Source organism: Camellia sinensis, chromosome 13 (assembly GCF_055761805.1).
Source record: "Camellia sinensis isolate YWXY chromosome 13, ASM5576180v1, whole genome shotgun sequence".
Taxonomy (NCBI): domain Eukaryota; kingdom Viridiplantae; phylum Streptophyta; class Magnoliopsida; order Ericales; family Theaceae; genus Camellia; species Camellia sinensis.
This window is the reverse complement of record NC_138973.1, coordinates 31,340,262-31,401,703: the sequence shown is the minus strand read 5'-3', so window position 1 is coordinate 31,401,703 and position 61,442 is coordinate 31,340,262. Positions and strand designations below refer to the sequence as shown.

General features: G+C 37.3%; 2 protein-coding genes and 1 pseudogene across 2 annotated transcripts; 2 read left to right on the top strand and 1 right to left on the bottom strand.

The window, feature by feature from the left end:
* Positions 1 to 6,671: 6,671 nt before the first annotated feature.
* Positions 6,672 to 7,677, top strand: LOC114256916 (ubiquinol oxidase 2, mitochondrial-like; annotated as a pseudogene).
* A 2,353-nt stretch (positions 7,678 to 10,030) lies between these two features.
* LOC114256896 (protein NLP6) lies at positions 10,031 to 25,384 on the bottom strand. The gene is made up of 5 exons (XM_028196592.2): positions 25,121 to 25,384; positions 16,616 to 17,133; positions 11,763 to 11,810; positions 10,810 to 11,644; positions 10,031 to 10,690 (listed from the first exon to the last, which is right to left on the bottom strand). Exons 1-5 carry the CDS (start codon positions 25,308 to 25,310, stop codon positions 10,194 to 10,196), a joined length of 2,088 nt encoding a protein of 695 aa, XP_028052393.2. The 5' UTR covers positions 25,311 to 25,384; the 3' UTR covers positions 10,031 to 10,193.
* Positions 25,385 to 45,108: 19,724 nt separating this feature from the next.
* LOC145805279 (uncharacterized) lies at positions 45,109 to 45,642 on the top strand. The gene has a single exon (XM_082900391.1). It carries the CDS (start codon positions 45,109 to 45,111, stop codon positions 45,640 to 45,642), a length of 534 nt encoding a protein of 177 aa, XP_082756517.1.
* The last annotated feature ends 15,800 nt before the right edge of the window (positions 45,643 to 61,442 follow it).

The window sequence follows — 61,442 nt, the reverse complement described above, 5'->3', positions numbered from 1 at the left end:
TGAAACCCCGGAGCTCGGTGTCATCAACATCCTTCTTCAGCTGCTCTATCTCGGCCTTTTTCTTGCGCTCAAGTTTAGCAAGTTCGCGTAGATACTTGTCTTTGATAACGGCTGCAACCTTTTGTTTTTTTGCTTCAGCTGAGCTAACAAGACCGGTCAGGCGACCGTTCTCGGATTTTAGCTCGGTTATTTGCTGCCTAGCTTGCTCCAGCTTGGCAGTCTTTTCTGTTACTTCGGCCAGCGCTTGCCTTGTAGTCTTACGGAGTTCAAGCACTCGCTTATGAGCGATGTGACTCTTCTGCATGGCCTGCAAAAAGAGTGGGACTTGAAATCAAACCGAGATAAAAGACGTACAAATCAGAAAGAATGAACAGAGACAGCTACTTACAAGCACTATGGATTTGGTGGCCAAGCGGATGGCCTTTAGCTCGGTCAAATTTTTGTGATGTTCCATGTCTGCTGGAAGGCAGACACTCTTGGCAAGGTTAAACGCCATTAAGTGATCTTTCTCAGTGACCACTGAGTCTGTGTCTTGTATATCTCGGTTTTGAAATGTAAGTTTGGGTGCCCACTTGGAGGAGCTAGCCTGGTCAGAGCCCTCGGGTTGGCTTCGGTTGAGAGGGCTCAGTGGAGGGCTTAGTGGAAGCGTGGTTTCGTCTTCATCAACAAGGCGTTGCTCGGTTTGGGTAGTCCGGGCGCGTTTGCTTAGGCGTGATAAAGAGGTTGTTGAGATGGAAGGTCCACCACTGTTTCTTAAGTCTAGTTGGATGATGGTACTTCGGCTCAGTTGGTTTCGATGAAGAGGGCCTTCACTCTATTCCGCTTCGCCATTTCTTCTTCTTCGGTAGTGCGAATCAGGTTAATTTGTGGCAAGTTGGGGTCCGGTTCGGGAGAGGCTTCCAGTAAGAAGTCTGTTACTCTGGCTTTACGTCGGCCGTTGTATCTGTATGTCGGCTCGAAATTCAGTAGCTTGGCCCAACTTCTTTCGGAATATCGAAGTGCGGCGCGAAGTGTGTTTAAGTTGAGGTAACTGTACAGTGACTTGAGGTGGGCTGAATCTGCATAAAGAAGACAACTGTCAGTTCGGTTAAGGAATAGAATACCAAAACAAAACAGAAGCATGCATGGAAACCGAGGTAATTATACCAGGGGTCCCTTTATTCCAGTTTATTCGGTCACCAGGAATCTGGGCTTCTTGGTCTTCGAAGTTCCCAGAAACCCAGAAGAAATCATCGTCGTTCAAGTCTTTATCCGGTGTGTCCGTTATTATTTTCTCTCGACGACGGCGTATTCTTAAATAATACACCCACCCGTCTTCTTTTGAGCCTATAGAATATTGGTGAAAGAGTTCGGCTAAGCCGAGGTTAATACCAGCACGGCGGTTTAGCTCGGCTATACCATTTATTATGCAGTATGAGTTTGTGGAAAGCTGACTTGGGCATATCCTGGTTTGCCTAAGGAATTCATAGAGTAAAGGCTGTACAGGGAATCTTAGGCCGGTTTCTACAATGGAAAGGAGGGTGAAGGGAACAAAACCAGGGTTTCCCTAGGGTATGATATCTTGTTCGGCTAAGGTAAGGTGGACGTCGTCAGGAATGTTGTACTATCTTCAGAATTCGACCATGCCGCCAGGTGTTTCTACCAAAAACCTATATTTACCCATTTACTTTTAAGTTATGTATAAATTTTACTGTGATAGCTCGGTTAAAAAATGACGCTGAGTAGCTCGGTTGAGCGTGCGAAGGAGTGCCTGGAAGCCTAAGTCTGCAAAGTGAAAAAAGAAAGGGGTTATGCACAGATCGATGGACCGTACTGCAAAGAAATCAAGGTAAAATAAATGGAGTCCTATCTCGGTTAAGTGAAGAACTACGGGTGTTAGCTCGGTTTCGGCAAGGGGTCTGTTAGCTCGGTTTAAGCAAGGCATTTTGATAGCCCGGTTGAGCCTCAAGGGGCAGCTTTTTTAGTTCGGTCTGAACTTGGAAGGCTGGTCTAGCCCCTAGACTCGGCTCGGGCATAGTTAAGGTTTTTTAAGGCTTAACTTGTTAGAACCACAAATATAACAATAAAGAGTTAGCACGGTTGGTTGGTCCGGCTAGACCGACATCCATTACAAACAACTTCCTAGTTCGGTTATATGGTGATTTTGGATCAAAACTAGTGTTTTTCATGTTTTTTCTTGAATCAGAGGGGCTCTACTACTGAGTTTTTACAGAAGATGCAAAGACAAGGTAGAAAATGAAAGTACAAAATGTTTTGCAAAAACACACAAAATAAGAGCTACGTAACAGGATCAAATTAACAGAAAGGAAGCATCAAGTCACTTACCAGAGTAAAGGAATGAAACTAAAGATGGGAGCAATGACAGCAAAACCACGAAGCTTTCTTAGTTGCAGGACAATGGAGGCTCGAAAAGAGAGAAGGAGATGAATAGTGGTGTGAGTGATTCAAAAAGAGAAACAAAAAGAGTTTGTTTTGATGCGAGGCCCAAAATTTGGGCGGAACTATTCAAAAAACACGAGGTACGATGACGGCGTGACAGCTACCTTTAGCCAATAAGAGTATGCCACGTGTCCTTGGGATAAGAAGCGATTCAGTTGCTGTGATTGAAGAGATGTTCGAACCGGACAGGTACAGACCGGTGTGAGCCTAGCTCGGCTGGAAAGGCTAAAAGAGTTTTAGCTCGGCTGGAAAAGCTTAAAGGCTTAGCTCGGTAGTAAGATTAAATTTTTTTAGCTCAGCTGGAAGACAAGGTAATCCCATCATGCTGCGCAGATGGAATTAAGGGGCAATTGAGAGGGTAATTTATATGAATAAATTGGGCCGAGATTGGGTAATGGGCCGCTTTGGGCCGTAGTAAGAAAGGCGGAGTAAAATGGCTTTTTTCATTAGCTCGGTCCAAGAAGGCTTTGTTGTTATCTTGGTCGCCACGGCCAAATTGGTTGGCCCGATCGTAATCTTTAACCGAGGTATACCTAGCCTTCTTCGGGACTTTTGTTCTTGGTTAGCTCTGTCCAACTCTTCTACGGATAGCTTGGTCTTGGTATGCAAAGCCGAGCTAGAAGTGAGGAAGTAAAAAGCCAATCTAACAGTTATCTCGGTCGTATGGTCATCCTGCCGAGGTAAAACCATCTCACTTGGTTTAAGCAGTAAGGGGGGTGTTGAAGGATAAACATTATCTTTCAGGAGTGTGAATCCTAGGAGGACTCTGCATGGAGGAGTAAGAGTCCTATTAGGATTGTGCCACACGGAACCTATAAAAGCTCATAACATCACCTATGGAGAGGTAACACAACTTTGATTCTTGAATACACAGAGCTTTTGTCTACTTGTCTATATTGCTGACTTAGGCATCGGAGGGGTTTCCGGCACACACCCGCCGGTTAGCTCACGTTTGTGTTTTCAGGGAGTAAAACAACAACGTTTGGAGGAACGCGGACTTGATCAACAGGATTATACGAGAAGGTTTATTTCTTTTTCATACAGGTATTGTTTATGTACGTGGTATTTATACATTTGCTAAACCTCATAAATTGTGTTAGATTATCCCTACTGGGCTGTTGGCTCACCCTATACGGGAATATCATTTTCAGATGCAAGTGAGATGTTTCCTCCAAGGCAATAGCATGGATGGACTTTCGAGAAGCAAGAGTTTCTTATTGATGCTTTATGTGTATGTTATTTGTAAACCCAAGGGCTTAAGATATAATGAGCGAGACTCAATTTGTGTAACCCAATGACTTGGAAAGATGTAAGCCTACATGGCATATAACTGGTTGTTAAACTGTGAACTATGATATATGAAAGTATGTTGTTTCTCATATTTATTCCACATATGAGTTATTTTCATTGTATTATTTTGTGGACGTTACAAAAATGCCTAACAAACTTTTTTTTAACTATCCCATACTTAAATGACAATATAGTCTTTTATTTATGTTAATAATTTGGTAATCTGGATCGGGGACATTTTAGTAATTATATAAATCTCTAAAATACACTAGACCTTAGAGACGGTCCATAAATAAAGTTTCCATCAAAAGCAACCATAACGATTTTAATGACGAAATTTAGAAGAACAATTCCTCTTCTGCTTTGTAAGTTGTGTTTAGTTAGAAGATTTGAAGAGAAATTTAGAAAAGGAAATAGAAAAGGTACGTCAAATGTGAATAACATATACTTATATTTCACTTAGTTTCATACACATTTTTCTTTTCCCTTTTCAAATTTCTCTTCAAATCTCTCAACCAAACATAACATTAGAGATTATTTACCAGTTCAATAAATAAATAAAAGCGGGCCAAAGCATTGCTCAAATTGTCTACTTCATCACATTACACTGATAACTCCACCGCCTTACCAACCTCATGCACATCACATTTTTTTTTTAAACAGACTCATCCACATCATATGAGCCTAACTCAACCACACATCTAACCACGGTTAATACCACATATGCACATATATACACACCCAAACATAAATAAACCATGAGTAATGATATAAAACTCTAGTAGAGTTCTACATACCAAGGCAAAAAAAAAAAAAAAAAAAAAACACGTCACATCATAGTAGAACCCATCACAATTAGAACTCCTTAAAACTCAATTTAGCTTTCAATTATTTTTCATAAACCATTCCCTAAACCCTCAAAATAAGCATTTTGGCCTATTTTGGGAAGTGGGTTAAAAGCCACTTCCCAACTTTTAACCCACTACCTCTCACATAAAAAAGTTAAAAAGTCAAAAAAAAAAAAAAAAAATTAAAAAGTCAACTTTTAACTATCTACTCAAAACCCCCATTTGTATAGGGGTTGAGTTGGCGCTGGAATATTTTAGTCATTTACAAGTTTCTACACTAGATATTTCCAAAAAAAAAAAAAAAACAAGAAAAAAAAAATTACAATAGACATTATAAACAATCCTTTATTAAAGTTTACCATCAAACCAAACATAATTCAAAAAAGTACATGACCAAATTTAAAAGAGTAAATGATATATAATCATAATTTTTGTATAAAATTTTTATAAAAAATAATATGATTTATTGTGATTCTTTTATTTTTAATAAAAAAACTCATAATTATCCTTATAATTTGATTATGTATACAAATTTTATAAGCATATTATTTTTCAATTTAAAAAGAATATGGACTTTTTTTTTTTGAGCGAGGAGAAATAAGAGGGACCCACAAAGAAACCACACTTAGGCGATTGCTGACCCGGAGGTTCTCCACGGTCCTTATAACACACACCTTAAGAACTTTTGCCTTAATATCAAAAAACTTAAAATTTTAATATAATTTTATATATTTTTATACAATTTAGGCCAAGTTTGGGAAGACTAAAAAAGTACACTTTTTGTCTTTTTGGACTAAAAAATTGAGGTTGAAAATATGGATGTTTGGGTTAACTTTTTGACTTTTTATTGAAAAATGTGTAATAAAAAATTGTAAAAATTGATTTGTAGGGAAAAATTTGAATTGGGAGTTGTGCAGTCGTAATTGTTGACTTTTGGTGAATAGTGTTAACTTTTTAACTTTTTGAGTAACTTTTTGACTTTTTGATTTTTTTGGAAGTACCCAAACTTGGCCTTAATACATTTTTGAGTGGCCCAACCATACAGGCCTAACCAATGTCATGCACATGAGGCTAACCACACATCTAACCATGGTTAATACCACATATGGGCATACATAACCCACCACGCAACAAAAATAAAACCCTCCCTTAAACCCTTACAAAACCAAAAAAACAGACCACAATACAGAGCACACACATACAAAGCGTTTCTTGGGAAAAAAATTTCATTCCAAACTTCTCGCTTTTCCTCCTGAATTTCGATCACCTTTTTTTTTGGGTTTGACGAACCAGCAACGATGATGAGTCATGAAGGTATGAGAGTGTTCACACCATAATATGGTGGATTGCCTCACACCGAATCATAACCCAATTGGTGGTAATATAAAACCTTCCCGCAGGTAGAAATACAACTGGAAGTTTTGAATTTAAAATAAACAGTCACAATGATTGGAAACATGGTGACTGTTGGTTTGACATTGCAATTTGAATGTTTGCAACCATTGATCAAAGGCCCTCATGTAAACTATAAATATATGGCCTCAGTACAATGGTTGTTTAACTGTTTTCTTTCTCTCTGAATTTTATCTCTTCGGGATTGTATTTTTCTTTGTGTGATAAACACCCTCACGGGCTTCTCGATCATTACCATTGTTAAGTTTATCTTTCAAAGTTGCCGTGCGAATATGGTGGAACTTGACTTATAATTTTATTTATAGATGGTTTTTATTTATTTTTTAAAACTGCGAACAATTTTCTATTGGCAAACATTCTCTAAAATTGCTTAGTGTTAAAAGATTTGAAGAGACTATTTGAGGTGACCCACTTATATTTTTGAAGTTATAAGTTAAATGAAATAAAAATAAAACAAACTCTTATGTTAAGGCCTCCCGAGACTATTTTCTTCTTTCTTCATGAGTTCATACGTATTTAATATCAATTGTTAATAAAAAAAACTACAAATAAAATTAATGAAGACCCCTTATTTCCTAACACCACAAGGGCCTATTTTGAGTTGTTATGTAACCAAATATATGGATTTAATTTGATGGTGTTGTTAACATATGGCTGTTGATGTTGGCTTTTTAATGGAATTGATGGAAGCCATGGGAGACCTACAAATTGGACCTGTCAAATGATCTGAATGAAGAAGCACCATGTCCCTGTAACGTTCTGGGACAAAATTGCTTATTGGACCATTAAGGCTCTTAGATACCCTACCGATATATTTTTTCCAGGTACGTAAGATGATGCAATATATTCTCTCCAAAAAAAAAAAAAATTATTGTTTTTTTGTTCTGACACTTTTTATTGGCAAAAATGCAATTAAATTTGTGAATAGTGAAAAAAAATTTAGATCAAAATTTGTGGTCTAAATATGTGCACTGTATGAAACAGAGACGATGTGGATGTTGTGCAATGATGCTAGAAACTGTGGCTGCTGTCCCAGGCATGGTTGGAGGGATGCTGTTGCATTGCAAGTCATTGAGGCGGTTTGAGCACAGCGGTGGTTGGATCAAGACATTGTTGGATGAAGCAGAAAACGAAGGTATGCACCTCATGACTTTCATGGGGGTAGCCAAGCCAAGGTGGTACGAGTGTGCCCTCGTGTTCACAGTCTAGGGGGTTTTCTTCAATGCTTACCTCTTGGCATACCTCATTTCGTCAAAACTAGCTCCTCGTGTGGTTGGGTACTTGGAGGAGGAGGCAATTTATTCCTACACCAAGTTTCTGATGGAGTTGGACAAGGGGAACACTGAGAATGTCCCTGCTCCGGCAATTACCATTGATTACTGGCAGCTGCCGCCTGACTCCGCTCTCCGTGATGTGGTCATGGTTGTAAGAGCAGATGAGGCTCACCACTGTGATGTCAACCACTTTGCATCGGTAATAATCTTCTCCTTTTTGGCATATGCGCCCTTGTGGTAGAAAACAACTGACTGGACTGTTCAGTCACTGGAGAAAAGCTAACCCGATATATTTTCATATTTCTCATGCCTTGTTTGGATAGCAATTAATGGTTTATTGGAATGAATTGTAGGACATAGATTATCAAGGACATCAGCTGAAGGAAGCTCCAGCGCCAATTGGGCATCACTGAAAGATCTAAAATTCGGTTAATGAATGACTTGTTGAGCTGTGATACCATAAAATTTCAAAAGTATATTTCTTCAACCCCATATTAATAAGACACTATGAAGTTTGCTGTGTGGACTGACTTATTGATGTCCAGTCCATGTTTTCATGTGCTTGCTGTTGAACTTTTGCCTTTGTTCTCTTGTTGGGGTTCATAGGTGATATGCTAACATTTTCGTTGAGAACTACAATTAATGTACTTCATGGAAAAGCAACAAATTCATAAACCAAGAATTCCACAAACAAATAGAGTGATAGATGGATATTCAACAAGGGTTTAGGGTGCACAATTAGTAATTTGGCTGAAGCGACATTGTGACTATATTCTTCCCCAGTGATTTGGATTTACAAAAATAATCTCAGAGTTCCTCATCACAAGCTATTAAAATCCAATTATTGCCATCACCTTGATACTTGACACCTGTAAGTTCCATCCTCCAAGTTCAGCATCTTTGCCACTTCTTGTTGAAACTCAACCATCCCTGGCAACACAGGGAGCTTAAATTTAATAAAATTCTCTCCATATTTTGCCTTTATTGTCACAATACTTGCATCTTTATGTTGCCTTAGAATGTACCTTTGCGCACGTAGTAGCCAAATCTTGCTTACGAGTTGGATCAGAAATTGGAGGTTGACTAGATTCTTGGATTTGTTCCTGAGCGACATCTTGGACAAATTTATTGTAATTTGGCTCAAGTGACATTGTGACTATATTCTTCCCCAATGATTTGGATTTACAAATATAATCTCGCAAGCTATTAAAATCCAATTATTGCCATCATCTTGATACTTGACACTGTAAGTTCCATCCTAGTTCAGCCTCTTTGCCACTTCTTGTTGAAACTCAACCATCCCCGACAACACCGGGAGCCTAAAATTTAATAAAAATCTCTCCATATTTTGCCTTTATGGTCACAATACTTGTATCTTGTGTTGCCATAGAATGTACCTTTGCTCAAGTAGTAGCCAAATCTTGCTAATGAGGTGAATCAGAAATTGGAGGTTGACTAAATTCTCGGATTTGTTCCTGAGCAACGCCTTGGACAAATTTATTGGAAAGGGAGAGGTTATCCTTGTTTCTATTGCGACATGACCACCCAGTGATATCATATTTTCTACAAGCACACTTCAATGTTGATTGGCTATCTGCAAAAGGAACAATACAGATAAGAAAAATACTCTTAAGTTTGCTACTAGGAAAAGTGTATGAATTTTCCCAAGAATCAAGCTAGTAACAAATTTTCCCAAGCTGTAAGCTTACCGTGAAGGCTTGCTGTAGCATCGTCAAGAAGTGGGATTGCATTTTCTTTTCCCTTTCTATTTCTCTCATTAAATTCTTCAACCAAACACAATCTAAAAGAATCCATACAAAGGAATGATACTAGTTATTTGGGTTGTAAGTTCGAAGGATTTTACTTGGTCTGCAGCAAAAATAACAAAATAAAATAGATTAGGGGCATGTGGCATATATTCAATCATGCCAAATTGAAACTTCCTAGCAAACATTAACTTTGGTCCCTTTATTTTATTTTGAGTTTTACTTTAGTCCCTTTAGTTTTGTATGTGATTTTTTTCCATTTAAAAGGTTAACAACGCATAATAGAGAGATCACATAGTAACAAAATTGGAAGTATATAGGGAACCAAATTGTCCAAATTAAAACTGAGGATCAGAGTAAAATTTCACTCAAATTAAAGGAACCAATGGTGGAATTTACCAAAAAATTAACTTCTATTTCAATTATTTATTTATTTCCTTCCCCGAATTTAAGATTGAACACAACCTTAACGCACAATTGCTGCAGATTCAAAAGAAAATTGTGTATTCATGTGAAAATGAGTACCATATATATCAAGTTAATTAATGTGACAATGCAGCAGAAAAAATGTGTAACAAAAAATAAAAAGTTAAACCTAAACTACAGAAAAGAAATAAAATGATCATGAAAATGAGCGTTGGAAACTGCTACTGATTTCTCCGTCTAAGTCTGCCAGTTTTGAGTTCACTCGTAAAATAGAAGGAATGACAAAAAAGGGCAGAAAGAAATACTATACCATACCCTAAGATTAAAGAATTATTTTATTTTATTTTTTTATAACTGTTGTAAAGGATTTTAATTACGCATTAAGATTTGCATCGTAAAAATCATATAGAAAAATGAATTTTATATAATAAACTATGATATAAAAATAATAAGAAATATTATTTGGAAAAGCCTCTCACTAACATGATGCCTTAGTCCTAATCGAATATTAAACAGGAATGATGGGTTCCCTAGCCAGTTGGTTTTTTATGAAAAATAATTCATAATATCAATCCATCAAAATAGCTCAATCAATTAAGTAAACAACATACAATACATAAAATCCATACATACTTGTAACAAACATACAAGATACAAACCTTGAATTTTTTTCTTTTTAATGTAAACTAGAGAATTCCACATGCAGCTAAAGTGATAAAGGGATATTTAGCAAGAATTTAAGGTGGGCAATTTGTAATTGACTGAAGCAACATTGTGACTGTATTCCTCCCTTGTGATATTGAATTGCAAATGTAATTTTGCAAGTCCTCATCGCAAGCTATTAAAATCCAGTCATTGTCCTCATCTTGATACTTGACACGGTAAGTTCCACCCTTCAAGTTCAGCCTCTTTGCCACTTGCTGTTGAAACTCTATCATTCCAGACAACACAGGGAGCTGAAATCTAATAAAATCATCTCCATATTTTGCCTTTATGGTTGCAACACTTGTGTCTTGTGCTACTGTAAAACGTGGTTTTGGGTGAGAAGCAGTAGCGACGTCTTGCTTACGAGGTGGATCAGAAATTGGAGGCTGACTAGGTTCTCCGATTTGTTCCTGAACAGTAGCTTGGACAAGTTTATTGGAAAGCAAGTGGTTATCCTTACTTCTCTTGCGAGGTGACCACCAGGTGATATTATATTCCCTACAAGCACGCTTCACTGTGGATCGGCTAACTGAAAAACAAAAGATTCAAATTCTGATAAGAAAAATACTTTGTTTATTAGTACCAAAAGTATATGAATTTTCCCAAGGATGTAGCTAGGAATGGCTTATCCCACATATGTAAGCTTACTGCCAAGGCTTTTTGCAGCATCATCAAGTTTCATTCCAAAATGTTGCTGGAGATCCTCCAAGCTAATTGGAATTCCAGCTTTTCTTTGTGGCCTCTGGGACGAGTTAATTATGCATTGTTGATGTGAGGAAGTAACAACAATGTTGTTTTCTTCACTGTTACTAACAACATTGTTTCCAGTGTCTATAGCATCCACTTTTGGTAATTGTTGATCGGATAAATCTAGAAACACCAACTCTTCTCCATTCTCCATCCTAATTGGAGATTTTGCAGTTTGGGGTATTTGAAAAGAATAAAGTTTACCGTCCTCTGAAAAATCAAGAACTTCAATAGACAACTTCTCTCCTAGTTCTTCTCCAGAAGCGACCTTAAGACTTTTACAATCCTTCTTCATTGTTGTCAATAATGGAACCAAAGCAATCCTTGGATCCCCACCTTTAGTGTAGTTTGGGGGCAGAAAGAATTCTAGCACGTAAACATTGTCTCCAGTATAACTACTTCGCATGCAGATTGCAAAACAACCCTTAAGTCCATGTTCACGTGCGTAGTGTGCCAAAGGGTACTGAGTTATGCTAAATTGAGTAATATCTTTGCAGAAGACCAAATTTTGGGACAAAACTGCTCTCCCAACAACCCCCTGCCCTTTTTGTAGGTGATGTAAAGAACATGTATGTAAGAAATGAAACTTATCTTTCTCTCTATGATAGGTTGTACAATTTCTGGACACAACATTGCAAAGCCTACACAAGACCCAGGTCTGAGCCAAAGGTAGATAATGAGTGCTACACACCATTTCTAGCATCTTCTTGATATCTTTAGGAGTTTCAACATTGTCCTGATAATAGTTTGATCATATTTTCACGAATAGATATTTGTTAGTCTAGGGTCCTTACAATATCTAAATAAACACAACAGTACAAAATTTGACATTTGAATTACAGTCTGGCACTTACTTTCTCATAATACAAATGATCACATTTTGAACTTCTCAGACCTCCGCCCTGCAGGGAACTAAAATGATATAATTGAAGAATCTTGATAGATTTAAAATGAAAGAGACTTGCAAGAATCAAATATTGACTTGTTTAGTATCATTTATAATTCAACTTTTATTATTTTAGCCTATTACATTATTAGCTTAAAAATAATTAAAATAAAATGTAAATTTGTTTGTTGCAACTTTTGATAATTTGTGAATTTTATCAAATAAGTCCTACTTTTCCAAAGCATTGTATACCATAAATGAATAAAAAAGCATAGTTGAGGCTATTAACCAACCAACTTAGGTTGCGCCAAAGTATTGTATAATTGTCCAAAATCAACAGTGTTTGGGACAGGTGCACCTTACCCTGGCATGGAGCATTTCAATTGGTCCAACACTTTGAGCACAAGTTGGTATTGCCTAGCAATGGGGCTACTAAAAACAATTAGGGTAAATTCTATTGACCTCCCTTGAGGTTTGAAAATATAAAACAGTACATCTCACAGTTTTTTACTATAATTACACTAATTTCCCTTTCATTAATGGTAAAGTTAACTGAGCCAACGGGTGAGATAAAAATACAAAATTTCCCTTTTGCATCATAATGAAATTATCAATATACCCTTATACTACAGCCATTCTTCTTCTTCTTTGTGTTTTTCAATTATCTCCATGAACAACAGCTTCCATTCCTCTCCATTAACAATAGCACAACTCGCTACTACCATTGCCACCAGCTACCACTTCAACCATCACACATCTCTCCAATTTCCACCTTCCCCTTACCCCCAACCTCATCATCCTCCATCATCGCAAGCCACCAACCACTCGCATCCTCCTCCACCATCGCCAACAACTCTCATCATGACCTACCACCATCCATACTGCAAAAGCCACATCCCCCACCCCCAAGCAAAAATGAATCAAATAAAAAAAAATGGTTGCTCATGGTGGCTCGATCCACTATCAAACCACCAACCACGGCGACAAACTGTGAGATTGAGCCACTGCAAAACATTGCAAGATCAAGCCACCGCGATCGAGCCACCAAAATCTTCACCCTCTTCTCTGTGCCCCCCCTTCTCTCTCTCTCTCCACACTCTTTTGCTCTTTCTCTATTCGCTTCTACTTCTCTTTTTGTTTCTACCAAAAATGGCAACTTGGCGTCAAAAGCAAGAAGGGCTATTTGGAGCTTGAACTTTGAGAAATTGCCCCATATAAAGCCTAAATATCCATGAATTATGGCCTTTTAGCCATAGAGAAGGCCAGTCAACAGTCACCAAACATTCTTGCAAGCTCAATAGGCCTAAGCCTCATAGAAATCTGGAAGATTTTGCAAGTTACATGATTTTACATTCAGCCTTAAACATACTGCAGAAACTGCTTGACATTTGGCTTGGACCATGGTGTAGGAACTCACTGACAAAAGTTCTAGACCATGGTGTAGAAACTCACCCATAAAAGTTCTAGACCATGGTGCAGAAACTTACAATCGCCCTGAATATGGCGCAGAACTTCACAGACAGGTGGCAAGATGACATTAAGTCTTGGAGTGCTGATAAGACAGGAGGTCATGAAGTTCTAATGATGTGGCAGAAAAAATATCCACATGGCAAGGAATTGATGACATGGCGAACATGTGGCATGACAATGACGCTATAGGAATAATGAGACCAAGCGATGATGTGTCAGTCATAATTCCATTTAATCTAATTAAATGGATAATGAAAAATATTAGGTCAGCCCAACTGTTCTAAAAAGTAGGAAGTGGTTGAAGCCCCGTGTCCTACAATGGTGATGGAAGTTACTCCATGCTCCTAATTAGTTACTAAGTCAAAGCCCATGTGGAGATTAAGTGAGACTTAGTGGGCCACATGGCAACCATCTGATGAGATATTTTGCATATATATATATGTTAGTGGTCAAAGTGGTTGCTAAACTTGGGCTTCATGGCATCAATCATGGGACACTTGGCAGAATTTCAAGCTGCCGCGTTCTAGTGGGAGGCCAAATTGCATTATAAAAAAACTCCAAAGCCAACATTTCAAGGGGTCCAACACCAAACTCAACCAAAAGTCTTTATACACATCTATTTTCCATAGTATTTTAATAATTTCTAGCAAATTATTTTTCCTTAAACAATTTAATTCATGCAATTAGTTGTTTCCTAAGTTATTTTAATCATATTGTTCTTCATTCCAGTCAATGCAAGATCAATTTTATTTACTTTGCACCTAGTAATGTTTCACCATCACTAGAGAAAATATTGAAGTCTTCTTCATTGAGCCAAAATCCGAATTGGTGGTCCATCTTCCTGGCCACACTCAATTTATGAATTAGAAGTTAGAAATTTACACATTGGACTAGGTTCAAAAGTCCTGGCACGCCTACGCAACCCGAAGCATCAACACAACGCCAAAAAGTCGTATTTTTCCTTTTCAAGTGTAAACACTTTCTCTTCCCCCTTTTCTCCCTTTTGTGACTTTGCCCTCTCTTGCTTCCCTCTCTTTTTTCCCTTTGAGACTTTACCCCCTCTCTCTCTTCCCTAATTCTATTTTTGGGATTATCCGATATTGTGGGTTTTAACTTTAGTTAATTAGGGGTAAAATGGACTTTTTAATATAAAAATTGATCAGGTCATCAATCTCCATCTATCATCCTAATGGAATTATAACAGACAAGGGCTAAGCATTATGCAATCCAAAAAATAGAAAGGTTAGAGTAATTATGTCAAAAGTGCATCCATTGGTCTAACGGAACCTAACAGACAAGGGCTAAGTTTTATGCAATTCAAAAAATGTAGGAGGTCAATATAATTATGACAAAATTGTGAGCCTTACTGCATTTTCTTTAAATCTCAAGGGTGATAAGTGTAATTTATCCAAACAATTAAGTTCAATGATTTGATATCAGAATAATGTTGGAATGTGTCCCACATTGCCTAGAGTTATCCCATCTGTGCTGGTTATAAGGCTTAAGTTTCCATCTCCTAGGTTTTAAGGAGAAGCGTGGGCTGGGCTTTCAATTTAGTATCAGAGCTTAGTTGGGCCTGTAACTGGTGTGCTGTTTGTCCAACTGCTGTATGTTGTGGTCCAGGAAGGTGTGTTGGAATGTGTCCTACATTGCCTGGAGTTGCCCCATTGTGTTGGTTATAAGGCTCTAGTTTCTCTCTCCTTAATACCTGGGTTTTAAAGAAAAGTGTGGGTTGGGCTTTTCAATTTGTTAGAAATAAGATTATATTGTTAAATATATCAGAAAATATGAAAGATATCAGAATATATGGAGATCTTATGATTTTTGTTTATCATAATTTTTTGTATATTTGATTTATTACAATTTCATAACTGAAGGGATTTAATTGTATCCCCAACTCTATATATATGGTGTATCATGTAAACAAGAGCATTAAGTTGTTTGAATGAAAGATGTAGCCCCCTAGGACTTTGTGTGTGTGGATGTAGGCCAATATTGGCCGAATCACGTTAAACCTCTGTGTTCTTTCTTTTCTTTTTTCGGTCTCTATTATCTCTCCATATTCAACTTTATTGCCTTATTACAAAATTCAACTTGGTATCAGAGCCTATTGAAACCTAGGCATGTTTCTCTATGGAGTGCTTTCTCACTCAACATTTTTTGTTATTGAGGTGCTTTTCCTTCTTCCTTTAGTCAACCATTAGTTTGCTAATGTGGTAAGCAAACTTTGTGATTTTTAATTGTTTTGGAGCTGCGAGTGTGTTCGATAACATTATTCTATGATAAACTGAGTTTTTCATCTATTTCTCTACCCTTTTAGGGTTTCTTTACTGATGTGGTAAGCACATATTTGATTCTTTTTTGTTTTTGGATTACCGGTGTGTTTGGTAGTAGCATTCTTCATGGGACGCCTTTTTTCGGCCTTCTATTTGTAGTGATTTTCCATTGCTTTGGTCTTATTTCTTTCACTCTATCGGTTGGTTTCTCTAGCTGCCATCATGACTGATTCCGTGCACGTTTCTTTGTTGCAAGATGTTGATTCCTTACCTATGTTCTTTTAAGTTGTCATTGAAAGGAGTTATTACAATTGTTGTTGTCTTTCAACAACTTCATTGTAGTTTTGTTTGTAATGATCATCCCATTTTAGAATTCAAGTTGGACACTTCACTTTAATGGTTCTGTGTTCAAACTTGAGGGAGACTGTTGGAAATAAGATTATATTCTTAAAGATATCAGAAGATATGAAAAATATCAAAATATATGGAGATCCCATGATTTATGCTTATCATGATTTTTTGTATCTTTGATTTATTTCAATTTCTTAATTGAAGGAATTTAATTGTATTTCCAACTCTATATATATACTATATCATTTAAATAAGAGCATTAAGTTGTACGAATGAAAGATGTAGCCCCTTAGGGCTTTATGTGTGTGGATATATACCAATATTAACCGAACCACATTAAACCTTTGCATTCTTTTTTTCTCTTTTTTGTCTCTATTTTCACTCCATATTAAACCTTATTGCCTTGTTACAAAATTCAACTAAGGCTCAATAGATGCAAGAATTGTTGCGAACTCCATGTTATACGATTCACACAACGAAATCAATGGAAGGGCAAGATTATCGAACCATTAAAAGGATTGGCTAGTAAAATGGAACCAACAAGTAAAATAATTTGAGCTTCATCAACAAAAAAGAAAAAGAAGAATAAACATCATTGAAAATTGAAACCAACAATAACTGGATAGGCATAAAAAAATGGAATAAACAAAGTAAGAAATAAAAGAAAAAAAAGAGATCATTAAAATGGAACTGATTATTCCAAATAGGGAGTTGGTGGACAAACCTTAACATAGACCGAAAGTTCCAAAAGATAAAAGAATTTTGATACTTCAATCGTCGTCACTATCTCAAGTACACCAACACAGTCCTGCCTAGAAGGTTCAAACAATGGTATAGCCCGAGATCCCCAAATATTGCAAACGATAGCATGATCACGCTGTGGATACTCTTTGCAGGAGTAATACCGCACATTTGGAGTAGACTCCTCCTGTTGATGTCGGAACACACGGTTCAGGAGGCCAAGATCTTCCTCACTCTCTCCATCCACATAACATTCATTATCCAAAGACATCAACCTATACAAACAAAGTCCTTCATCGATGTAGGAAAGACTAAAAGGTTGGTGTTGAATTGTAAGTAAACGCTTGCCCCCAATTTCTATGACTTTCCAAAACTGAACAAGAACTTGGGCCGCTGACTTTAATATTATCTCTCGAAAGAGATTTTTTAATGCATCTATAAACTGTGGATAAGCAGCAATCAAGGTTTCATCGATTATATCTGTATGATTTTGCAAATTTCCTAGCCAAAAAAACAATACAAGCCAAGTAAGAATAATGTACCACAAGAAAAGAAAATGGTATCTAAATCTATATATATATAAATTTTGTTAAAATAAAAGAGAAAATGTTATGTGTTGGTCTTCATGTTTTCACCGTTCTTCACCCGTCTTCAACATATGCAACTATTTGCATTTATGATTCACTATTTATGTAATTACTTTACAATCATTTGCTTCAGTGTTTGGGTGTGCAAGGTTTTGGGTGTGCAAGGTGCATACCATATGTATTACGTAAGTTCTTACAAATATACATAAGTTACCTCACAAAATCGCATAAGTTCTCATAAATATACGTAAGTTGTGATTTTTAAAATTTTTATGAATTAATTTAGGTATGTTTATAAAAACTTACGCAAGTACCCTTTGCTTCATTGTAAACATTGAAGATAATAAAAACAAAAAATGTTATACTTATTTTAATATTAAAATACACAAACTCCGACGCTATGCATCATCTCACCTGTTTTGATTTGTGTCACCCATTTTGTACAATTATTTATTTATTTATTATTATTATTTTTTTGGGGGTGAGGTATTATCAGCCTGTGGATAGTAATGATTAATTTTTAAAAAAAATAACAAAAACAAATAATATAATAAGTGCCCTTATTCATTATTTAATGTTGATATAACATGTACATGACATTATATAATATAAATAAAAACGTTGTATGGTATTTGTGATTCAAAGTCTCAAAGCTTTTTTTCTCAATTTTTAAAATTTAAAAAATATAAAAGGATATATGTCAAAAAATTATAACATTAAAATACACAAACTCTGATGTATCATCTCACCTGTTTTGTTTTGTGTCACCCATTTTGTACAATTTTTTTTTTTTTTTGGGGGAGGGGGGAGGTATTATTAGCCTGTGGATAGTCATGATTATTTTTTTTGAAAAAAAATAGCAAAAACAAATAATATAATAAGTATCCCCTATGCATTATTTAATGTTGATATAACGTGTGTTGGAACAATCTTTTGTGTAGGAGAAAACAATGTGAAACAAATCAAACAAATAAAAATAAATTACTTACAAAATTTATTTATCGAAACAACTTAACAATAAAAATGATCAAGTCAATTGTGTGACACTCTATCTTTAAGACAGATTCGCCCTGCTCCGGTGCTTATGGATAAATGACGTCTATCTTTCAGGATACAATGATCTACACAAATTGTAGTAGCACTCCAAACAATATGTACGGCGAACTAGAACCTGTGTTCTATATTCTCAGAATTTTCTCTAAAAAACTAGTATGAAGAATAATGCAAAGAGAGAGTAAAAACAAGAAGAGAAATGAATTTTCTGGATGTAAAAATCTGCTGGAATGAATCTAAATTTATAGGAAAACTGGTGACTATTGGGAAAGGCCGAACAGGTATAAAATCAAATTGAACAGGTCTGAATTTGAATTGAACCTGTTGAAAAAAGTTTGAATCTGTTCGGGACAGAACTTGAACTTGTTCGGTGCGAACTATTAAAACAGTTTGAACAAACTGTTTGAACCTGCTGGAAATGGACTAGAAGAGGCACTGTTTGGACATAAAAAATTAAATTAATTTCGTTTCAAAATTCAAATAATTTTCCCGCAAGAATTTTGGAAAAATTCAAATAAATTTTGTCCAAAAAATTAATATTAGGACCGACCCAACCCACACCCGACACGGCTCGGCCGAACCCACACCCGGCGCGCGCGCGTGTGGTGGTTTACTTTGTCCATAATTCCTCCCTTCTGCGAACTTGGGGTGCCCCTTGGGGCCCAACCCAAGTTTGTCTATCTAGAACTTATATACACGTACAAGCTCTCTTAAAGTTTCAACGTGGGACAACCATTTCAAGGAAACCCACATTTTTACTATTTAATTGTCCATTCCACGAACCCGAAAACGACGTCAACTTCCCATTCACTCATAAATAGTTTTGATGAACCGTCTTCACCGTGTGACTTACCATGCGGCAAGAAGCACGTCACCTTTTTTAACCCACCCCAAAAGACGTGTGGGCCCCATTCAAATTTGGGCTCAAAGTTGGCCCAAAATAAACTTATAAAAAATCATAATTCCAACAACGTGTACATGACATTATATAATATAAGCAAAAACATTGTAGGGTCTTTGTGATTCAAAGTCTCAAAGCTTTTTTTCTCAATTTTTAAAATTAAAAAAAATATAAAAGTACATATGTCAAAAAATTATGGGGTTTTTAGTTTAAGATTCCTGATATTAAGATCTTATAAGATAAATGACGTGCAATATTTTCATAGTAATTGGGGTCCCTCAATATTTTCATAGAGAAATTTCGACACAGAATGATTTATCATTCAATGAATGATTGACAAATGATCACTGATATTAATCTAATCCAATTATAACCTTTGTTACTTTGTAGTTGTATAGAAGCAAATCATTTATTGTAGTTGCTCTTTCTATTTCTATCCATCCTGGAGATTCCTCCTATATTATTCCAATAAAATTATTCTAGTAAAAGTAAATATAAATGGCATAATCCTGGATAGGGAACTATACTAGCGACCTACCCAATTTATTGTAGAAATTTTTAGGATCAATGATTGGAACATGCAAACTATAAATACTTTTTCTTGGATAAAGGAACAAATTACTCAATCCATTTTCATATCGCTCATGATATATATTATAACTTGGACATTCATTTCAAGTGCATATCCCATTTTTGCATAGTAGGGTTATGAAAATCCACGAGAAGCGACTGGACGTATTGTATGTGCCAATTGCCATTTAGCTAATAAGCCCATGGATATTGAGGTTCCACAAGTGGTACTTCCTGATACTGTATTTGAAGCAGTTGTTCGAATTCCTATGATATGCAATTGAACCAAGTTCTTGCTAATGGTAAAAATAGGGCTTTGAATGTGGGGGTTGTTCTTATTTTACTGGAGGGTTTTGAATTAGCCCCTCCTGATTGTATTTCTCCCAAAATGAAAGAAAAGATAGGCAATCTGTCTTTTCAGAGTTATCGCCCCAATAAAAAAAAAATATTCTTGTGATATATAGGCCATGTTCTTGGTCAGAAATATACTGAAATCACCTTTCCTATTCTTTCCCCAAATCCTTGCAACTGAGAAAGATGTTCACTTCTTAAAATATCCTATATGTGTAGGCGAAAACAGGGGAAGGGGTCAAATTTATTCCGACGGGAACAAGAGTAGCAATACAGTTTATAATACTACAACAAGAAGTATAGTAAGCAAAATCAAACAAAACGAAAAGGGAGGACACAAAATAATCATAGCAGATGCATTGGATGGACATCAAATAGTTGATATTATCCCTCCAACTTCTTGTTTCATAAGGCGAATACATCAAATTTGATCAACCATTAATGAGTAATCCTAATGTAGGCGGATTTGGTCAGGGAGATACGGAAATAGTACTTCAAGATCCATTATGTGTTCAAGGCCTTTTGTTTTGAAATATTTTTCTATGGAAATCAAGTAAAACTTTTTTATATTTCAAAAAATCAAAATTCATGTCATTATTAATTTATTGATCAATAAGGTAATATATTCCCTAAATCATGATACTTTTTTAAAAAATAATTTTTTAAAATTTATAGTATGAAGATACATATGTTATAAAATAATAAAATTAATAAATAATAGATTTTATTAATCATGATATTCTTTTTAAAATTTATTTACATATCTACTATCTATTTAACAAAACGTTATGGGTTCTTTAATTATATTATCAGTTCTTCCTTATTTATTATTATTATTATTATTTTTCATTTAATTCAAAAAAATTGTTAATCAATATGGTAAGTTTTTAAAATTTTCTTGATTATGATCCTGAATCTTTAATGAGTAGTAATCTGACTTTAATTTCTATAATAGAAAACATACATATGTAGCAATTATCACTTTGTTTTTTTATTGATAAATTAAACTATGAAAACAGTTAGAGATCCGAAAAATTCTATCAAAATTTCTACCAAATATCTTACATGGATGTGGGACCCACACATTTGGGGTCCCTAACATTACTCCTATACTTATTGTTTGTGAGTAATAATTTTTTCAAATCTATTATTATCTATATATTAACACAAAATGACTTTCTACCTAAAATGTTTTAAGAGCTTCAAAATATTAACTGAATTTTATAAAAATTAATAAATACACGTTCATAAAATTATTAACCCATCCAACCTATCTAATGTAAAGTTTAAAAAAAATTAGATGAAAAGTTCATATTTAAGCCAAATCTAATTTAAACAATTACTAATAGATTTTGAAGTTCAAATTTAAAGTTGAAGAAGAATATGAAAAAAAATTATTTTTCATATAAATATTCTATGACATAAATAAAATTTTCATAAGAAACAAATTCTAGAAAGAATTTATGCATAGTAACATATATCTCTTCTTGCTTAAGGTTTAGTTATTTAAATTTGCAATCTTCAAAAGGAATGTTCAAAATAAAATGTTAATAATTTTTTATGATCACATTTGACGTAGCACTTTACATAACACAAATCATATGTATCATGTGGGGCCTAACAAATGATGTGGCTAGAGTTTGTTTGGCATGAACTAAAAAAATTGTACTTATTTATCATTTTATCTTTTTGAGTCACATCAACCTTTTACTTTTCTGTACGTCTTTTTATAAAAAATCAAAAAGTATATTTATGATATCTAAATATGATAACTCTAACATAACTCAATTTAAAAATCTATAAAAGATACATAATTTAAAGTGAGTTATGCATAACTATGAGTAAAAATATAAGTACTTAATTTATTACATAGCGTTCTAACCACACTCATGTGAGAGAGTGTGTAAAATTATGTAAATTAGATATTTTCATTCTCAAATTTTAACTCTGAATCAAATGAGATGTCCAATCCGAGCAATTTGATTAAATAATTATAAAGACTTACTAAACTGTTTATCCATGGGCTAGGCATTGACTAATAAAATGTTCTAAGATAGTTCATGGTCAGGATCTAAGCCAAATATATTGATATGTAGATTAACCCATTTGAAGATCAATGGATTCCGATTGTTTCAAATCCTTGCAGAGGCCGCGGTTGGAATGCTATGTGTCCTGGGTTAAGGGTTGCACATTTCATAGATCCCGTGCTACGATCTTGGCGTCTTGAATTGTTGAAATTGTTTTTTCCTCCATATGTTCTCCCTTATATTGTATCAATGCACATTTCTCAAGTTGATATCGAGGACAAAATGGTGTGGGGGCCGACCAAAAATGGCGAGTATTCAGTCAAATCCGGCTATAAGCAAGCGCTAACCCGTCAGTTTCCCGACCATTCTAGGCCTGATCCGGATTGGCAACTTTGGAAACGCTTATGGCAGTTCAAGATCCCCCCTAAATGGATTTTGTTTGTGTGGAAATGTCTTCATAATATTCTTCCGGTTAAAACTGAATTAAAGAAAAGGGGGATGCCAATTGATATTATTTGTTCTAGATGTTTCCAGGATGCGGAATCACTTGAACATCTGTTTTTTGATTGCCCCATTTCACAACGGATTTGGCGTGGGTCGACTTTGGGTTTAGATTTTGGGGTGGGACGACCTCTATCCTTTTTTTCATGGTTTAAAGGCTGGGTGCAACAAATACATGACTCGGAGATTGTAACGCATTCCATTGCTTTATTATGGGCCATTTGGATGCAACGTAATTCTGTAGAATTCCATAAAGTTGAGGTGTCCATAGAACGTTCGATATTGTTTGCTTCCGAGTTACTAACATCATTTCTTTCACCCTTGCATAATGTTACCTATGAGAATTCTCACTCTAGTTCATCTCCTCCAAACAGTTTTGTTAAGCAGGTTATTCTTCAGAATGCTCAGTCTTGCATTGCTGCTGGTCCGTGTACGCGTATTGTTGTGGATGGCTCTTGGGTTGCTGTAGGTGAGCGCACTGGTCGGGCGTGGGTTTGCTTCGATTCTGATGATCACCAAGTCTATGAGGAAGCTATTTTGGGACCTTCAATGTTATCTCCTCAACAGGTAGAAGCTGCTGCGGTTCTCCATGCTATGCGATGGGCAGTCCAGTCCGGTATCAACCATCTGCTTATTCAAACAGATTGTTTAGTCCTTCTTCTGCTGCTCCACCACCATGCTCAAGAATCCGATTGGAGTCTCCAATCCATTCTTGCGGACATTTTGTTATTATGTAAATCTTTTGATCATGTTGTTCTACAAAAAGTGGACCGTGATGTGGTTCACGCTGCTCACAAACTTGCTACTGATGTAAGGCGTTTGCATAGTTAATTTTATTTGCTGCGTTATCCTCAAAAAAAAATATTTTATTTACAAATATAAGTGAGCTTAAGGGTTGAGCAAAATGGTGGCGACAAAGCAATGACCATTGAAAGAGAAGTTAAAATGCCTAGCAAGAGAAAGGGTTAAAGGACGATTGGGGGCATGAAAGTTGCGAAGAGGGTAGGAGAGGAGAACAGGAAAAAGGCCTAATGCGGTTTGCTGAAGATAGGGGGCGTGACAAAATCTAGAAGTTGTAATTTGTTGGGTAGAGGCTGATTCGCAGGATGACACAGAGATATGGGTTATTGGTACTTCGTTGTTTGTCCTTTTGATTTCATTATTTAATTTGATTTTGATTTAAACAAATTATGCTTGATCGAGTTCCATTAAAAAATAAAAATAAAACATTACAAAAAAAAAAAAACAAATAAAAGTAATTGTTATATACACAGTCTACTATATCATTAGATGAATCTAACATATGAAAAACTAAAATTATGAAACCTCTAGGAAAGAATAATATATTTATATTTTATCATAAGTGTACATTTTGTTCCTAAAAAAAAGTACTTTTTTTTTTTTTTTTGTAATTTACTACATTTTCTATTATCTACGTTATGATACATTATTTGTTATTTAAAACTCAAAACATAGCATTAATTGTAGGGGGGGGGGGGGAAGAATGAAACAAGAACACCCTATAAATGAAATTTTGATGAAAATAATTAAAATTTACTCTCATTTTTGTATATTTTAATTTTTTCTATTTAATTTTTTCTATTTAATTTTAAAATTATTAATTGTTTATTTAAAACTGTGCATAGCATGGTATTACATTAGTATATATATATAGCAATTCTCTAAATCTAATTTTAAAATTGTAAATTTTATTATCTTTTTGATTCAACCAAATGGATGTGCAGATAGGATATTCCAACATATCCATCAGGGAGTACATATCTGCAAGGAATCCCAACACACTTACATTGGAGTCAAAACTTAGGCCCCTGCATATTGCACCTATGTCGGGGCCGAAGCTTAGGCCACTGTGTGCTCCAGACACTGAAGAGTATGTTTAATCCTAACAAGGGATTATAGAGACTCAAATCCAAGCCTTGAGCGAGTGATTTGAAGGTCTAATCTACTGAATCAACTCCCTGTTGGTGTAAATTTTATTATCATACGCTCTTTAATGTAGAATCTATCTCTCTTTTTAAAATTTATTAATTTGTGTTCTAGTATATATTTAGACTGACAAGAGGAGTCCGGATTTTCTCAGAGATAAAACTAAGGAAAATAGAATATATATATATATATATATATTTTAATAAAGAAAGGAAATTAATAAGTGTTTTAAGACCCTGGTTATTTAAATGGAGAATAATTGGAGTCAAAGCCACACTCCGGTGATAGGAACTGATGAGATGAGAGCGAAACTAACCGTATTCGCAGCAGCGGTTAAAAAGTTAAAAAAAAAAAAAAATCAAAAAGTCATCTTTTAACAATCTTCCTCAAACGCCCAGTATATCTCTCTTTTTTTTATTTATTATAATATGATTTATTTATCAAAAATAAATAAAGAATAATTGACCCAGCAAAAAAAAAAAAAAATGGAGTAATTGGAGTGAAAGCCAACCACTCAGGAACATATGACATGAGATGAGAGAGGAACTAACCGGAGAAGGGAGGCGGAGGAGGAAGACGTTCACAACTCGAAAAAACCCAGCCAATGTTATAGTCTCCGCGCTGGCAGAGCAGCTGGTGGTTCTTCACATATGATTTGAAATCATGAGGAAAGTCACGGATCATATCATCATCGTCATCTGTACGATTTTCTGTCCGGAGGAAAAATCCAATCTCGGCCATCGATTATCTACGCCTCTCTCTCTCTCTGTACTTCCAGCATCTGTGGCCAAAGTGTTGCTCTTATATGCGTAGTTGCCTCATTAAAAAAATAAAATAAAATAATAATAATATTAGTAATATAATAAAATTAAAAGAGTAGGTGGAAGAAAACTGTAAAAAAAAATTATTCAAGAGGTTCATGTGGTCCAATCTAAAAATAAAATAAAAATGCTTCGTATGGTCAAAGTAAATAGAAAAAATAAATAAAAAAAATTATATTCAGGACATTTACCATATATACTTTTGATTATAATTTTTTATTTTTTGTTATGATTTACTATATTATTAGTGATGACACAATTTGATCTTGGTTATAATATTATTTTTTGATTATGATCCTAAAATTGTTTAGTTACAACTCATATGATATTTGGGAGCCCAAAAAATACCAGCTTATTGGGGATAACTCAAACAAGTCCTGACAATAGGCTCAACCTAAACAAGGAAGCTCATAAACAAATATCACACCCCTATTTATAAAAGAAGGGCATTCCAAGGAATAGAGGTATGTCTCATCTCTCTGCAACAAAGCACACAGACACTCTTTAGTTCTTCATCTTCTTTCTTTGATTCAAGAGTCTAACTTTATCGTCGAAGTGTCCTTGATCGGCAACCCTGATTGGGTGGCGCCAACCATGTTTATTTTCGCAGATCTACAGGGCAAAGCTCATCTCTTGATTGGATCTTTTCAACAATCTATATGAGAGGATTTTTTAGATCTCACAATTGACGTCGTCTGTGGGAAGGAGCTAAAGAATTCAATGAAGAGAAGAGAAAACACTACCCTCAAGGTGCTCAGACCAATATACTGTAAGTAAATATGATCTAACCACAAAGGTTAGTGATCTTGCTTTTTACAAAATCAAATTCTATCCAATCTCTTTTTAGGAAAAGTAGACTCACGGCTAGGTCTTTCTCTTCTTTCTATATGTTTATTGCTAAAGTTCAACTTTAATATATATATATATATATATATTTATGCTCACAAATTGTGTCTACCCTTTGTTGAATACAGAGACTTGACCAAGTTTATACATATATGTGCATATCTATTTTTGCTTCCTAAAAGTTAGAAAAACAAGATCAAGTTTGTAGATCTACAAAGACTTAACATACTCTCTCTAGAAGAGGTTTCGGCAACACATAAGGTCAAGACGAATTGCCGAAGAAATGTTTCGGCAAGCAAAGTCGCCCAACTCGTTGGCCAATGAAATTTTAACAGGATTAAACCGAGCTACCGAAGATGTGAGAACCTGAATTTTTATATATTAACTTATATGGTAAATTATTTTTAGCTACCTATTCTTGCAATATATTTCGGTAATAAATTTTCATGACGAATTTCTTTAATCGATTTCCTTCGCTGCTATTGGTATATTTAGTCCTACAATTCTTTAATTTCATTTATAGAGGCCTCAAATTCTAATAATTATTCGCTAAACCCTGAGTTTTTGATTAGCCCACTTTAAGTCCTGAATTTTTGTTCTAATGCATATTAAACCCTAGAAATATGATTGCATATATTATATTTCTTCTTTAATTTATTAATTTCGTATACTATGTGTATTAGTATATATGTATTTTGTATATTCTCTAGTACCATGTATATTAATGTGTATAAATTCATGTATTTATATACACATATATATGTATTTGTATTTGGTCTTGAAGAATCTTTAAGAGGACAAATCCCTATTTATGACTTGTCCCCTCTTCTTTCCTCCATACACTTGCGTCTCCCTTTTTCTCTTCGCAAGCAAGAATTGTCTAGGCATACTATTACATCCCAAACTCCCAAGGAAGACAAGCTAGGAAGACTTGCAAGCATGCAAGGTTTTGTCTCACATTCAAATCCCTAGAAGAGACACATATACTTTTATATCTCCTCCTCATTTCCTATATAGCAATCCCATCAGCCCCTTCAACACACACACACACACACACACACACACACACACATGGCTAAAGAAGAGGAAAGAAAAGAGAGCTAGAAAGGAGAACTTGAAAGCTAGCAAGCAATGTAAGAACACCTTGCCTTCTCCTCCCCTATATCTGATATTTGGTTGTTTTGATTATGTATTTTTGTATCATGTATGTGTATGGTGAAAATTGATTGAATAGGAGTAGAGCTTAACACTTGGTACGATTTTTGCCCCTGTCTGCTTTGATTATATTCATATGCATTAACTTTGCTGATTTTCTAAAATTCACACACAAGAAAAAAAATTCATTTTGCTCTGAAATTTTGATATACCCTCTATCAATAAGTTATTGGTATACTTGCATTTTTGTAAGATAATGGGATGCGTTTTGAGTTTCGAAAACCTCTTGTCTTTACGGTTGGATCCTACAGATTTCTGGGAGTAGCAGTTAACCCTCACTTTGTTTCTATGCCATTTTCTCTAAAAAAATCCTTACGGAGTGAAACCAGTGCCAAATGTTAGATATATGAGATACCTTTCTATGTACACAAGAATCACTGAAAAATATTAATTATTGAGAGAGTGATAATCATTTTTCTAAAACGCAATAGGAACAGACCAGTACTGCTTGAACATGTATTTTCACCCCCTTGATGTGATTTTTATACTTTTAATCCTTCTAATAAAATATCCCTAACTCAAATACCTTTCCATTGGTTCTGGTATCACTTAGTTTGGACATCGTTTGATTCCTCTATTCATTTTTCTAACTCAGCTTACCTATGCTGGAGTCTGCTAAACTCACTGTTTGAATATACCAGTTTTCTTCCAAAAATGAGTTCTCTATCATAAAGTGATTTTTAGCTCTATAGTTCCTCTTGAAATATCTTCCTAACTTATTGAACTATCTCTAGTAAAAATATCGTGATCATTTGACATCATTTGGTATGAGCTCGTATTTTTCTTTAGAATCGTTCACTGTTAAGAATATGGACAGAACATAGTAAATGGCCTATAGATAAATCTCTGGTTATGTTATGCAACTTATGAAAGAAAACTTGAAATGAAAGTGGACTTGTTCTATGTTGTGTTCAAATTTTAGAACCTAAAGAGATCCTAAATGGTTTACAAATCCATTCTTTTGGCTTGTTATTCTAAAACAAAAACGCTGAAAATTATTACCTTTGTGTTATTTGTTCTTAAGTGTTCAAAGGCATGATTACGTGAATTGGTATGAAGAGCATGTTTTAATTATTTTATTTAAATCTATGAGATACATGTTAGTTTATAACAATTGAAACTAATTTTTTTGTGTTGAAGTTGTATTTGCATATTCTAGACTTGAAAAGTGTCTTAAGTTGATGGGTTTCATGACTTTGGGGTATATGGTTGCCACATTTTAATTAATCCTATGAAACATTATTGAATAAATTGGAACTTGCTTAAATCTCGAGTAATGTTATTCTTGCATGATATCATGATTTTAAGTGTAATGGTGTTATGTTTTCTTGAGATCAAGAAAATGATTATTTAATAAATTTAGAGTTTCCATGCCGAATATCAGAATGAGTAGATTATGACATAATGGAAGGATGTTGTAACCGTTGTTATGGTATTGAAACTTGGTTAATAATGGAAGGATGATGTAACCGTTGATACGGTATTGAAATAATGGTGGGGTGTGTTCCCTTTGAGTTAAGCCTAGCACGAGTGAGTTTCGAACCCTAACGTGGCACGGGAAGGTATTTTAGCTCTTATCGGTATAGGCGATATAAGGTTGGTGGTGCTGGTGTCACAACATAGACCGTTTCCATGGGACAGACCGTGATGTCACGACTCGGGTATGTATCCCTCATGCATGGGCATCATTGGTAGTTATTGCGGTAATATTTGAATATTTGACCAAAGGAGAGTCAGAATTACCCGTGGCCATTACTTAGTGGTTGTGGTTGAGTAGGTAAGACACTCTACGAAGAGTTGCCTAGAATTATGTAATTGATTGTCAGTTAACACTCATAATTGTTATCAATTGTTTTCACTTACAAAAATTGAAAATTATTAATTGCCTTTGCGTATTTAATGTTTTTTCTACATATTATTGTACATTTTGCTACATTACCTTGTAATTGTGTATATCTTTATTTGTTACTACCATATTGCTTTATTATTTGGAGTTGTAGAAAGTTAGGTTGTGTGTGTGTTTTTACTAAGCATCATTGCTCATGGCTATTCGTCCTACCGGCATTTCATGCCAAATTTCGGAAGCAATCGCGCGCTGACTAGCAAGGTGCCGGGGAAAAGTTAGAGACGCAGCGGTAGGCATGGATCGACGTCGGATTTTTTAGATTTTGCTTCGCAATTATTTATTTATTTTTTTTATTTTATGAAATTGTAAAATTTTAGGCAACACTGTCCATTTCACATTTGATTCTAATATATATATATATATTTATTTTGGGTCTTGTAACCATAGAAAAAACCCTGTAATTTTTCATTAATATATATTTTGATGGTCCCGAATTTTGGGGCGTTACAGATGAGGTGCCTTGGCAAACCAAAGAACTCAGTAGAGTTGCCGACCAAGTGCTTCAGCAAGAGAAAGAGCCAAGTTGCCGATCAAGTGACTTGACAAGCTGACCGTCCGCCTATTCCAGCCGAAATATTTGTTAACATTGCAGCAAATTAACATTAAGTCATTGCCTCCGACCAAGAGCAACATCTGCCGAGCAAAACAATCAAAGGGGCTTAAGCCATTTAGCAATGGCACTACAGATCAAGAACAAAGAGACCAATGGATGGAATGAGCACCATTATGCCCTCACTAAACAAGCATGCGTACTCTTTGCCGAGTAGAAATGATGTCACTGAGTCAACGTAGTTATGCTAAGGACGTTAAAACACCATTCAATTCAACATACTTCATGTCGAGATGAGGTTCAGAAGCATCATTTGCCAAGAGAATTGCACTTCAATTAACAAAAAAAAAATAATAATTAAAAAAATGAATAAAAATAAAATAAATAAATAAAATAAAATACAAAAAGCTTGAGGAAACCAATTATCCAAGTTCCAATTACGTTTCATCCATCTTGGCAACGAAAAGCTTGCTCGGCAACATACACCATACCTTCACCACATATTTAACAGCGGCATAAAATTGCATGGTAACACAAAGCAACTACAATTCTACCGCCGAGAATAATATTTCACACTTAAGCATGGCCACCTACCAACTTGAACTCGACAACTAGTTTTGCTCGATGCCGAGACAATATAGCACACGAGTGCCTATCTCAACTACATGGTGGCTAAACTTGGCATCACCACTAGTCAGCTCGCAGATGCTCATCCATCTTCCTCGGCAATAATGGAAGCATTAAAGTTGCCTTTGATAATTGTTCGGCACACCTATGCTGTTAGCTCCAGCCACTACCCACATGGTAAGGAGCCCACTATCCACATGGTGTGGGTGGCACCATGTGGTAAAGGAAGGTGGTGGGGGCAACACCAACTCACTAAAGAAAGATAGTGAGGGTGGCACCACCTTGGCCAATTATGGCTGTCACTTCACCTACTCCTCTTCTCTTGGTTATAAATTGAGATGAGTGAGGATGGCTTGATCAGACAGGACAGTGACCAGAACACTAAGAGTATGTAAGTGAGAGTGCTATAGAGAGAGAGTGAGGTGTGAGTGGTGTACACTCCCTCTGGGAAATTCTATAGTGGATATATCTCTGTGGACGTAGGGAATTGCCGAACCACGTAAATCTCTTATGTTATTGTGTGTGATTGATTTCTAGTGTCTCACATTCCTAACAAGTGGTATCAGAGCCGAATCGGCTGCGCTTCGGAACAAAAACAGAGTGTTTTTCAAAACTTTCCAGAAATCAAGTTGCTCGAAATCAGGTTTTAAGCATACTAAGAGTAAGGTCTTGTCAAGAGGAGTCCAGAACTGCAAAGAAGAGCTCCAGACACCTTTCCACGTGTCCACACGCGCCTTCCAAAGAAGGCGCTACATGCCGTTTGAGTTGTCGGCGCGTTCGCCCACCCGCAGACACGCGGCCTACGCGGGGCGCAAGGAAGAAGACGACCATGTGGCTGCCACGTCACGACACGTGTCTGCCTCGTCAACCCACTGACCAGCCGTTGACCGCGCCGAGCCGCCAAGCCTCCGAGCCACGTTGACTAGCTACACCACTGAACCAAGCCGCGCCATTGACCAGAGCCGCACCGCTTCCAAGCCGCGTTGACCAGCCATTGGCTCAGTTGCTGACTCAGCCAATCTGGAGAAATCATCCGGTGCTTCTCAGCTGCACCAGACTCTGTAGATCTGAACCGTCCAAATTGTTTTGGCTCGATTTAAGTCATTATGAGTCCCTTATTGATGATCTAATAGTGCTTTCCAACTATTTGGAGTATTCTGGACACATCCGTATAGTTAGATTTTGCAAATCAGATTTTAAAATTTTGCAGTCTTTATTTTGGCAATGCGAAGTGTTTTTTGGGCTAATTTGACTAGTCCGGACTCAACAGCGAAGCCTGTTTTTCCAAACAGAGATCATTTTCTGTAAAAAGAAAGAATATGATGGAGGAATCTGCATCAACTTCAGGATCTATGTTCAAGTTGACTCCTTCCAATTATATAATTTGGAAGTCACGGATGGAAGACATCCTGTTTTATAAAGACCTATTTGACCCTATTTTTATAAAAAATGGTTAAACTTGAAGGAGTGAAAGATAATGACTGGATAAAGATGAACCGCAAGACTATCGGTTGTATCAAATAATGGATAGACCATGGTGTGTACCATCATGTCGCCGAGGAAACAGATGTCTATTCTCTATGGACAATGTTAGACGACATGTACTGGTCAAAGACTGCTCGGAACAAACCCTTGGTGATGAGAAGGCTTGTCAATTTGAAGTTGAAGAATGATATGTCTGTCACCGAGCACACCAGTGAATTCAAAAATCTGGTGAATCAGCTTGCAACCGTCAAGATGAGCTTAGACGATGAAATGCAAGCCGTACTACTGCTCAGTTCTTTACCAGACAGCTGGGAGACGTTAGTGGTCTCTCTCAGCAACTCTGCACTAGAAGGGAAGCTGACCATGAGCATGGTCACAGACGCCATGTACAATGAAGAGACAAGAAGGAAAGACATGGGAGGTAATCAGTCTCATGCTCTTGTCATAGAAGATAGAGGCAGAGAAAGAGGTAAATGAAGAGGTAGTGGAAGAAGCAAGAGTAGAGGCAGTTAGAACAACAAGAGTAAATCTAGGACAACAAAGGTTGAGGTAACTCCAGCTTCACTTGCTTTCATTGTGGCCAGGAGGGTCACATAAAGAGAAATTGCCCAAGCCGAAAAGAGAAAGGCCAAAGCAATAAGTCAAAAGGAGATGAGAACACAACAGCCACAACAACTGATGAAATATTTCTTGCAGTTGGTGAAGAGGAGGATTGCCTTCACGTGGCTGACAACAGCTACACAAAATGGGTGATAGACACAGCTGCATCCTATCACGCCATTTCCCACAGAGAACTCTTTAGCTCGTACAATGCTAGAGATTTTGGCATTGTTCGAATGGGGAATTCTAGCTATTCGAAGATTATGGGTATTGGAGACATTAGTATTCAGACTAATGTTGGGCACAAGATGGTTCTCAAAGATGTGAGGCATGTTCCAGATTTGCACCTCAATCTTATCTCTGGAAGCGCCATAGACCGACAGGGCTATACAAGTACATTCGGAAATAGCTGTTGGAAGCTGACAAGAGGAGCTTTGACAATCGCTAGAGGAGAGATGTCTTCAACACTGTATAAGACTCAAACAAAGATCTGTCTAGAAAGTCTTAATGCAGTAGAAGACAAGGAGTCACCGGACTTATGGCACAGAAGACTAGCTCACATGAGTGAGAAGGGATTGCATCTGTTGGCAAAGCAATCCAGGATACCCTTATCCAAAGGGAGTGCCTTGAAGCCGTGTGATCATTTCCTTTATGGAAAGAAACATCGAGTATCATTCAGTTCAGCGAGCAAGAGGAAAATAGAAGTGCTCAATATGGTATACTCGGATGTTTGTGGCCCAATGAAAGTGGAGTCACATGGCAGCTGCAAGTATTTTCTGAATTTCATTGATGATTCATCAAGGAAATTGTGGGTGTATTTCCTCAAGACAAATGATGAGGTATTTCAGTACTTTCAAGAGTTCCATGCAATGGTGGAAAGAGAGACCAGGAAGAAGTTGAAGTGTCTTCGCACAGACAATAGAGGCGAGTACACTTCCAATGCTTTTGCAGCATATTGTGCTAGCAAAGTTATCCGGCATGAGACCACAGTTCCCAGCACCCCACAACACAATGGTGTGATAGAAAGGATGAACCGCACTATTATTAAAAGAGTCAGATGTATGCTCAAAATGGCAAAGTTACCAAAGTCATTCTAGGCTGAAGCCGCTCGTACAGCCTGTTATCTCATCAACAGGTCACCTTCAGTCCCGTTGAATTTTGTAATACTTGAGGAAGTCTGGTCCAAAAGAAAGGTATCATATTCTCACTTAAGAGTCTGTGGGTGTAAGGCCTTTACACACATCTCCAAGGAAAATAGACAGAAGCTTGATGACAAGTCCACTCCATGCATATTTGTGGGCTATTCAAATGCAATATTTGGGTACAAGGTGTGGGATCCAGTGGGCAAGAAGATGTTCAGAAGCAGAGATGTTGTGTTCTAGGAAGACCAGACCATAGCAGATTTTGAGAAATCTGCAAAGTCTAGAGATGTCATCACTCCAAACTTGTTCCCATCTCCCGAGCCATCACAACATGCTAGATGTGATGATGTGCAACAAGAAGTGCCAGAGTTGCAGGATCCTATGCCAGAAATTGAGGATCAAGAGGAAAGAGGTGAAGACCCGGATGAAGAGAGTGTTGAGCAGGGGGAGCAACCCCCTTAACTAGAGACAACTGGGCCTCAGTTGCCGAGATCTGGAAGAGCTGCCGTACCATCAACCAAATATCCTGCTTCTCAGTATATTCTGATTACTGATGAGGGGGAGCCCGAGAGTTTTTCGGAAGCAAAGAATCATACAGAGAAAGACTATTGGATGCAAGACATGAAGGAGGAGATGAGTTCTTTGCAGAAGAACCACACTTCTGAGCTTGTTCTACTTCCAAGAAGCAGGAGAGCCTTGAAAAACAAATGGGTGTATAAGTTGAAGAAAGATGGCAACGGTAAATTATTACAGCATAAAGCTCGTTTGGTGGTCAAAGGCTTTGGGCAGAAAAAGGGAATTGATTTTAATGAAATCTTTTTCCCAGTTGTGAAGATGACTTCCATTCGAGTAGCTCTGGGATTAGCAGCTCGCTTGAATCTGGAAGTAGAATAAATGGATGTCAAGACTGCCTTTCTCCATGGTGATTTGGAGGAAGAGATCTACATGGAGCAACCAGAAGGATTTGAAGTTAAAGGAAAACAGAATCTAGTCTGCAAACTGAAGAAGAGTCTCTACGGCCTAAAACAGGCGCTGAGACAATAGTACAAAAAGTTTGATTCATTTATGGTGGATCACGAGTACACAAGAACGGTGGTAGACCAGTGTGTATATTTCCGAAGGTTTTCGGATGGAAACTTCATTATCCTACTGTTGTATGTCGATGATATGCTGATTATCGGACGATACTACTATGATCAACAAGTTGAAAAAGGACTTGTCGTAGTATTTTGACATGAAGAATTTAGGCCCAGCACAGTAGATTTTGGGCATGAAAATTGTTCGTGACAGGAAAGCTAAGAAGATATGGCTGTCATAGGAGAAATATGTTGAACGGGTGATTGAAAGGTTCAACATGAAAGATGCCAAGCCAGTCAGCACACCATTGGCCAACCATTTCAATGTGACAAAGCGTTTGTGTCCCATGACCATCTCTGACAGAAAAGAAATGGAGGAAATCCCTTATTCTTCCACAGTAGGAAGTTTGATGTATGCAATGGTGTGTACCCGGCCAGATATAGCTCACGCAGTTGGCGTTGTGAGCAGATTCCTCACCAATCCAGGAAAGGAGCATTGTGAGGTGGTCAAATGGATTCTTCGTTACTTGAAGGGAACTTCAAAGATGTTTTTATGTTTCGGAGGAGCTGAACCAATTTTGGAGGGTTTTATAGATGCCGATATGGCAGGTGATCTTGATGGTAGAAAGTCTACATCAGGATTTCTGTTCACTTTTGCAGGGGAAGCTGTCTCATGGCAGTCCAAACTACAAAAGTGTGTTGCTTTATTTATAACAGAGACAGAGCATATTGCTACCGCAGATGCTGGAAAGGAAATGTTATGGTTAAAGCGGTTTCTCCAAGAATTGGGTCTACGGCAGGAAGAGTACAAGGTACATTGTGATAGTCAGAGTGCAATTGATCTGAGCAAGAATTCCATGTACCATTCACGTATAAAACACATTGATGTCCGGTATCATTGGATACGAGAAGTGATGGAAAAGCAACTGATGAAGCTAGTGAAGATTCATACGGACAAGAATCCTTCTAACATGATGACCAAGGGTGTCACTAGAGACAAACTAGAAGTTTGCAATAATTTGACGGGAATGGACTTTAAGTGAGAAGTCAGTTATCCATGTGGGCGTGGAGGGAGAGAATTGTTAGCTCTAGCCATTACCCACATGGTAATGAGCCCACTATCCACATGGTGTGTGTGGCACCATGTAGTAAAGGAAGGTGGGGAGGGGGGGAAGGGGCAATACCAACTCACTAAAGGAAGATAGTGAGGGTGGCACCACCTTGGCCAATTATGGCTGTCACTTCACCTACTCATCTTCTCTTGGTTATAAATTGAGATGAGTGAGGATAGGTTGATGAGACAGGACAGTGAGCAGAACACTAAGAGTGTGTAAGTGAGAGTGCTATAGAGAGAGAGTGGGGTGTGAGTGGTGTAAACTCCCTCCGGGAAATTCTATAGTGGAAATATCTCTGTGGACGTAGGCAATTGCCGAACCACATAAATCTCTTATGCTATTGTGTGTGATTGATATCTGGTGTCTCATAGTCCCAACAAGCATGGCCGTTTGCATTACCCGACAATCGTGTCATAATTAAGCAACCTTCAGAGCTTCCATTTACATTCCAATCATCACTGCAAGAGTTGCTTTGCTATACCATCATCTCCTCGGCGAAACTGAAGCGTAGTCGGAATGACCATTTCAAAAATTCCTGTCCCCTTACATACATCAAATCGCATCAGCAACATGACTCGGCAGCACTATTCGGCAACATTATTCGGCAGCATTGCTTACTCGGCAACATTACTCGGCCACAAATAGGTCATTAGGCAATGCTGCAGTAATGCCAAATTGCTACCAGCTTGTTGAATTCGCACAACCGCTCGATTGTTTTTGGACGCTTGGCACCACAACTCCATCGCTACGCTCATCGGCAATGATATTCATCACTAATGGTGCAAGTATATATCCTTAATCATGTTAGCTACAACCGTGATGTCGTGAACAAATTTAGTCGTTCTCTCTTTGGAGTCACATCTCGGTAACATACTCCACAGCATTGGACATTCTCGGAACAAAGACTACAATTATTAATTCATATCCCTTTTCAGCAAAAATCTCATGATTTAATTCTCGAAAGCACAATAACATTGCTCGGCGCTACTATCTCGGCATAGAACTAGCATATTGCCTTCAAATTTGTGAAGATTTCGAAGGTGCCGAAATCAACATCTGAATATACCAGAAGGTTCATGTCGACTTGAAGAGTCCAGACCCACCAACCAGAAGAGCCAAAAATTAATTGACATCTGCCAACAATTGAGTAACAGACCAAATTTTCAAAAACCTAAATTTTTTGAAATTGTTGAAATCAAGTTTTGCACATACCAGTGTAAAGTACTCATTGAGACGAGTCTAACACAACAAACCACGTCAAAATCAGACTTAAAACAAAGAAGATATAAGGGTTCAAAGTCACGCATTTGAATCTGAACAGTTTTTCCTTTCACGATGTGCTGCATGGAGAAGATGACATAAGGATTTATTATGCGCTTCTCAGCACAAAATGCTCCAATGCATCTTACTGCGTTCGGGTTAATCGGATGGTCTGAAATTTCGAGAATGCCTACCCTCTAGTTTTTTGCCGTGTAGAATCCATTTTTGGAGTCCAATTTTGCCAATTCCGAGTCTCACATTGGGATCCTCACAACAGCTAATCAGGGATGTTAAATGCTAGATTAACAGTCAGATCATGTCTGATCGGCATGCAATTTCAACAGCAGTCTCATGAAGCTAGGCCACAATCATCCACCTTCACTGATCCTTCATTCATCACCTTGGCCATACACCGCCAATTGAGGTAGGAGCCACAACATGGATTTCTTTTACTTTTAGCTTCACAACATGAAATTTACGTTGTCTGAGGTCCAATCATGACAATCCAATAGTCGTTTCCAATTATTTAGAGTTTTCCAAATTCATCTGTACGGTCTGATTTTGCCAATTCCATACCCCAAATTTGTAGATTTTAGTAACTAACAAATATTTGGTGACTTTCCAACCACCTGATAGCTCGAATCATTTCTTCCCAACACCGAACTCGCCTACCAAAATGCGCAATGGGGCAATTTTGGCTAGTCCATATCAAATTCCTTACGAATAACAAATTTCATTCGAAAGCAATGGAGCAAATATATGTTGTATACAATGCAAGACTAGCTTACTCCGACTCGACACAACCACAATTCATATTAGCTCAAGGGCAAGAAATCAACTTAACAATCTGCTTCAACTTGCTCCATTCGGCAATTGCTTACAACAAAGTGATGCTATTTTTTAATGCTCTACCATTGGAGTAAGTTTTTTCGACTTTCTACTTTTTTGTGCCTAACAAGTTTACATTATTTGGTACAAGTAATCAATGACACGGGATGTATTATTCACAATCCTTGCAATGTCAGAAATTGATCGGCATCCACGCCATCATTAAAACCTCCAATTTCGAAGCGTTTTTCATGTTCAGCACAAAGAGCTATCACCTAAGTCTTCGAATTCAGAGCGCTCTTCGTGTTTGGCAAAAGGAGCTATCACCTAAGCCTCCGAATTCGGAATGCTCTCCATACTTGGCGCGAACCGCCATCAGCAAAAGTCTCCGAATTTGGAGCAAGACATACATACATTCAAGCATACATGCATTCATACAGTCATTCATTCATTCATTTTTTTCATTTATCAAACGTGTTCTTTGTCAAGAAACTTAACATCTATTTGAACGACGTAGCTCGGCAATAAAAATTCTCATTCCTTCTACCTCAAACAATGAAAGTTTTGGAGCAATTGTGAGAGCCCAAAAAATACCAGCTTATTAGAGGTAACCCAAACAAGTCCTGATAATGGGCCCAGCACAAACAAGGAAGCCCATGGGACAAATATCACACCCTCCATCTATAAAAGGAGGGCATTCCAAGGAATAGAGGTATGTCTCATCTCTCTACAACAAAGCACACAGACACTCTTCAATTCTTCATCTTCTCTCTTTGTGTGTCTCCGGCCAGTAACCCCGGTTGGGTGTCGTTGACCATGTTTATTTTCGCAGATCTACAAGGCAAAGCTCATCTCTTCGTTGGATCTTTTCCACAATCCATGTGAGAGGATTTTATGAGTCTCACATTCAGGATTTTATGAGTCTCACAACATCAATACAAGGCAAAGCTCATCTCTTCGTTGGATCTTTTCCACCCCGGTTGAGGCTTTTCATCAAAAAGAATAAATAAATAAGTCATGCTTTAAATTATGAAGTTTGTTTATTATATAATATATCAATTACTAAAACAATCACATTTATGAAAGTGAATCCTGTATCAAATTGTAAATTTTTTTATTTCACGGTACATCAGTTTAGTACAAAAATAAAATATAAAATGTATTAATTTGTCTAGTAGTTTTCCAAAATGAATTGTCCAGTTGGCATATGTATATACCTTTTCAATGTGAAAAAACAACCATAGTGTTTCAATGAACATAGAATCTTAACACTCAAGTCTTTCATAATATTTTCTCAAAAAGAAAGGTCATTCATAATAGTAGTAAAATAATAAAATTAAAAGAGCAGGTGGTAACACTCAAGTCTTTCATAATATTTTCTCAAAAAAGAAAAGTCATTCATAATGGTAGTAAAATAATAAAATTAAAAGAGTACATGGAATACTCAAGTCTTTCATAATATTTCTCCCAAAAAAAGTCATTCATAATAGTAGTAAAATAATAAAATTAAAAGAGTAGGTGGAACTGAAGAAAATTGAACAGAAAAATCAAAAGTGATTCAAGCGGTTCGCGTAGTTCAAATTTAAAAAAAAAAAAAATGGTTAGCATTGTCAAAAAGTAAATAGAAAAAACAATTAAAATGAAAATTCTATTCCCGTCGAGTGTGTATCATATATTTTTAGTTACAATTTTTATGTGTTTAATTATGATATATTATATTGTTAATTATAATATGTTATACTGTTAATTATGATATTATTTTTGTTATGATCTTAGAATTATTTAATTATATCTAATGTGATATTTTATTATAACTCAATATTTTTTAATTGCGACTCTTATAATATTGACTTATGCCATTTTTGATAATCAAACTTACAAATAACATAATTTGCATACGGTACCATAGCATTACCCAATTTTTTATACTAAAGGTGTATATCCCAACCTTTACAAATTGGACATACTGTTTCTAATATTACACAAACTAAATAGAGAGTAATATTACACAAATTATTAAGGATCCATTTGGGAATTGAACATTTTAGTTAAAAAGATATTAAAAAATCAAAAATATTATAAAAAAAAAGTTAAAGATTTGTTTTCATTCTCTATATACTTTTAAAACATTTTTTTTATTAAAATGTCAAAAAAATATTCTTAAATACTTAATTATTTTTCATGTCATATTTTAGCAACAACAAAAAAAAAAAATACTAAACAATACACTTTCCCAACAAATCTTAAAATTTTTAGTTACCAACAATTATCACATTATTAAAGAGAGTCATGTTTTAAATTACAAATGTTGCGTTTGGTAGAGCTTTTTAACTATGATTTGAGAGTAGAAGTTGTATTTTGAGTTTATGAGTTTTGAAATTATGATTTGAGTGTAGAAATGTTTGGTGAAAGAGTTTTGAATTGAGTGGAAAATTTTTGATGTGACATATGATATTTGATACAAAAACATACAACTCATAACCAAACACACAATTCAAAATTCTATTAAAGCTCATAAAAAATTTAAAAAATATTTTTTCCGAATATATAAAAATTAATGTGTCAATTGCAAAAAAAAAAAAAAAATTACTGTTCCGGTAAACCGGCCAGACGACTGGTTGGCCTAAATTTTCCCGCCTAAGATAGAGTTTTCAAAATTGAATGTGGAATTAACTTTGGAAAACCGTAAACAAACATGAAACTCAAATAAAAGGGTAGAATTAGCTTTGGAAAAGCGTTCCAAACAGAAGTTTCTTTATTATATAATACATTGATTATCACATTTATGAAGGTGAATCTTGTTTCAAATTGTAAATTTTGGGGTAATGCTATTGTGATAACCCGATTCCGTATTATGCTAATTGATTTTAACTATGTTTATAATTATGAGTTTGATATGATTTTGAATGTTAATTATATGATTATATGCGTTTGTGAAATTCTACCCGTTCATCGTAGGAAAATATGTTTGATTTTCTATTATAAAATTTAAATTAAGGGTCGTAGAGGTGTCAGAAACCAAAATTGATTGTACCATCGTAATTAGCATAATTTTTAGAGCCTATGATAAAATTTAATTAGAAATTGATTTGGATCAGAATAATTAGATTCAGAATGATTAAATTAGAGCATTGTTACTTAGCCTAATCAATTTGATTAGCCAAGCTTATAAATGGGCCCATATGCACTCAATTCCTCCCTTTGAACTCACCTTGGCTGAAAACACATTCTAGAGAGAGAGAGGGCCGGTTTAGAGAGAGAGGGAGCTCAAATTGTGGGATTTGGCTCAAGAGTTTAGAATTTTGGAAGCTAAACTCAAGAATTAGCTTGAAATAGGAAGAATTGAGCCTCTAGGTGAGTGTTTAGACATGAGTTCATGAGTTCATGAGTTTGAGATGTAATTATGTGAACTCAAGGGTAAATTGTAATCAAGCATATGAATTGAATTGAATTTGATGAATTTGAAATCAATGTAATCATGCATGTAGAAAATTTCCATGAATTTGCATAATCTAGCATGTAGTATGTTAATTATGAAAAATTGAGTATCGAATCATACATGCATGAATAAATTTAATGAGCTTCATGATTTTGAGCATCATTTATGCCATTTGAAGTGGGATTGGAACCAATGGTTGACATGCATGAAGGATTCATGAAGTTATGAAATGTGTATGAAGCTTGAATGCACAAACTATGGCCATACCAAGAATAATGAGGAATAATTTGGTGAATTAGATCATGATTTTGAGTAATTGGTCTCAATTTTCCATATTCTCATGTCATATAATGGTTTTCCATGTTTTTGGCATCAGCTTGCAAGCTTTGGACCCTTGAACATCAAGTTTGAACTTCAAACAAAATTCTGGGAAACCCAGAATTTGGCTTGTCCGCTTAAGCAAGGAAAGCCTCGCTCAAGCGTGAAATTGTAGCTCCCAGAAGTTTTGCAGAAATAACACGGTGGCTCGAGTGGACAAATATGCGCTCGAGCGTACCCTTCCTTGCGTGACTCCTCGCTCGAGCGTCAAAAGCCTCGTTCAAGCGTAAATTACAATCAACCAGAAGTTTTGCAGACCAAAAGGGTCCGCTCGAGCCACCAAAGATGCGCTCGAGCGAAGGACCCTGTTTCAGAAATTTTGAAAAGGCATTTTCTGTTTTGTTTTTCGTCCTCTTTCACTTTTAAGCACTCTTAGGCATGCATTGGACATTCTAAATGGATTAAAGAGCATGAAAGAAGCCTAAGAACATTATGTGACTTAAAGAACGAAATGAATTGAATTATGACCCATTGTGCTATGAATTATGTGGGGTCAAGCGCAAAGGGCGAATCAAACACCGAATCACAGTGAGTAATATCTTAGTAAAGATATTTTTGTACATGCATTATTTCCTAAATGTTGTCTATGTGGCAATTTCTAAACTTATGAATTCGCACTATGAATGAGTATTCTATCCGCCCATTTCGTGAAAGAATCTGTAAAATGACTGTTGTGAAAATGGAAAATGGGCCTGACCGTTTGGTACATTTGACAAGGACATAGATGGGGCCTAAGGCCGTTTGGAATGTTTGACAAGATGGACTAAAAGCCATCTTATACACGAATTGGCCCGCAGGCCGTTTTGTATGATTGATGAATGGACCAAAGGTTGTTTTGAATAAAGAATTGATTGGACCAGAGGTCGTTTTGAATGAAGAATTGATTGGACCAAAGGTCGTTTTGAGTATAAATACGGATGCAACGCATAACTATAAATATGAGAATGTTGGACCCAAGGTCGTTTGGTATTATGACATAAAGGACCGATGGTTATTGATGCATGGATCTATTAGACCTGAAATTGGTCTATGAATGAGTATTGGACTCGAGGTCGTTTTGTATAGATGGACCCAAGGTCGTTTTGTGCACGATGGACCTGAGGTCGTTTTGTACATGAATATGATGTGTTGGACCCAAGGTCGTTTTGCTCATTATGGTCTCTAAATCTGATATGAATAGGAATAGTAGTTCAACAGTTTAAATTACAAGTATGATCTATTCATGAACGAATCTCATTCATTAACCTCTTTACTTTGGTATTATTCACTGGGCATTAACTCACTGTTTATATTTATGTATGTAGGTGAATAGCGGAATGTGTAGTCCAGTCCCAGTGAGCGATGAGAAACCATGTTTTGAGAGATTAACCAGAGTTGTCTCAAGGAAGAGGCCTTGCTTTTGCTTTACTGCTCTTTGAACCTTTTGTGGTCATGTATGACCAACCTTGACTAACATGGTGTATAATCTGAATTTTTGTTAACATTGGTTTTGAATAATCCTGGGTGTATGTATGACATACTTAATGTGAATATGCATACGGTGTGAGTTATTATGTGAATGTATGAATATGTGGTTAAGCCATGCATGCACAGCTCAACAGACAATCTTAGAAAATTTTCTTCTGCAATTTGGCCCCCTATTATTAAATACGTTTTGATTTTTGACTAAGGTCCCAGGTAATCTCGTGATTACTGGCCGGTTATGACTCTAATCCATAGGGGCAAGTTAGGGTCATGACAGAGAGGTATCAGAGCACGAGTAATAACTCACACACTTGTCCAAATGAGCAATAGAGTGTCTAGAAAAGATCTAAGTTGCATTCATGTGATAACTGTATGCTTGGATACATTGAAGAAGTGTCAAGTAATTTGAAGTATGCAACTGTATAATATATACATATAACTGTTGCCTAATTGCATGAATGTGCTCTTGTGTATATTAATGTTGTGCATATTTTCTATGTGAAATATAATGCAAGTCTCATTAGATAATGGTGAGAACAAGAGCCGATGAGCTAGAAGTGTCCTCCACTAACCGGCTAGACCGAATGGAGAGGATGATACAAGACATGGCAGAAACCCTACGGCAACAACAGTGGCAACGCCCACAACCTTAGCCTCCGGTACAACCTATACTAGATATGCAAAATGACGATCGAACAATAGCCCTCACTAAAGAGTTCAAGAAGATGAAACCACCACTGTTCCATGGGGGTGTAGATTCATTAAAGGCTGAAGCTTGGGTCCTAGGCATTAAGAAATTATTTGAAGTGCTCCCATGTCTGGAAAAACAAAAAGTACAGTTGGCCACTTTCACATTAGAGGATGAAGTGAGAAGATGGTGGATGTTAGTTCGTGATGATAACAAAGGCATTGATTGGACATAGTTTCTTGCACTCTTTTATGAGAAATACTTCCCTCAATGCGTTCGTGATAGAAAGTTGTCGAAATTTGAAGGGTTAAGGCAAAGCAATATGACCGTGGTAGAATATGAAGCCAAGTTCATTGAGTTGGCTACATTCGTCCCACACATGGTTAAAACTGACTACAAAAAGGTGAGGAAGTTTGAAAGTGGTCTTCACAATGACATTCAGCAAAGGGTAAATGTGTTGCAATTGCCCACCTATGTTGATGTGTTAGACAGAGCCTTAATGTCAGAAACTAACACAGCTAGCCGAGGCAAGCCGCTAGCCGACTGGAAGGTTAAAGGACAAGGCTTTTTCTTGGGAAAGAAATCATCAAAGAAACAAAACACGGGGTCTTCAAGCACATTGGGATCCACTCGAAATACAGTACCAACATGTACTCAATGTGGTAAGAAGCACCGTGGAGTTTGTTACTGTATTTCTGGGGCATGCTACAGATGTGGGGAAATGGAGCATATGGCAAGGGATTGCAACCGAACTGAACAACAACAAGATGGGAGATCAGTTGTTAGTTAGCCTAAATCTATCCCAAAACCGGGTAATCCTACGAGGCCCACTGCCACCAGAGATACAATGAGATAGAGAAGAGTCTTTGCACTTGTCCCGGGTGACACACGGAATACTGAAGCCGTTGTCTCAGGTACTATCTCTGTATGTAATCAAGATGCTTTTGTGTTAATTGATTTCGGCTTTACTCATTCCTCTGTGTCTATTATATTTGCACCTAAATTGACTAGACTCCTAGAATCGTTACCATATTTGCTATGTGTATATGCTCTATCTAGGGAATCTGTATTATGTACATTTGTGTATCATGTTTGTGATATGCGAATTGGCAATACTATTCTGTATGTGGATTTGTTACCGTTGGATATTCGACACTTTGATATAATTCTGGGTATGGATTGCCTATCGAAATATTGTGCCACTATCAATTGTATGATGAAACGGGTTGTGTTTAAATCGCCAGGGCATGTTGAATTTGAATTTGTCGAAAATGGGGTAGTGCCTTCACCTTATCTGATATCTGCAATGAAAGCATGCAAATTGATTAGGAAAGGGTGTCAGGGATACTTATGTAGTGTGTTGTCCGAACAATTCATGAATGTTGAATTGAATAATATTCTTGTTGTTCGAGAATTTTCGGATGTATTTCCTAATGAACTGCCAGGTGGATTAGTAGATAGGGAAATAGAGTTTACCATTGATGTTGTCCTTGGCACCCAGCCTGTCTCAAAAGTTCCCTATAGAATGTCCACTCCTGAAATGAAAGAACTGAAAGAACAGTTGCAAAACCTATTAGACAAGGGTTTATTCGACCAAACACTTCATCGTGGGGCGCTCCCATGTTGTTTGTAAAGAAGAAAGACGGAACTTTACATTTGTGCATTGACTACCGGGAACTCAACAAGGTAACGGTCAAAAATAAATATCCATTGCCCCGAATTGACGATTTATTTGATCAGTTACAGGGTTCACAAGTCTTTTCGAAAATTGCCCCGAATTGACGATTTATTTGATCAGCTACCACCAGTTGAAGGTGAATGCAGAAGATGTTGAGAAAACTGCATTCAGAACGAGGTATGGTCACTATAAATTTCTTGTTATGCCGTTTGGAGTGACTACTGCCCCTGCAGCATTTATGGATTTTATGAATCAAACTTTTAAGCCTTACCTTGACGAATTTGTTGTGTTTTTTATTGATGATATCCTAATATATTCAAAGGGAAGACTTGAACATGAACAACATTTGAGAACTGTCTTGCAAATGCTTAGAGAGAAGAAATTATTTGCTAAACTTACGAAATGTGAAATTTGGTTGGATGAAGTTGTTTTCTTAGGGCACGTCATTAACAGAGATGGGATTTCAGTAGACCCACAGAAGATTGAGGCAATTATAAATTGGCCTACACAAACAAATGTAACTGAAGTCCGCAGTTTCATGGCCTTAGCTGGGTATTATAGGAGGTTTGTCAAGAACTTTTCCAAAATAGCTGTGCCTCTCACTCAATTGACACGCAAGGGGCAACCCTTTGAATGGAATGATGAAAGAGAATCCACCTTCCAAGAACTGAAAACAAAATTGACAACTGCACCAGTGCTAACACTGCCCACAGGTACGGAAAACTTTGTGATTTTTAGTGATGCATCTTATAAGGGTCTGGAGTGTGTGTTAATGCAGGATGGATGGTTAATTGCTTATGCCTCTCAGCAATTGAGACCACATGAGAAGAACTACCCAACGTATGACCTAGAATTGGCCACAGTTGTGTTTGCTTTAAAACTTTTGCGGCATTACTTGTATGGGACAAAATGCGAAGTTTATACAGATCACAAAAGTTTGAAGTATTTCTTTACTCAGAAAGAGTTGAACATGCAGCAGAGAAGGTGGCTTGAACTGATAAAAGACTATAACCTTCAGATTCAGTATCACCCTGGGAAAGCCAATACAGTTGCTGATGCCTTGAGCAGAAAATTGACGGGAAATTTGGCTTGCTTACTTACTGAACAGAAAGAGATCCTGCAAGATTTTGAGAAATCCGGGATTGAAGTGGTATTACATGAGTAGGGCGGGTTAATAGCCGTCATTTCAGTCAAACCAGCAATCATCGATGATATCAAATAGAAACAAAATGAGGATGAATTCCTCAAAAAAATAGTTGATGAATTTGAAGCAAATCCAAAACCGGGATATAGTTGTAGACGCGCCCGTGGGCCCCATGCTACAGTTCGAACTCAGATTGTCACGGTTCTAAATCTGAACCAAAGAGTCCAGATCCGGCAAATCGTTTTGAGAAAACTGATTTTTAGAAAGAAGTGCCAAACATGGACTGCTTTGCCAGATACAGAGTCGCCACCTAAATATTTTTTATGGGGGAATTTAGGAAACCCTGACTCGTTTGCCTAAGGCCACGTGTCCGTCATCACCAAAGTTGCCTCGGCTCGGGAACTTGGGTACGATTGGGGAAGGTCAGCTATAAGCACCCCCGCTCGCCCGATCCGAAGATCGGCTTCTACTAACCATGATATCTCGTTTTGAAAACGTTATGTGTTCTTATTCCGATTAATTAGCTAATCTTACTATGTGATGCGCACAACACAAAAGTATAGACTAAATCGCCTAATTTGGAACAAAGCATCGCATATCCGTTTGTTTGGAAAATGGTTTGAAATTTGCTACTACGAGTAGGCTAAAACACGGATTTTCAACGAGTTGTTCCAACTCAAACAATCCAACCTTCACCCACAGGCATTCAGGCAGATATATCACATAAGCATATAGCCACATGGTAAACATGTTGTCATGTTAACATTCACACTCATGCGAGATGCTAAAGCATAAAACACTTACAGTGTACGCAAAGCCAAAACAATGAACATGTTAGTAACCAAATGTATGATCCAAGTCCATGTTAAATGGCTAATGCATCGCATACAAAATGCAATCTATAATAGGCTCGGCCAATCCTAGGATGGCGTATGGAATGCAACAAGTAACATGTATTCAAGTTAGATTTGAAATACTATGCAGTTAGCATGATGTGCCGAGCCCGGTGCATGCGAGACAAATGAATGGATGCACGCATGCATAGCATAAGGTATGCTAAATTAAATATGACCTAATACTAACCATCAAAAGCAGGTAAGTAAAAGGAAGAAATAAGTGGGGGTTGGAAGACATGCACACATGCACCCACACTTATTACACATTCGCCCTCGCTCGGAGGGACCAAAAGAATAATACACTTTAATTAACCTACAAGCTAATTAAATAAATTATACAACACTTAACTAATTAACGAATCAATTAAGCTACTGAAAGCAGCAAAGGGCCTCGGGACGAGGGATGCACGCATGCTCGGATTGGCTTCGCCCGGAAATCCAATGCCATGCACAAGCTGCCTCTGTTTTCCCTGCTCTGTTCCTCTGAAAATGGCACAATTCCCAAGGTATACCTTATGAACACTGGGGAATGCCACCGGCCATGAGGGATGGTCACCGACCAAATAGAAGTGGTCATCGACCATCTATGGAGTTATCGGCCATCAATAATTGGTCGATCGACACTTAATGTAGTCGACCGGCCAAAGCTTCCTACAGAACCTGTTTTGACAGCAGCAGAGGGCAAAACAAGGCATGGCAATGCATTTCAAGCAAATGTGTGCACTAATACACCCTTTATCATGTTTATGACTCAAAGGGGGATAGTATTCGATTCTCGGACCACCAATCGCGCATTTCAATGCGTGATAGCCCAAGAAACCAAGTTGTGCACTTTCATGTCAAATGAAATGCAAACCAAATAAGCACATAAAGCCCAACCTCAATCATGGTGATTTCAAGAGGCAAGGCATGCATACAAAATGCAATGCAAATTAGGCATGCAAGCTAAGTATGCACCATGAATATGAGGGCAAGCAATTCAAACATGCAACATGGACAACACATAAACATGTAACAACAGGTTAAGTGGCTAAAAGAGAGAATACATGCCAAATGCATTACAAACTAAGCATCACAACCTAAGCATGCAACAACATGTCACATAGCTCAAGCAATGCAACAAAATGCAATATGGCTAAGCATTTGTCAACAATGCAAATAATGAGCATGAAAAACATCATGCGACCAAAGCATGCAAACATGAAGCAATGTAACAACATTTGAGCAACATGCAAAAGGTGAACTTAAACTAATATGGACAAGCCTCAGCCATGTCTAAAATCAGTAGCCAAAGGCTATGGAAATGGGGCCAAATGCACATACAAACATGTATGCATACATGATCCAATTCTTAAGCATCAAAAGGCAACTTTTAAGCACACTAAAAGGGAGGACAATCATGGACTAATGGCATGCCTACTAAGCTCTGAAATCATGTTATAAAAGGTGCCAAACCAAGTAAACAAGACAAACCAAGCATACAACTAAGGTTCAAGGCCTAAGGCTTGCCAAAGGGGTATTGGACTACACTTAGCAAAACCAAATATGACATGATTTGAACAACCAAAATTAGAGTTTTAGCATATTAAAACAAAGCCAAAAACACATTGATATGGCATCCTAGAGGCCTAAACATGATGGCATACGCAATGGCACATTCATGGAGCATGAAACACAAACCCTCTAAGGCCTTAAAGGAACATTAAATACAAGCATATGAGCATGCTACAAGGACTGAAATGACACGGTAAGTAATTCCAAACCACTGAAACAAAGCAAGTAAAGCATGCTCAACACTCACACACCCACGGCTAGCAAGCCAAAATGCAAGGTGGTTATACAAGGCATGTCATGGATGGCCAAAAAAACCACAAACAAACCTTAGGCATGCTAAAACATGCATAAAAGCTTCACAAAGCTAGGCCAAAAACATGCTAGAAACAAGGCTCAAAGCACAAAGCATGTTAAGGCAATTCATGGCATTACAAGACAAGTATGCAAAGCAAGCATGGTGTGTCCAAACCAACTTAAAATAGAGGTAAAACATGGCAAAATACTACCAAATACCCACTAAGACATGGCCAACATGGTCTTAACAAGATGCTCACACATGAGGCTAAAATAGCCAATATTGAAGGCAACAAGGAGAGGGGATGGCCCTCTCCTTTTTAGAACCTTAAAGCACCATCCCTACCATTGAAATCCCTCAAGATTTCAGTGGCGAGGAGGCCCAAACAAGGTGGTCCCGGAGCTCACCAAAATAGCACAAAATGGGGGCCAAACAAGGCCTAAGAGGGGTCAAACAACCCCAAACCTCAAAGCAACCTTAAATAACTATTTTAAGCAAGTAAAAACAAGACTTTTATATGTTATACACTAAGCTCAAAAATAGATGTAAGGTAGGCAAAAAGACTATGCAAAAATGGGATATTTAAAGGTAAAGTTCTTACCCTTGTAGACCCCTTCAAGAACAGCACTCCAGCTGCTTTCCTTAGCTCAAAACCAGCTCAAAACTTCAAGAACAACCTAATGGCTCCTCAGCAACCAAGGTAAGGTGTAAAACTAGGTGTTTGTGCACAAAAGTAAGGACAAACACACACTTATACACAAAGAGAGGGAGATATAGAGATAGAATAGATACACTATGGCTAACCCTAATCCAGACCTCTGGAACTCAACCCTCTAACCTCTGAGGAGGGAGGAGAAGCCCTCCGCTTATAGAGGATCACTCTTGCAAAGCTTACAAGATAAGCTAAGTAAGAGTGAAATCCCTTCATACACGTGTATGGAGGGGGTGCAAGGTGTATGCCAGCTAGCACAGCTGGCATAAAAATATCTACAAAAGTAGATGTACAGTGATCGGCCAGCCAAAAATGACAAATTGGCAAAAACAATGGTCGGCCGACCATCAATAGTGCCGACCGGCCAAATATATGGCCGATGGCAACAAAACAATGGCCGGTGGCCTCAAGCCATGGCCAGTGAGGTGTGGGGGTGGCCAACAAGCCATTCCCTACCCTCCAAAGCAAAAACACAAGTGTTTGGTGCAAAACCAAGCACAAAATAGGCAAGTCGAGAGGTCTTGAGGCAAGGCGCATGGCCGAGACCTTCGAGAACTCAAGACGAACACGAACATGGATGATCACCGAGTATTCAAACGGTGACGTCCAAGTCTTGAGGACGATCAAAAATGGAGTGTCTACAATAGTGTTACAAATGAAGTGTTGAAATTTCAAAATAGATTGTGTGTTCCGAATGTCCCCGAGTTGAAGAGGAAAATTCTTGATGAAGCCCACAAATCAATGTTTGCTATGCATCCGGGTAACAACAAGATGTATCAAGACTTGAAGCCGAGTTATTGGTGGCCAAATATAAAACGTGAGATCGCAGAGTATGTATCTAAATGTCTTTAATGTCAGCAAGTTAAGGCTGAACACCAGAAACCAGCAGGTCTACTGCAACCTCTCCCTATTCTAGAATGGAAATGGGAGCATATAACCATGGATTTTATTGTTGGCCTACCTCGGACACCTAGAGGTATGGATTCCATTTGGGTTATAGTTGATAGACTGACTAAATCTGCACACTTTTTTCCTGTGAAATCTACGTATGATGCATACCGATTAGCTACAATTTATGTTGACGAAATTGTTTGTTTACATGGAGTTCCGGTGTTTATTGTGTCGGATGGAGATCCGAAATTTGTGTCTAGATTTTGGAAGAGTCTTCAAGCAGCAATAGGAACAAAGTTAAGGCTTAGTACAATATTCCATCCACAAACTGATGGGCAATCAGAACGGACTATACAGACTCTAGAAGATATGCTCCGAATGTGTGCGTTGGATTTTCAAGGTAGTTGGGAGACTTATCTACCATTAGCCGAATTTGCGTATAATAATAGTTTCCACTCCGGCGTTGGCATGGCACCATATGAAGCTTTGTATGGCCGAAAATGTAGATCTCCAGTATACTGGACTCAAGTTGGGGATAGAGTTTTGCTTGGGCCCGGGCTTGTACAACTACTGATAAAATCAAAACCATTCAACAAAGGCTTAAGACAGCTCAGAGCCGACAGAAGAGTTACGCGGATGTTAGAGACGACTCCTTGAGTATGAGGTTGGTGATCATGTGTTCAACCGCGTGAATTCGATGAAAGGCCAATTAAGATTCGGTAAAAAGGGTAAACTATCACCTCGTTACATTGGGCCATTCCAAATTCTAGAAAGGCTTGGCTCGGTTGCTTATAGAGTTACCTTACCGCCAGGAATGGAACAAATGCACAATATATTTCATGTATCAATGTTGAGAGGCTATCACTGAGATCCGTTCCCCGTGATTAACTATCACCGAATAGCACTTGATGAAAACATGGAGTACGAGGAATGACCAGAACGAATTATCGACCGACAGGTAAAGCAGCTAAGGAACAAATCTATTCCAATGGTGAAAGTGGAATGGAAAGAACATTATGGTAAGGATGTCACGTGGGAGAAAGAAGAATAAATGCGACAACACTACCCACATTTGTTTCCAACGGAAGGTAACATAAGTTCAGGGGACCAAACTTCCTAAAGAGTGGAACAATGTGACAACCCAACTCCGTATTATGCTAACTAATTTTAATTATGCTTATAATTATGAGCTTGATATGATTTTGAATGTTAATTATATGATTATATGCATTTGTGAAATTCTATCTATTCACCGTAGGAAAATCTGTTTGATTTTCTATTATAAAATTTAAATTAAAGGCCGTAGAGGCGTCAAAAACCAAAATTGATTGTACCATCGTAATTAGCATAATTTTTAGAGCCTATGATAAAATTTAATTAGAAATTGATTTGGATCAGAATAATTAGATTCAGAATGATTAAATTAGAGCATTGTTATTTAGCCTAATCAATTTGATTAGACAAGCTTATAAATGGGCCCATATGCACTCAATTCCTCATTTTGAGCTCACCTTGGCTGAAAACACATTCTAGAGAGAGAGAGAGAGAGAGAGGGCCGGTTTAGAGAGACAAGGAGCTCAAATTGTGGAATTTGGCTCAAGTGTTTGGAATTTTGGAAGCTAAACTCAAGAATTAGCTTGAAATTAGAAGAATTGAGCCTCTGAGTGAGTGTTTAGACATGAGTTCATGAGTTTGAGATCTAATTACGTGAACCCAAGGGTAAATTGTAATCAAGCATATGAATTGAATTGAATTTGATGAATTTGAAGTCAATAAAATCATGCATGTAGAAAATTGCCATGAATTTGCATAATCTAGTATGTAGCATGTTAATTATGAAAAATTGAGTATCAAATCATACATGCATGCATAAATTTAATGAGCTTCATGAATTTTAGCATCATTTATGCCATTTGAAGTGGGATTGGAACCAATGGTTGACATACATGAAGGATTCATGAAGTTATGAAATGTGTATGAAGCTTGAATGCACAAATTATGGCCATACCAAGAAGAATGAGGAATAATTTGGTGAATTAGATCATGATTTTGAGTAATTGGTCTAAATTATCCATATTCTCATGTCATATAATGGTTTTCCATGTTTTTGGCATCAACTTGCAAGCTTTGGACCCATGAACATCAAGTTTGAACTTTAAACAGAATTCTGGAAAACCAAGAATTCGGCTTGTCCGCTTGAGCAAGGAAAGCCTCGCTCGAGCGTGAAATTGTAGCTCCCAGAAGTTTTGTAGAAATAATACGGTGGCTCGAGCAGACGAATCTGTGCTCGAGCGTACCCTGCCTTGCTTGACTCCTTGCTTGAGCATCAAAGCCTTGCTCGAGCGTAAATTACAATCAACCAGAAGTTTTGCAGACCAAAAGGGTCCGCTTGAGCCACCAAAGATGCTCTTGAGCAGAGGGCCCTATTTCAGAAATTTTGAAAAGGCATTTTATGTTTTGTTTTCCATCATCTTTCACTTTTAAGCACGCTTAGGCATGCATTGGACATTCTAAATGGATTAAAGAGCATGAAAGAAGCCTAAGAACATTATGCGACTTAAAGAACGAAATGAATTGAATTATGACCCAATGTGTTATGAATTATGTGGGGTCAAGCGCAAGGGCGAATCAAACACCGGATCACAGTGAGTAATATCTTAGTTAAGATATTTTTGTACATGCATTATTTCCTAAATGTTGCCTACGTGGTAATTTCTAAACTTATGAATTCGCACTATGAATGAGTATTCTATCTGCCCGTTTTGTGAAAGAATCTGTAAAATGAATGTTATGAAAATGGAAAATGGGCCTAAGGCCGTTTGGTACATTTGACAAGGACATAGATGGGGCCTAAGGCCGTTTGGAATGTTTGACAAGATGGACTAAAAGCCATCTTATACATGAATTGGGCCGCATGCCATTTTGTATGATTGATGAATGGACCAAAGGTCGTTTTGAATAAAGAATTAATTGGACCAGAGGTCGTTTTGAATAAGGAATTGATTGGACCAAAGGTCGTTTTGAGTATAAATATGGATGCGACGCATAGCTATGAATATGAGAATGTTGGACCCAAGGTCGTTTGGTATTATGACATAAAGGACCGATGGTTATTGATACCTGGATCCGTTAGACCTGAAATTGGTCTATGAATGAGTATTGGACCTGATGTCGTTTTGTATAGATGGACCCAAGGTCATTTTTTGCGCGATGGACCTGAGGTTATTTTGAACATGAATATGATGTGTTGGACTCGAGGTCATTTTGCTCATTATGGTCTATAAATCTGATATGAATAGGAATAGTAGTTCAACTGTTTAAATTACAAGTATGATCTATTCTTGAACGAATCTCATTCATTAACCTCTTTACTCTGGTATTATTCACTAGGCATTAGTTCACTATTTATATTTTTGTATGTAGATGAACAGCGGGATGTGCAGCCCAGTCCCAGTGAGCGATGAGAAACCATGTTTTGAGAGATTAACCAGAGTCGCCTCAAGGAAGAGGCCTTGCTTTTGCTTTACTGCTCTTTGAACCTTTTGTGGTCATGCATGACCAACCTTGACTAACATGGTGTATAATCTAAATTTTTGTTAACACTGGTTTTGGATAATCCTGGGTGTATGTATGACATACTTAATGTGAATATGCATATGGTGTGAGTTATTATGTGAAAGTATGAATGCCTGGTTAAGCCATGTATGCAAAACTCAACAGACAATCTTAGAAAATTTTCTTCGCCAATTTGGCCTCCCATTATTAAATACGTTTTGATTTTTGACTAAGGCCGTAGGTAATCTCGTGATTATTGGTCGGTTATGACTCTAATCCATAGGGGTTGGTTAGGGTCATGACAGCTATGATACCATATGTAAGTTATGTTTTTTGTGAGTTTGATTATCACAAATGATATAATTCAATACTATAAGAGTCATAATTATTATAATAAAAGAAAAAGTTATAACCAAACATCACATAAAATATAACTAAACAACGCTTGAATGATAATCAAAATTATGACATAACCAATAACATCACAATATGTCATAACTAACAACACAATAAATCATAACTATTGACTCGAAGATCATAACTAAGGGTGTGTATACCATAGAATTTCTTATTTTTTTTTATCTCATGATACATCAGTTGGTACAAAAATAAAATAAAATAAAACAGAATGTAAAATTTATTAATTTGTCTACTATTTTTCATAATTTATTTGTCTATTTGGCATGTGTACATACTTTTTCAATATGGAAAAAGATCCATTGATTAGTTGAGGGACAGTGTTTCGAACTCGTATCACCAAAAATGCAAACTTTACATGATTTGTAAAAAGTAGCAGCAAGGCTCAACAACAAATTTATTTATTTATTTTTTTAAATTCTAAAACTGAACCAAAGTCCAAAAAACACACTGCTACCAATCCTAAGGTAGAAACCAATTTCTGTAACACTACTCATTTACAACACTAGTTTTCATTCCTTTCTAACTTCATCACTTCAAAATCCAAGTAGAATTTTGTGCCACTCATTCATGATGAGCTGAGTGAGAAATGTTTTAGGCAAGGACAATCAGAGCATCTGGCTCTGATGCTTCATTTTTCTTGGCCTTACCTTTCTCAAGCAAGTAATTTCTTTCTGTTTTGGGTATTGCCAACATGATCGTATGCAACTTCAAATTCAATTCTTCGACCTTTTCCATGAGCCTATCATTTGTAAATATAAGACTCAGATAACGCAGCGGGTAAAAGGATTCAAATCATACCTTATGTGATAGAATCCAAAACAAAGAACCTTGTGGGTAAATCACATGCTTCACAATCCACGAACTAAGAACACCCAGCAATGGAGTGATACCACAGTATAAGTATCACTCATTGTATTCACAGTGCAAAGGCTTAATCGTTATTCTCATGGAAGAGAGTTAAAGAGAGAGAGCATGGGAAAAATTCATTTGTTATTTGATTCATCCCACATCCCATATATCGTATTTGATACATAAGCTAGATTCTAACCATCTATCCATATCTCTTGATAATATATGATAGATATAGATAGTGATAGTGTGTTATCCAAATAGAATAGTCACGAAAATTCAAATTCAAATTACATGGGTAATTTGAATGGGTCATGGGTCATGCCACATGGGCGCCTAAATCCGGGTCCAATACCCGACCCAATTTCCAACAACTCCTACTTGCACATGAGTTGGCACGACACTGCCACATCTCTATCTCAATCTCCCCAAAAATTGAACAATCTCATATTAGCCAATGAACCATGCGACCGCTGAGAACACCTGCATTTGGGAGCTCTATATTGGAAACTCAAAATGAGCCAGCATAAAGACATCAACCCAAAAAGAATAGAAATAGTGTCTCATGTACCTAGACCCATCTAGTTACATCGGTCCAAAATATCTCTAATCCCTCAAAGAGCATGTTTGACCCTCCTAGGTCCCACATTATATTCACACTCAATCAGCATCTCATACAGAACAATGTGAGTTGTCAACAATGAATATAGAGCAGAGATGTAGAACTAGATGATCTTCCCTTCCCCTTTATATCATTTAACTCGGAATTGACTGGTTTTCTAGTAATGTCCCTTCAAGCCGAATCATGCATGACCGCAGGCAACATACCAAAGTAGTCGAACATGAACTCCTCATCTTATGACATTGTGAAAGGTCACAAAAGGCACAAAGTGAAGTCATTGGGGGAAAAAAATGACTTTTAGGACTCACACGGTGAGGAAGCAGGGATCCATTCTCTCACCTCAACAACAGGTCGATAAGCACATGCAATACGAATGCATGCTATGGTGGAGTAACTCTTCCAAAGAGTGATGTTAAACTCATACACCATAAAAATCTTAGTTTAGTCGCTCTTAAGCGGACAAGTCGCTTCCTAGCATCTAACTCGAATTCTCTATTTGATCGCCTCTCAGGCCTCAAATAAGATCTCGCATCTGGTTATCCATATCAGGCACATCATGGAAAAGTGGGTACTCTCATATCCATGGTCAGTCTTTAACAAGACCTCATCTTGGCTCCAACCAAAGTGACATAACTAGTGGATAATTTTATCCTCTCTCTTGGTTCTAAATACCATAAGCCATTAGTCTTATCCTTGCTCGCTACCTAGAGCTAAGGGTGATTGCTCGTGTGAGTGAGCCAATCTGGCCTGCAAACATCAAATTTATTTATTCTGTGTGTGCTAATTCACAAACCATTGCATAAAGTAGTAAAATAAATGTGTAATAGAAGCAAATATGAATACTAATGGCATAAATATCCCCAAAAAAATAAGAGTTCAACTAAATACACATATATCACCACCAACGTAGTCCTAAAGCCCTAACATGAGTAAGATAAACATCTCTAGCAATGGGCTTAGTCAAAGGGTCTGTGACCATGCGACTCGTAAGGATGTGCTCCAAGATCACTTCTTTCGGCGCCACAATGTCTCTGATAAAGTTGAACCTCATGTCAATGTGTTTGGTTCTCCCGTGGTACTTAAGATCCTTAGTGTAAGCGAGTGCAGCCATGCTGTCACAATGGAGAGTCACAAGGTTTGAAGTGCTTGTGACAATATCCAAATGCTAAAGGAATCTCCTCAACCAAATAGCTTCCTGAATGGCAAATGAACAAGCCACAAACTCAGCCTCCATAGTCGATAAGGCAATACGGGATTGCTTTTTATTGCTCCAAGAAATAGCACCATCGCTAAGTATAAAAGCATATCCTGAAATGGATTTACGCTTATCTAAGTCTCCTCCACAGTCAGCATCACAATAGCCAACTAGACGTAGATCTGAACTTTGGTAGCAAAGTGTGTAATCTGTAGTCCCTCTAAGACATCGTAATATCCTCTTAATTGTTTTCCAATGAGCTGGTCCTGGGTTGGATTGGTAACAACTCACCAATTCGACTGCATAACAAATGTCAGGGCGTGTACACATCATAACATACATCAAGCTTCCAATAACATTTGCGTAGGGTACACGGGCCATCTTTTCATTCTCTTTTGGAGTCTTAGGACCCATATCAAGGCTTAGGCTTTTGCCGCTTGCCACTCGCAATAGGAGTGTCAATGGTATGCAACTTTGCATCTGGAATCACTCTAGGATAGTCTTAATATAAGTCTCTTGAGACAAACTGAGAAGTCTCCAAGAGCGATCCCTAAGGATCTTAACACTGAGCACATAGCTTGCTTCACCCATGTCTTTCATCTCAAATGTAGAGAACAACCACTTGTTAGTGGTGACAATCATCTCCTTGTCATTTCCAGCCAATAATATGTCATCCACATATAATGACAATATCAGAGAAATGTCCTTGGACCGCTTGATGTACACACAATGATCTTCATTGATCATCGTAAACCCATTTGAAATAATGGCTCGATGAAATATCAGATTCCACTGTCTGGATGATTGCTTTAAGCCATAAATAGATCGATGAAGCTTGCAAACTTTACGCTCCTGACCTACTGCCACAAAGCCTTCTGGTTGATCCATATAGATCTTTTCATCCAATTCTTCATTGAGAAATGCAGTCTTAACGTCCATCTGATATAACTCTAAGTCCAACTGAGCTACTATGGATAGAATTAGGCTAACAGAGGCAAACCTCACAACTGGTGAAAAGGTTTCCTCATAGTCCACACCTTCTAATTAGGTGTAGCCTTTTGCCACTAGGCGAGCCTTATACCTTTCTATGGAAACATCTGCCTTGCTCTTGATTTTGAGAACCCATTTGTTCCCAATAGTCTTGCGCCCTGGCGGCAAATCAACCAAGTCCTAGACATGATTTTTCTTAATAGACTTTATTTCTTCATCCATTGCAGCACTCCATTCTTTACTAATAGGGGATGAGAGAGCCTCTTTGAGATTCTTAGGCTCCATCTCATCACTTGGAGCAATCATGAATGCTTCCCTTTCAATCTCAAAATGATAACGGGGTATAGCTCCACGTTTACTTCTACGCAGTTGAGAGTCCTGAGAATCCTCATCCATTGGATCTAATCCATGGGCAGGTAAATTGCTCCCACTGTCCCTAGGAGCTTGAGGGATTATTTCCTCATTCTCTACTAGGCTACTAGGTGCACCTTCAAGTAGATCCTACATCTCATAGAACTCTACATCTCTAGTTACCTCACCTCTGCTAGGAAAATCCTCCTCTGGGAAATCCACGTCGCTTGACTTAATTTCAGTCACACTTCCATTTGGATGCTCCCTAATAAACACATAGCCCTTAGAATCCTCACTATAGCAAATGAAGATACACTTCTTTCCTTTAGGGCCTAACTTCCCAAACTTATGAGAAGCGTTGTGTATGTAAGCTGTCGAACCCCAAGGCCGTAAATTGCCTATATTAGGCTTTTTGCCAGTCCATATCTCATATGGGGTGGAAAGAACTGATTTAGGGGGCACACAGTTAAGGATGTAGGCATCAGTCAACAAAGCATCTCTCCAATAAGAAATGAGAAGATTAGCTTGCACCATCATAGATCTAACCATGTCAAGCATTGTGCGATTCCTTCTCTCCGCTGCACCATTTTGCTACAAAGTCCCAGGAATTGTCAAAATTGCTTGATAATTCTTTTTTCCTCACAGAGCACTTTAAATTGCTCAGATAGATACTCGCGTCCCCGGTCAGTCCTTAGGGCCTTAATGCTCTTGTCTAATTGATTCTCAACCTCATTAACATATTGTCTAAAGCAATCCAATGCTTCTGACTTGTGAGAAATCAAATAAACATGGCCAAAACGCGTGCAGTCATCTATAAATGTGATAAAATAAGGGGCTCCATGGCTTGCTCTCACATTCATTGGTCCACATATATCAGAATGAATAAGCTGTAATGGGATTGATACCTTTTTGGCTTTCACAAGTGGTTTCCTTGTTGCCTTTCTAGCAAGACAGTGCTCACAAGTAAGCAAAGTGACTCTAGCGAGTGGGCCTAAAATGTAACAACCCACATTTTATGTCCTAGTCATGTTTGCATGCATTTGTATGTTTGCCATGTTAAGATGCTGTAACAACCCGTATTCATGTCATGGTCATGTTCATGTTCATTTACATAACTTCATCTTGTTAAGTTTGCATTCATGAATCTTGTCTTGTTTGCTTAAGTATTACTTGCATGCTTTGTCCCTTCCCTGCTATGTTAAGCCTAAGTTATGTTAAGCCTAGGTCATGCCAAGCCTAGGTTATGTTAAGCCTAGATCATTCCAAGTCGAGGTCATCTTCAGTCTAGAAGTATCTTGGAACCCCTTTGTTTGACCTCCACCTTTGCCATGACATATTGGCCGAGATGTCATTATCTAGGCCGAGGTGTGAATCACCAAGGCCGAGATGTGTATTATCTAGGCCGAGATGTTACCTTTGCACCTAAGTGATCTTGTCCTGGAGTGGTATGACCTAGACCGAGGTGTGGCACATCTAGGCCAAGGTGTGGCACAGCTTAGTCAAGTGTTGTCCTTCCTAGCCGAGGTCATTGTCACCTTAGTTGCCGAAGCTTTGTCCTTAGCCGATGTCATCACTTGCTGGAGTGCCTTACAGGGTAGCCTGTTAGATACACTTTGTCATAGTCTTGTCTTGTCAATCTATCACCTTTTTGAGGAGAGCCAACTAGCCGTTGCCACGTGTCCGAGCTGAGTGTTAAGTCAGCCGATAGAGAGAGAAAACCTATTATTTCTATATCCTTGTTTTTGAAGAGGAGAGAGAAGCTCTAGGAGAGGAAGATGAGTTCCTGAGAGGAGGTAGATTTCCAAGCTTGATCCCTAAAGATCGAACCGTTAGATCCGTGTTCTAAGGTTAGATTCTTGATCTACCCATGTTGTTCTTTATGTTCATGTTATTGTATTGCATGATTGAATATGATTTGTAAGCCATGCATTGCTTTGAAGTTCAGTTTTAGAAAAAGAAAATAGCATTCATGTGTTCTTCAAGAAAAGTCATGTTTTGATCCGAAAGCTCATGCCTAGATCCATGTTTTCGTGTTTGTTTCCATATGATTTTCAAGTACGGGTACCCAGGTCCATGTTTTCGAACTCATAGCATGAAATCCCAGATTTTGTAATAAAGAAGTTATGATTTTAGCATTCATGTTCTTCATGTTCTTCATGCTCTTGTTCTTCACGGGTGGAAACCCAGATCTCCAGACCTCACTTCCCTAAGTGTAGTCGCCGAGATCATTCTTACCTAGACCTCACACTTAGGCCAAGCATCGTATCTCACCTTGGCCTAC

What these genes read in the sequence shown, in the direction of transcription:
- LOC114256896 (XM_028196592.2), bottom strand. Translation starts at nt 25,310, where the DNA reads ATGGCCGAGATTGGATTTTTCCTCCGGACAGAAAATCGTACAGATGAC. An exon ending in AACTTTCGGTCTATGTTAAG is followed by an intron (nt 11,811 to 16,615) that starts GTTTGTCCACCA and finishes AGTTCCCTGCAG; the next exon opens with GGCGGAGGTCTGAGAAGTTC. An exon ending in ATCATTTGTATTATGAGAAA is followed by an intron (nt 11,645 to 11,762) that starts GTAAGTGCCAGA and finishes AACTATTATCAG; the next exon opens with GACAATGTTGAAACTCCTAA.
- LOC145805279 (XM_082900391.1), top strand. Translation starts at nt 45,109, where the DNA reads ATGCGAATTGGCAATACTATTCTGTATGTGGATTTGTTACCGTTGGAT.